Below are 72089 nucleotides of genomic sequence, written 5' to 3' on the forward strand. Positions count from 1 at the left end.
CAAAAGCTAAGGAAAAATAATTGTGAAGAAAGGTATTCTCTAAGGAAGTTTTCACTGCATCTCTTCTCTTATGAAAAAGTACAAAAAATTGGTCATCAAAATAGGTTACTCGCTAAGGATGTTTTCACATCTTCATTTATAAAAGAGTATAAAAGTTATCCTCTTTTTCGGCCATTTAAATAGGTTAGAAATACAAAAATTATTTTGTATTTACATTATTGTATGTTAGTAAACTCCACTTTTGCAGCTCTAGCTTTCTTATTATCTCTTTCTCAACTTCCCCTTTCACTTTTCTATGAACAGGTTATAAAAGCATTCATTTACTTGTATTTCTCCAACTCCTTCCAAAACTCTATTGAAGATGAAAGAAATGAGACGATGAAGAAGCGTGCTACTTATTTGCAATTGTCTCGAGCTATCACAACAAGTGCAGCCCAAGGCGTATTCCATGCATGTTTATTTGCTGTTGAGCTTCCCCTCTCCCTCTTGGTTGCCTCCCCTGCCCCACCTGCAAGAGTTGTGGCATTGAACACTTGCCCAGAAAACTATTCGCAGTTCATTGGCCTCGTGTTGGAAGCTGGTCGACCGCCTGTGGCTGCAACATATGAAATTACATGCGAAAGCCCAACTTGCAGCTTGCCCCCCTGCAGCAACAGTTGTGCGGGAAGAGGGGCGAAGCTTAGAGGGGGAGGGGGAGTGGGAGGAAAACCCATTACACGCAGTCGTGTAAACTAATTTAAAAGGCCGCTGCACCAAAAAAAAAAAGGCAGCCCACAAAATCACCACCAACAAAATAACAAAGGACATTGGATGGGGAGCAGGGTTGCCACCCTCACTTCACTAGTATGCTCTACTCTTCTGCGTCACAAGTCAGGGTTGACTTTGCTAATGAAGAAAAAGCAGCTGTCAGCTGTGCATTACAAGGCAGGCCAAAGAAATTGCAAAAACTACGAAATTCAATCACTCCCCCTTCACCCATCTCCATTGTAACCCTGCCCCCTCCCCCGCCTTAGGAACAACCCCACTGATAAGAACTGCCTAACTGACGGACTCTGTGAGTGAGTGACCCGCGCCCAATGCAGGTTAAAGGCGTTAATGCACATTTGTCGAACTCAGCTGGGAAAAGGGAGCGAAAAAGGATCTCAGCTTGGGGAACCGGAGGAAGAGGAGGGAGCGGAGGAAGAAGTTGTTGCTTGCATCCTGGCGAGGAATTGGTATCGCTCTGTAACAAGTGTCAGGCATTGGAAAAAAGTGTGAGAAAGACAATTTATGAAACAACTCGCTGTAGGGCAAACAACAACGGGCACAGGACCAAGGAACAACAACAAGAACAGCAAAAAGGGACTATGAAATCAATGAAGAAAAATGTTGCAAACTGGACAAAAAAATGAAGTTAACTGAAGTTAGGTTAAAGCTTAGACGAAGTGCAAATACGCTTCACTAGCTCAAAAGTCATATAACAAAAATTTATAAATCGGAATAATGAATCCCTTTATCCTATGAACTATTTGATATTCCTTTTTTTTTAATTTCCATTTAAGTAGAAATAGTTTATCTTCACAATACTATTATTTTGTAGTATAAATTAATTCTTAAAAATTATTCCATATTATGTCTAAGACTAACAATTTTGCTTCGGAAATCCTTACATCCCAAGTCAACAGCATTATATTCCTTTTATTTAATTTCCGTTTAAGTAGAAATAGTTTATCTTCTCTATACTATTGTTTTGTAATCTAAATGTGTGACAATTGTGACATCGTTAAAAATGATTTTACCCAAGCTAATAAAATAATTACTAATTGAAAGAAACAAACAATTTTGCTGCGGAAATCCTTATACCCCAAGTCATCAGCATTTTCCGCAGTACTCTTTGCCTTGTCAGGGTATAAGAAAAGAAGGCAGTGTGGGAGAGCAAAACAAGTCACAGTAAAATCAATTGAAAGCAAATTATAGTTGCTGCAGTTAGATAAGCAATGGATCTCTCCCCCTGTCCTTCTCCTTCTCCATCCTCGCCTTTTTCTCCCGCCCCCCAACAAACCCCTAACTGAGTTATGGGCCAAGTGTAAAATGAAACTTGTCCGTTTTTCTTCTATTTTTTTTGTGTTGTTGTTGTCGTTTTTGTTCCTTCGCAGATAAAGTGTTGGCCCGAGGCGGCAGGACAATTTAGCTGAGCGCAGGACAACAGCAACTTTTGGGGTCAATTTGCTGGTTGCAACGAGAAATCTCAGTGTGACCTCCTCATTGCCATGCCCCTAATCCCCAAGAAAAGCCGGAAAAACGAGCAAGAGAAGGAGGTGCAAAGAGAGAAGTCTAAGAAATTGAGCTGAAATCTGATGATGAGCTGCATTTGTAATTATGCCAGGCAATTAAACGATTAAGTCCAGCGTTAAACGGAACGAGAAACGAGTCCTGCCAAGCTATCGAACGGAAGTGGTGGCAAAGTGGAGAGTGTCAAGGATTTATCAGGTGGAAGAAGCGACTAATTGAACAGAGGAGTAGAACGGACTGTGAAAGAGTTGTCAGCAGAAGAAAAGAAAAGCTAAGAGAATGGGAAGTAGAATTTATGATAAGTCAAGTTTTTTTATGCTATATGTCTCGGACTTGAACTTTGTTGAATGACAGCAAAATTGGAAACTTCTGAAGAACTGATAAGAAAAATTATAACGAGTAAACGTAAAAAGATCCATTTTAAATGTTTTCCGTTAGCTGATTGTACGGAGTTTTCGATGTGGTTAACTTTGAGGCGCATTCCTTTGGCTAAAGTGCTGGATAATCCTTGAGCCTGATAGTTTGTTTCGCTTGAAGCACCGCCAGGCAGGACAACAGACAGAGGGCAACATTACAAGTCCTGCATGAAGCAAAAACTTTCATTTATGTGCAACGCACGGCCATAAAACTTTTTGGACCAGACCAAAAAAGTCTGCAAGTTTTGTCGGGGGAAAGTGCGAGTGTTTGTTAGCCATATGAGAGAGGTTAGTCTGATGATAGAGAGAGAGAGAGAGGGAGAGGGGGAAGAGTTGCAGCTGCAGCTGGCAAACATATTTGGCAAATGCGGAAACGGAAATATTCGCACCAAGTCGAGACAACAATAAGAACTTTCGGGCCATTTCAACGGCTGACAACCCTCCTTCTTTTCCTCCTCTCCCTTTTCTCTCTATGACTCCCCCTTCTCCCCACTTGCTCGCAAACACAATACTCAATGCTCGACCACTCACAGTTTGTCAGTACTTTTGCAGGTTTGTCAGTTGGCTATCTGTCTGTCTTTCAGTCTTTGACTCTGCCTCTGACTGTTTGCAACCCTCCTCTCCCAGCTTCCCCCGCCCTTTGCCTTTCAGCTCTTCTCATCTGCTATCATTTCTTCTCTTTTTATACACATTTCTAAATGCATTTTTGTTGTTCAATTTCAAACTGCTTCTGCAATTTTATTTGCAGTTTCCCTTTTGGCCCACCCAATGTCCGTTTTCCTCAGCTTTTTTTGTGTTCGGCTTTTCCTTGGTCTCGTTTTCTCCCTCTCTCTCTCTCTCCCTAGCATTGGAAATGCGATAAGCAAAAGTTTTCAGGCACGGCTTGCGGTTGGAATTGTTAGATATTTGAATCTAATTAGGATATAATGACAGTTTTTTTTCAACCATTCTTCCGACCACTGTGTGTGGTTTAACTTCCACAGCAAAAGAGAGACACAGACAGTTGAAGGTTTTCCTCTAGCAAATCTTTAAGTTTTCCGTTGTGAAACATATTTTCCTGGGGATAATTTTGAGTTTTCACGCTGTCAACAAAAACAAGTGAGAAAGTTAAGCACACTCGACTGTACGATATTCGCTACTCGTTTTCAATCAAGGCAAAAACTGAGGTTTTATTATTAAAATATACTAAATTAATATACCTAACATACTAGAATATACCTAAATGTATATTTGGTATATCAATATACTTTCGTACAAATATATTAAAGTAATATACAAAAAATACTAATTTATACCAAAATTTATATTTGGTATATTGATATATTATCCATAAAATATAGCTATATTTTATTAAGATATACTAAATGATATATACCTTAGCATACTAAAATATACTGAAATGTGAATTTGGTATGTCAATATATTTTCGCTTAAATATAATAAATTAATATACAAAAAATACTAATTTATACCGAAATTTATATTTGGTATATTGGTATATTATCGATAAAGTATAGCTATATATTATTAAAATATACTATATTAATATACCTAACATACTAGAATATACCGAAATATATTTTTGATATATCAATACATTTTCGTTCAAATATAATAAATTAATATACAAGAGTTACTATTTTTTACCAAAATTTATATTTGGTACATTGATATATTATCGCTAAAATATAGCTATGTCAAGAAATACTATAATATATCAGCTTTTATATTATATTTTAAAACTAACCAAATTAATATACCGAAACGTATATATTTTCGTTTAAATATACTGCTTAAGTAACATACAAAAAATGTTATACCCAAATTTATATTTGGTATATTCACATATTACCGATAACATATAGCTTTTACTATATCACGAAATACTAAATTATATCAACTTTTATATTTGGTATTTAAATATACTACTACATTCAGAATATACTATAGAGTATACCAGAATATACTAGATTGTCAACCAAGCAAAGCAAACCTTTCCCTTGCCAAATACAATTATTTCTTGGAAACTTTTTGATTTCTATCTGATTGCAGCAAAATTTTCAGTAATCATAAAGACTGTTGTTACTATGGTATATACCAAAATCAGGGTAGATGGTAGCGTGTATAAAAACTATGCAAATTCTTTTTGGGCACAAAAACTTTTCACTCAACAATTACATATTTTGGGCGATTTTTCCTTTTGTTTCCCAAGAAATCCGCCTGCCATCAATAAAATGCTAAAACTTGGCCAACAATATTTTTGGACCTCCTGCTGTGTGTTTCGCACGACAGGGTTGTCGCATTTCTCGCAGAAGCGGGTTGTGGCCGGGCGGGCAGGCAGGGAGGGAGGGAGGCACAAAAAATTGAATAATTTAATTAGAAATTGCCACTGCTGTCGCATTGGGCAACAAAAGGCGACCAAATTGGCTGCCAAGCGAAGTGACTCCAAGTTGAGTGTCGTCGGGGGGCGACACAGTGCCTACAAAAAGAGTTGTCCCCGTCTCTTTTTGTTGCTGCGACTGACGCATGCAAAATGTTCGCATCGCGAGAGGTGGAAAAAAGAATCGAAGAGAAAAAATGAATGTGAACGAGAATGAGAACGGGAAAAGAAAAGTGACAGCTGCTTTGATGGCCAGAGAAAGAGTCGAAAGAGAGAGTGAGAGAGGGGGAAGAGGGAGAAAGTTATAGACACTCTTTGGGTTTAATTAAATTTTGCAAACATTTTGTGCAAAAGCACTTTTACTCTGCACTGTAAATTATTCAATTGAGCAATTATCGCTGCAAAGAGAGAGTTCATGCTAAGTGCAAAATTGCAAAATGAATCACATTTTCGCAGCTTTTAAGCAATTTTCAATCGCCTTCTGCAATGCGTATGAATAATATATTCGCAAATTTGTGAGAATGAATTCAATAAAGTGCTAATTAGCTATGCTCTGCAATTTAATATCTAATATTAAGTAAGAGATTTCTGTTTGGACGAAAAGTTTAAATACATTCGATATTTGTCGATAATTGCACACTTTTAGCAGATGATGCAATTACTTGCAATGTGTAATATAATTTACAAAATTTTTCAATTTATTTTTAGCTCGATTATTCATATATTTGTTAATATCACAACTACAATAATAGCTCGTAGAGAGCGCCAATTTCCTGCTTAACAAAAATATTGAGCGATTGGTTTCTTTATTTACCAGAAAAGTTGCAGTTAAGTGCACAACAGTTGTGTTATTAATCCATTACAAATATATGAACAATCGAGGTAAAAATAAATTTAAAAATATTTTCAATAAAATTACATAACTGTTGAACTGAATGTTTAATATTCAAAATTAATCAACTATCAAAAATGCGAACTTGTATTTAATGAAATTAATGAAATTTTACAAAAATTGTATACAATTATTTTGAAAGTGCAATTAAGCATAGAAGAAATTTTTGACTTTTTCTGCATTTATTAAAATATTAGACATATGTATATTTATACAAGACTACAAAATACTAATGTAATTTCTGTCTGGCGTCAAAAAATATTTATATATATTTGTTTGCCACTAATAAAGTAGTAGTAATTAAGTAAGAAATACTGCTAGCTAAAGTGCTATGTAACCTTTACATTCTATATTTATTTTAGAGTTTTAACTAACTTTATAAATAAACAAATATATATTTACTTATTCTCTTACTTACTATTTTCAGCTGATGTATCCAATGAGCTTGACATCATCTTAAATATTTAAGACTTCATTTTAATTCAGAATAATTTATGTTGTACAAATTTTAAACTATAACTGATTTTAAGTTTCTTCAACTGAAATGTTTCTATCTTTTATTAGTTTTTACAGCTTTTGTTTATCCCATACTTATGTCAAATCCATTATGTTTGTAAAATGTTCAAAATAAAACAATCTGACTTTTTACAGTGTATTTCTCTGCGGATTTCCCGGCATTGTAATCGCAATTTAAAGGATTTAGTGGCATTCAATCAGCTCGCAAATGGAGCAGAGTAGTGAAAAGGGATTATCAACAGGAATTCAGTTGCTTCACACATCACTCTAGTGTGAACATAATTATTTTGGTGTGTGGGGATCAGAGACTGTGATTATCACCTTTCTGGCCGAATAATCAAGCCATTTTCGGCATTAGGCCAACAGTAACAAATGTGTCTCATTAGGAGAGCTGCCTTATCTACTCTACGGAGCAGAGGCGACGCACTTCTCCTTCTGTATCTTTGTCTCCTAATCCTTTTGGGAAGAACGAGGAGAATGGTGGAAAAGTAGCCCATTAAACGGCAGTTCATCGTCGTGTTTGTCATCGTCGCTTGTCGTCGTCGGTTGGGTTCAAAAAGGTCAATAAATAATCAACTTGCATTGATTTCGTTTTGGAAACAATTAAGCCAAACAATTCCGAGTTGGCCAAGAAGAAATGTTGATGTCACCGCAGCAAAGGTTGACACCCGACACAATTCAATTCAGTCCGATCTGGAGCTGCTTAGTTCGTTGACAAATGATGGAGAAAACTGCTGACTTGCCTTGTGTGTAAGTAATCCTTTAACCTGCCGCCAACCGATAGACGACAGTCGACTACAACTCAATTTTGAGGTCAAAGCGCGCCGCACATGAGTCGCCCTTTTTATTTTTTTTAATTTTTGTGAGGCACCCGATTGAGACATTGTCTCAAATTTTGGGTCCAACTTTATCGTAGGTGACAACAGGCAAGGTTGCTGACGAGTCAGAAAGTGTCACAGGTAGACGGAAGAGAGAGACACCGCAAAGGTAACCTCAAAGGACATTTTCACGTCTGAGCGCACAAAAGGAGCTCACAAAACTCATTGTGCAATTGGCACAATTAAACATTGCGGCGGCATCTATCTAACGTAGTATCTGAAACTTTGTCTCTCTATCTCGGTCTATGTGAAAAGGTCTCAATGATTTCGGGAGAAATCCGCAAGGAATCTGGACAAGTTTTCGGTGCGACTTCAAAGAGTGGAAATTGTTGCCAATTGTTTGATTGTTTGGCACAAATGTTTATGCTTGACTGCGAGACAAAAAACAAACACAAAACAGTTCAAGCGGCATTAGTTGAAACAACACACAAACCTAGACGGATGGGAGGGAAGTCCTGGGAAATTGAGGCAGCTCGACAATCTGGTCGGGTCAACCTGACCCGGCCAAAAGCCGCGGACCCAAGTCATGCGGTCTCGTGCGAAATGCAAAGCTCGTGTCAGAAAAATGCGCCAAGAAAATAATTAAAATTGATGTGCTGCGGCTCCCGAGAGACCCAGAGACTCAGAGGAAGGGGGAGAGATAGGAGGGATGGAAGGAGGAAAGTCCAAGGACTCGAGCGGTAGCCGGTGAATATTTTGACAGACATTTTCAAAACTAAAATGCCGCACGCCAAGCTCAGGCCACAAAACCGTGGCATGTGTAGTACGAACGAACAGCGCAGCTCACTTGTGCCATAATTTGATTAAAATTGCCACGGAAAGGCCGCCAACAACAATAAGAGCAACAACTATAGCAACAACAAGGACTACAACATATGACTGAGTGGAATATGTTATGGGTTCAGTTTGGGCTTCAGTTGAGCTGAATGCGTGGAGAGCTTCTCCCGAGGCAAGCGCGGCATATTCCTTGCCGCCTTTGAGAATGTTGCACGTTCTGATGAGGTTCCTGCATGATGAGCGCTTTGCTTTGTGCTTCTGCTTTCCCTATACACATAACATACTCTGGCACTCTTGCGATCTAACGGAACTCAAACTAACATCAGCGTTAGTATAATAAATAAAAAAAATATTCAAAAATGTTTAAGCGTAAAGATTAAATAGAAATATATAATAGATTCGTGGTAGAATAAAATTTATCATAGAAAAATTATACTTATAAAAAAAATAAAATGTGAAGAGATGTTGTGAAAAAAATAATTAAAACTCACATAACCAAAAAAAATTAATTATAAAAAATAGTCAAATAAAAAAAAAAGACAGATTGAAAAGCATAATAAGAAGTTAAAATTTAAAATAAATTGGGAAATAATTTGACGTTAATAAAACAGAACTTAATCTTTTTGAAATATATATATATATAATATGTAATTGGGAAATCGGTCAGAGCGGAAACACATAATAATTTATATTGTTCTCGATCAAAATGCAGTTCAGATGAAAGAGGAAAATTATAGAAATGAATAAACATTTAAAGACAAAACTTATTTTAAATAAAGATATACGCATATAGTATATTTAATTGACGTACAATATATTTTTAATTTAATAGGAGCTCATATGATAAGACATAATAAAATAATGTTGTGAAAAAAAGTATAAGAAAAGTATTGGAAGTGAGTTGAGATGTAGATAAGATTTCAAAAAATATGGATTATTACAATTATTTCATTAAGGCGAAAAATAAACTGAAGTTAAATAAATAATAAAATAACGAATGTGTTAAACGAAAGAGCTAAAAAGTACATTAAAGGAAAGATCGTACTAAAGAGAAGAAACGTAGAAAATAAAATAGCGATACAATAAAATAACGAAAGTGTTAAATAGAAGAGTTAAAAAAGTGCATTAAAAGGAAAAACATTAAAAAAGATAGTAAACTCCAATAAAAGCAAATATATTTAAGAAATTCATGGCACTTCTAGAGAAAAAAATAAATTTATTTCTTTAGCTGGCCACAGCTTCATAGAGAGAATATTCTACCAAAATATTCTATCCAGCAATCTTATCTATTTTTATTTTTAGCCAGATTTAATGCAATATAATCGAGGTCAACACTTGCACTTGGCAGTGCATAAGACAGTCGGTCTGTTGGTCTCTTCCTCTGCTGTTGCTGCTGCTGTTGTTCTGTGAGCCTGACGACTCAACTCGTATCTACGCGCTTTGTTTTTTATGAGGCATAATTATACCCTTCTGGCGGAGGCAGCGAACTCGGGCCGGCCATAAAGATAGCTCCCCCCGGGGTCGCTGCCAGCGAGCCATAAAGTTGCCATGGATTTAGTTTGATTTTAATATGTGTCGTGTTTAAATATATCTTTATGCCATCGTGTGATTGGGAGCAGTGCATCCAAGCAGCTGCTTGCCTTGCTTTGACTTGCTTTTCAATTGAAAGCAGACCAAACGCCCTTTTGGGTGCCACGCCTATTGCTAACCTTGTCACCTCAACCGGCACCGCAACGACACCGCAACAAATTAATGGCCAAAATCGAATTGGTTGCACTCCCGCGGACACTTTCCACTCGAATTAGACGCAAATGCAACGGATATTTGAGCAGCAGGACATTCGGTCAGGTTAGCCAAGGATATGCTAAACGTCCTTCGCTTACCTGTTAAAGGCAGCATTCGCACATCATTATCGCCGGTCGACCAATGCCATTAGCAGCACATTAGATGCGCTGCATCTCAACCAAATTCAAGGTCCGCCACAGGACCTTTGCACTCTGAATACCTAACCTCAAACTTGGGTGTTACCCAAAACTCGACTTGAGAGGCACCCAAGACAAATCTGTAAACACACTCGACTTAAGCCAGCATTACTCGCAAAATGCTAGCTAAATGAGTTGCATATTTACATATATTTGGAAAACGAGTATTGTTAAGCAAACATAACCTCAATTTAAGTGTAACATAACCTCAATTAAGGGATGCTATGCGAGAAATACGCTAGTAAAAAGAGCATACTATGATTTAGCGAATTGAAACTAATCTTTTACTTAACTATAATTGTAGCTAAATTTTTAATGTATTAAATAAATATATAATAATATTAGTTTTATAAAACTGTAATTGAAAAGTACTATTATTTATTTTAAGATTTGACATAAATCAATTTTACTAAATCACTGGTGTTGAAAACAGAGCTGACTGATTTTCTACTAAAATCAAATATAATTAATTTAACTAATAATTTTTGAAAGTGATTAATCTCAATAGAAATTCTTAGATATTATTTAATATTTTATAGAAATAATATTTTTTTTCAATAATAAATAAAATTCTAAAAATGCATTCGATTTTATAAAATTGTAGCTGAAAATAAAATATTCAACATTTGGTTGGTTTTATAAAACCACTAGACAATTTAAAAGTCCCATAATTTGTATTTAGAATTGCGTAGAAATTTAATTTAAATAAATACTACTTATTCTCTTATCTTAAAAACAGAATTTGAAGATTTCCTAATTAATTTAACTAAACATTATTTAATGTTTTATGCATTATGCATTCGCTTTCATAAAATGGTAGCTGAAAATATACATCTTTTGGAATATACAACATTTGGTTCGGATAGGGATCCTTAAAAAATCCCCGCAAACACTGACGGCGTAGCTAACGCTTCCCTCTCCATGGCAAGCCAACATTTGGCTAACCAGAGAATCATATGGACTTCTCCAGGCGAGACTTGACCTTGCAACCTTAGGGGTTCTCTCACAGAGCCATGTGATGTCTCACTCGGCGCAGACAAACCGTCGATAATTTGTTTATGCGCGGTAATCCAGCCAACTGGCAAGTTACAACTGCCAATTGGGCACAATATGAGGGCCAAGAACGCAGCATGCGATAGAGTCAAACTCAAGGCTGTCTTGGCCAAGGTCGGAAACGTGCAATAAATTGGCCAACAAACTGGCGAGAAGAGCAAACAGCAAACAGCAGTGAGGTTAGTAAGTCTTGTATTTTAGAGATTTACGATCTGCAGTTTGCATCGTCGGTTTACAACACACATTCTGTTGAGGCCGAAGAATGACAAAGACCATAAAAATCAATTACGACACGTCTGTCCCTCAACTTTGACACGGAGACCAAACCCAGCGCGATGCTCGATCGAAGGCTGACACTGACGATTTTATGACAACTCATCATAGCGTGACATGCAGCGATACACAGATCGAGAGTCGAGAGAGAGAGAAAGAGATGGACAGAGTTGTGGCAATATAACATTTCGTCTATAATTAGTCATTAAAGCGTAGCATTGTGATCGTCTCCGGGATCTGTTTGGGTTCATTGTAAAAAACACACAGACACACAGAATCGAATATCGAATTCTTAAGATCAGTTGTAGCAGAACTTTAAAGTCATTTTCCTGGAATCTCACTCGCAGTCTGACAATCAGCTCTCAATCTTTTTCAGTTGTCATATGCGGCAATGGGGGCTTATAATATTATTGAAGTTATGTTTATTCTAAAGAGAAATGCAGTTGCGTGTCTAGTTGGCTATGCTACCAACATAATAAATACACTTCTACAGCTCAATTTGCTGCTCTTACTTTCGATACACTTTTTTCTTTACATTGTAATTACCATTGAGAAGTAGGTTACGCTTAAATTGAGGTTAGACGCTGCTAAAGTAATTTGTATTTATCGAGCCTCTAAATTGAGGTTATGTTACGCTTAAATTGAGGTTATGTGCTCAACTGCATAAAGAAGCATTGTAATATCAATATTCTCTATTAAATCACTTCAACAGCAGAAGTCGAATTTATTTACAAACTTTTTTATTAGATATGTCTTCATTAATGTTGAATATAATACATTATTTCATTCACATCAATTAAATTTATGCAAATTATAGATTAAATTTACTTTTTTATTTATCTATAGGCATTATAGCGAATTTTAAGTTAAACTTATTAGTTATTATTCATGGCATATTATATTAAATGTTTATGAAATATATTTTAAATATCCGAAACATTACTAATTGTTAAAATTGTATTCAAAATTTATGAATACACCACTCCTAAGTCAAGAGCTTTAAATTATTTAAAAGAAATATTAAGAATTTTATTTAAAATTCAATTCTATAGACTTTCCACTAGTTTAATTTTGAATTTTAAGATAATGCTAGTTTATCGTCATGACTAAATTTAAATATTAATATATTATATCTATATTATATTTCAATATTTTATTATTATGTCTATATTTCATTTCTAATTTTAGCATAAATTAAGAATAAATGTGTTTTGTACGTAAAATAAGTTTCCATTTAGTTTTAAGTTCGAGTGTCTTCTTCATGTTGTTCCCGAGAGTTCCCCTTCTACCAAATTCAATCTACCCAAACCGCATTCACTTTTAATTTTGAGTTATTGCAATATGAAAACTTGGCATCAATATCAATTCTGTGCAGGGAACGCGCGCCATGGCAAAGCCACAGAAACTTTTGACCCAGACAACTATTAATTGATTCAATTGCAATACCAAACTCCCTCCTAACTAACAAGATAACAAACAATAGACAACAAGAGTGGGAGAGAGAGACAGAGGGAGAGAGAGAGTGAGATCAGTGGAACAGTGTGTCGAACAAATATTAAAAATTAACAACAAAAAATAATTTCCCATAAATTCTCGTTAACGAAAATCAGCCCTGTGCTTGCTTCTCTTTTTTTTTCTTGGTGGATGCAATTTTGTTGTTAGCGCTTCACACAGGCTAATTAAAAGGCAAACAGCGTGTCGTCCATAGACGAGGATGATCGTGGAGACACTTATTGATAAGATAAGCTACTACTCCCCTCTGTGTCTCCCTCTCCATCTCTCTTTCTCTCTCCCACTCGCTGATCATCTCGATGTGGACTTTGTCGGCGCATCACACAATTTGTCTCAAATACAAATATCATTTGTTAATGTCAGGCCTGCGGGCGGGAGGCCTCAGTCTCAGTCTTCCTGAGGGTGATATTCCACTCTCCCTCTCTCTTTCTCTCTCCACTGAGTATCTCTCTCTTGTTCTGGCTGTAACTTAATATGCATTTTAAATGCATGCGTAAACATTGATAGCATATTGATGACAATGGAAACGACGATGACGATGATGCGGATGCTGCGCCTATGACTCTTGATGATGATGATGATGATGCAACTGCCGCTGACCGCTGATAAGAGCTGCTGCCACAAGCAGCGATGATAAAAACAAATGAAACGCAACGCCCTTAATTAAATTTTCGCTTTTGCCCTCGTGCTTCTTTCTTTCGCCCTTTTCCTTTGGCCGTTTCCGTTTTGCGAATTCAAGTTTAGCAAACACGACGATCGACTGCAACAGCAGCATGCGTGCAACACGATGAGGGGCACAAGAGGCAAGAACAAGAAGAAGGCTCGCTGCAGTTTTTAATGTCTCAATTTTGGCTGCCTCGAAGTGGAGAAAATGTCTTCATAAAAAGCACGCTGCTCCACACACACAAAACGCGCGTTAAATGAGCGATCGTTAAAGGGAATTGTGAATCGCGCACACGGGTTGCACGGGTTGCATGCCCCACGCCGTCTTCCTTGCCACACCACAGCTCGGTTGCAGCTCCAGTTGAAGTCGAGGTTTTTGGGCTGGTTGTGTGTCTTGGCTCTGGCAGCTCATGCCTGGAAGCTGTTTATCTGCGTTGCTAGTTGCTGCACAGTGGGACAAAGTCGATTGCCATTTAACAACTTTTGAAGAATAAGAAATTGCATGTTAAATCAGGTATAGAAAATAAGTAGAGTTGTTAGTTGTACAATTTTAATTTAATTAAATTTAATGTTTTTTATTTTACCAATTTTAGTAATGCAACAAAAATTTTAATGCTACTTACATATGTGAGTACAACATTTTGAAATCGTTTTATTAAACATTTTATTATTTGAAATAGTTATTTCTATACCATTGTGAAAATATATTACTTAGTTAAATATTGCATATAAATTATATGTTATATATTTTCATCAATCCTTTACCTAAGCACTTTATTAAACTTTTATATATTTATATGCAAGAAATGTTATGTTATGTTTAGCTATTAGTTAAGCTATTAGTTGAATAAAATGTATTAAATTTTCTAAGTGTAAAATAAATATGTTTTAAAAAATCAAATTGACTCTTAACAAAATGTTTAATATTTATAAAATTTCTCTAAATTATTTCAAGGACTTAATTTAAATTTATTACTTTCAGGTTTAGAGAATGCTGAAAATGATGAAATATTAATTTAATATAAGAGCAGAAGCACTATGCCGACTTTCAACGTCGCTGTTGCAACAAGTGCTGCACGAAAACCACAAAAGACTCAAAAATAAAAAGAACGCGACGTTGACGTGGCAGCTGAAGCAGCAAAAAACGGAGCAAAGCCCCCACACAGCACACGACTTCAACGAAGACGTCACGACGCAACAACAGCCACAACAATAACAACAACAACAACAACAACCTCAACAACAACACAAAGTCTTCTCACATTGGCTTCGTCTGTTGTTGCCTGCTGCAAATGTGTTGGAAGTGTTGCTGCCCGCCTTCCCCTTGTGAATCCCTCGTCGTTGATCTTATCGGCAATTTGTCATGCAAATATTTTACTGCCGCTGCATCACGGCGGCCGCAACGTTGGCGTTGCTGCCACGGTTGCAGCTTAACAACACTGCTATTTTGGTGTTATTTTGGCCAACACTACAAAAAGATAATAAAAGAAACGTTGTTGGATTTGCGTTGGTTTTAGATGTATCTTTAAATTGTGAATAATAATGTTGGTGATTTGAGTCTTTTATTTATCTAAAATATGAAGATGCGTACGTTTCTAATACTACAATTTATTTAAAGTAAATCCTCGCTAATTAAAATCACTGTTTGAAAATTATGAAGAATTTTAAATTCGCGACTTTCGATTTATTTAAAACAGCAGAGTAAATAAAATTATTGTAGAGTAGTAGTAGAGATAAATAAAAATACAATCGTTTTATTACCATTACTCGATTTTATTTATAAGTTAATGGAACTTATTATCTTCTCCTTATTATCTTATTATTCCAACCATAAATGATGAAATAAAGAAATTTAGACTCCGCAACCACGAAAATAACTTAACCTTAAGTCTAGTAGACCACAATTTAACAGTAAAAATACTGAAAAGATACTCGATACCCCCGATAGATAAATGCAAGCAACTAAAAAGTTGCTCTATAATAGCAGGGCTCATTGGAAATCTGCTATTTCTGTTAATTTAATACTAACTATTCAATTTACTTATTGTTTAAACAGAGAGATTTTAAGTAAAAGAAGAAAGAAAAAAAAGAAACTAAAAAGAAAGTAGTATATGTACATGTTAGCTCACAATATTAAAATTGATAAACAGTATAAATAAACAGAAAAGATAAAATAATCTTTTGAAAAGTTAAATAATAAAAATTACTTTTTTAAAAAATAAAATAATGATATATATATATAATCTATAGATAGGATTAAAAATAAATAAGATTTTTTTTTTACCTTATTTTATTTATGAAGAAACTTTAAAAGTCTGTGTTATACTTTTCTAAATAAATAAACGATTTCTTACGAATTACTTGAGAAGCTTAAATTCTAATGTTTGTTAAATTTGAATTACACAGAATTCAAAACTAAAAGCTTACACTATTTATATTAACAAATATTTAAGTTGACTAAATAATAGTGTTATCAGCTTAGCTTAGCAGGATGTGGGTTGTTCTTCTAAAGGGCACAAAGAGCGATGTAGTCGAGGGGAGACAGCAGGTCTCTAGGGGAGCATGGAGCCAGAATGGAGCAAGGGGCGCCGCTTGATCAACTCAAAGCACAAACAACACACAACACAACACACAAGAGCACACACACAACAACAACAACAACAACAACAGCAAATGTGTCGATTAATGTGCTCCAGATGTTCCGGCAGCACTCGTCAGATGACGATGACGTTGACTGGAATGCGCCTTTGATTTGTAGCGTTTGTCGGGAGTCGAAGTCAGAGTCGGAGTCGCACTTGGAGTCGCAGAGAGAACTTCCACTTCTTTTTTTTCACTCCTTATAGGGGCATTTGGGGTGGGTGGAGAGGAGAAGGAGAAGGAGAAGAAGGGAGGGAAGTGCTACCATTCCCATTGGAAGCGGGCACACTGACACTGATGAATATCAGTCGTTTGTCAAAACTCAATGGAAAACTGTCTTGCCTCCATCCACCTCCTCCTCTCCCGCTTCGAAAAGAAACTGCGACTGTGTGTCAATGAATGACGCCAGCATCGATGTTGAGGCATCTTTGGGGCACCTTTGGGGGCTGTCAGTGCACGTAATTGTGCAACTGTCGAGGTGTTCTTGCCGTGTGTGGCATGTTGTCACTGCCAACAGATCGATTGAGAAGGAAATTCAATTTGAAAAGCACAAAAATACTCGGTAGAAAAACTTGGAAATTCCAGTTGGTCAAATAGATTAACGAGCTACGAGTGCAGGGAAAATTCTCATTACCTGACAGCTGTGTGGAAAACCACAAAATAAGCAACACATTTTGGGTATTCGAAAAAGAGTCAGTTCATAAGGCAAACATACTCCAGAGTTAACCATAGCGCACATCCTGATGAAAACACTTGAGTTTTCATCTCAAGAGCCTCAGCCAAGTGGAAAATAGGCTAAAGACGAAGCAAACAGACAACAGAAAGCAGACAACAGTTGTTGAAATGAAATTGAAAAATATATTTTAAATACAATAAAATATCTTTTGCCCCCGCTCTATGAAAAAGAAAATGAGAAAAAAGGTATAGAGTCATTAAGATAACAATCTGTTGCCGAAAACTGAAACTCGATGAAAACTGTAGCAGAAATTGTCATTAAAAATGTGCAGAGAAAACAAAACAAAAACTCAAATTAAATGGACAACATGTGTGCACGCAGGATAACACCAGAGAGTGAGAGAAAGGACGACAGCACAGGACAACAGTTGTGCTGATGTGTTTATGTTGTCTCCAACCAACGGAAAAAAATACTAGAAAAAGACCAAAAATGCTGACAATCTCTAATTGACAACGAGCGAGGGAAAAATAAAACAGAATGCAAAAAATAAATATTATTTTATTATTATAATTTTGATTATTTTTCATAGTTTCGCAAAAACGTAGACCACAACAAAAGCCATGACAAAACCGTAAATTTGCCGATTGAGTGGCAAGTGGCAGGTAGCAAGCATATCGGTGGCAGTTGCAATTGCAGTTGGCTGTGTGAACTGTGTGTTAGATGATTGAGTGGTTGTGTGTTTCGCCTGAAGCGAAGTTCGATTAGGTTACGGTTACTCTAACTGTTGCAGTTATTAGTTGCGCCTTGGGCAGGCAGCAGAAGATGGAACTAATGCAATTTTGCAACCGCATCAATTAATTTGCAACACTTAAGACCCTGACCGAACATAAGGTAAAGCTGGGAGGTCCCGCTGCTTCAAGATGCGTTGACAGTCGCCGTCTGTAACTCGAAGACACAGAGAACTGAAACGCTTGTCAACACACAACGGGGCAACAACAACTGTCAGATTGATGGCTGTCACACAAAAAATTGACATAACAAATGTCACTCGAGTCGAGAGCTCTGTTTCCTGTGGCGCAGTAAGAGTGACAAAAAATATCATTGGGCGAACGAAAGAGATAGTTGAACAATCAGCGAAAGAGACAGAGAGGAAACAAGTTGTTTGGTTTCCCCAGTAATAATAATAATGCAACTAATGTTTGTTTTCATAGATTTTTGTCAACTAAAAAAAAACGAAGGAAAACAAAAAAATACCCCAAAACGATATCTTGGGGTCGTTACAACATGTGTCACTCACCCAGCCAAGTTCTCCAGAAATTCCAGCGAAAGAATTCTAGTCGTTCACAACAAATTACACGAAATGTAACAGATTTTTAATGTAAATGTAATTGCATAATTGTATAATCTGTGCCACATGGGGAAACAGCATCCCAGCGAAAGGAAGTGCATTAAGAAATGCGTCGGATTTTAATCGGAAGGATGAAAATGTAAAATATTTAAGACAGCAGCTTATGTTGTGACAAGCAGAAGATAAATTTGATATTGCTACTCCACTCTGTAGGGGAATGAACAATAAAATTATTTAAAGAATAAGTTGAAGCAGTTGAGACAATTCTTGGATTTTTCTTGGATCTAATTATTATGCAACGTTAGTGAATCAGGGTTGCGTCTTTTTGTTAAATACTTCAAATGAATGAAGTAAAAAGTTTGGTTAAATTATAATTTTATGTAGGAACATTAAGTCAGAGTTAAAAGCGATAAAGAAATTTTTACAATAACAGTATTTTCAAATTAATCGTGCTGAAGAAAACATTTCCTTCGTTTTTCAATTTTATTTGTTTCAATTTTTTAAACCATTCTTCAGTTACTATATGTAGTAATATTACGATTTTGAATATTGTTTATAATTACAAACTTTATTATACCCGCTACCCATAGGGTAGAAGGGTATTATAACTTTGTGCCGGCAGGAAATGTATGTAACAGGTAGAAGGAGGCATCTCCGACCCTATAAAGTATATATATTCTTGATCAGCGTCAACAGCCGAGACGATATAACCATGCCCGTCTGTCCGTCTGTGTGTCTGTCCGTCTGTCCGTCTGTCCGTCCGTCCGTCCGTATGAAACACTGGATCTCAGAGACTATAAGGGATAGAGCTATAATTTCGACAGCATTTGTTATGCTTGCACGCAGATCAAGTTTGTTTCAAATTTTTGCCACGCCCACTTCCGCCCCGCAAATCAAATAACAAGCGTAATTTTAAAGCTAGAGTTACGGATTTTGGTATATACAATAATTACTGTAGTAGTTATGATTCCTGAAAATTTGGTTGCGATCAGATAAAAATTGTGGAAGTTATTAAAGAAATACTTTTGTATGGGCAAAAACGCCTACTTACTAGGGGTCTGAGTTGCTTCGGCCGACAATCTAGTACATTGTGCCGTCTATGGTATATTTTGAATGGTGTACTATATCGATATACCAAATATACCATTTGGTATATTTTTAGTATTTTTAGTATTTTCGGTATATTTTGAAAATGATATTTTGCCTTTATTAAAATGTATCTCACAGTCGACCACACTCGACTGTAACTTTCTTACTTGTTTTTATTTAAGTTATTTTGTATTTATTTAATTACTTTTTAATATGTTACATTCAAATTACTTCGATATTCAAAAATAAATTTTATAATTTAACTATAAATAAATTTAAGCTTAAATCTCAAAGCCTTAAAAAAGAATTTCCAATGCTTAGTTTTATTGTATTAGACAATTTATGAGCAATATTTGGTACATACAGTAACAAGAATAATATTCTGACTTCTAACCATGGTTGTGATCAAATAAAAATTGTATAAGTTAAATCAAAAATACTTTTGAATGGGAAAAACGCCAAGTTACCACGAGTCTTAGTAACTTTAACTGACAATCTGGTATATTTTGCACTCAACGGTATATTAAGATTGTATTAATATAGCTATATACCAAATATATCATTCGGTATATTTTAGTATTTTCAGTATATTGATTTGGTATATTTTAAATTTTAATATATTTTAAGAATAATCCCGAATTGTTTTTCCACTGCATCATTCTCACTTCTTATGTTGAGACATTCATATATCACATTTAATAAATATTTCCATATCATTAAATAATAGAGACAGTTCACATGGCTTTGCTCTTTCTTTTTGGCTTGTAGGTAGAAATAGTTACTGTTATGTCAAATCTATCATACTACAATCTATCAATGCACTTGTATTCAATCTATTTAATATTTGACTTTCTTTTAAAGTGAATTGAAAAGGCACAATGTTTACTATGGTTAGATGTTATCAGTTTGGACATGATACGATCGCTGGTCTGCAAGTCATGGCGTCATTTTCCACATGAGAGGAAACACACATATGGAGAATGTATAGTAATCGAGTGTGTATAACTTGCTGGCAGCTGCCAAGAAGCAAACAGAGTTGGCCACGCCCCTCTCCGACGCCCACAGCCAATATCTCATTCGTGTGCTAATCACGAGAAATTCAAACGAAAAAACCAGAGCTAAAAAAGTAAGACAAGTGCGGAAAAGAGAGAGAAAGGGAGAGAATCACGCGTCGTTGAGTAGCGCAACAAAGGATCAACTGGAAACAAAAAAAAAAAAAAATTGGGAGTTGTTTAGCTTGGCACCCCCGCGGGGTAAGTGGTAATCGGTAAGCGGCAAGCGGCAAGCAGCAGCGAATGGATCGTGTACGACTGACGATTGGAATTAATTTTGAAACACTTCAAAAGCAAAAGAACGCAGACAACGACGACGACGCCAGGGCCACACGTCTCTGTCTCACTCTGAGACACTGGGGATCACTGGAAATAAATTAATTAAATATGCCCAGAGAACAGAGAAACAGAGACTCAGACACAAACTCAGAATCAGAACCTGAACCAGGCTCGAAATCAGGCTTCCTGGAGGCAGCAAAACACGCAGGCAACTTCAGCATTGTTTACGTCAAATTTTCAAATTTAGTTGTTAAACCCGAAAAACGAGACAGAGCAACGAGGGCAACCAACACACACACAGTGTGTGAAAGACGAAACTGAAACCCAAACAAAAGGCGTCGGAGCACATCAGTCAGTCTTAGTCTCATCCTCAGACTCAGATTCAGTTCCTCTTTCACTCAGAGTCCATAATTATGGGTTATGCAATGCCAAAAATGGCAGCAAAACACAGGCAGGCAAAAAAAGGTTCATGCCTGGTTCATGCAACAAATTTAGACATTAGATGCCACAGCCACATTGCCACTTATTGGCAATTGAGCAAAGGCTTTAGCTCCAGCTTCAACTCCTTGCTCCTGTCTCAATGTTGCAAGTATTGTTTTGCCTGGCATGCTTGCTGTTAGCAGGTAGCCAGAGATCATGCACTGTTACCAGTTTTAGCATGTTGCGGATAACCTGTCATTAGCTCTCTGCCACAAGGAGACTGCAACAGCAACACCAACATCAACAGCAATAGCATCAACTGCAGTCTTCTTCCGAGTGCTGCTGCTGCAGGCATTGCTTGCCTCGAAATTGAGACATTTGCAACACACTCGCACTCTGCAACACACAGCTGAGCTCGCTGACTTTGCCGCAGTGTTTGCCACAATCCGGGTGAAATATATTTGAATTCTTTTGGCACATTAAAGGGTTCATAGCTTTATTTTATGTAGTACGAATAGTAAATCGGATACATACATTTAAGTTTCTTAATTTTCATTCATTAATTAAATAATGCAAAATATTTTATATCTTCTATGTGACTGCGGATTTGATAGTGTCATTATTTCTTTAACACGACTTGAATATACAAAGTATTCTGTACTAAAAATCGATTTTATTGTCTACGATTATATCTTGAAATTTAGGTTTCTTTTTTTTTTTTAAATTAATTAATTAATGGTATATATTTTCTATTTTTTATGTTAATTAATTTGACTAAAATACTATTTTCCTACAATACCTTTTTAATAGAAAGTAAGTATTCTGTATTTATAATCTATTGATTGTATTTGTCTTTATTTTAAATAGTTTAAAAATAAACAATAAAAATTTAATTTGACTATTTTCTGTGTTAGCACATTTTAATGTGTATAGTTAAAAATATATTTTATTATTATTATTTTATAAGTAAAATATATTTTAGAAAAATATATAAAGTATATTTTACTTATTATTGATTTAGAATTATAAAATTAAACTATAATTTCTATAAGAGTTTATACATTAGAATCAGCTTACAAAACTAATCAAAACTTATACTTACTCGTATTTAGAACTAAATTGTTTAATTTGTCTGTTCAATTGAATGTACCCAAAAATGGGACTTCTGATATAATTTATTTCCAAATTGGTATCTAGAAGTTTTATCATTAAATGTTTTTAAACTTATTTAATGAACAGACAATTTTTCACAATAAATTGAACAAATATTTAAATGCAGTCATTCAAATTGAATATCGAACTTTAATTATACTTACTATACAAACATGAATTTTGCAAATTTAAGTAAAAATATATGCAATACATATTTACTTTAAATAACAAGAAACCATATTAATAAATAAATAGTACGATTTAGGCTTAATGTACTCAATACGTTTTTTCATTTAAAACCCGTTATTGAATAGTTTAAAAAAAAAACACTAAAATGAGCGTCTGCAGTAATAACTTTGGCAAAATTGAATAGAAATAGCTTCTTGGTAAATAAAGTCACACTTAAATGATGCAAAGAACATCCATCAAATGTTGAATTTGGAGAATATATTCAAAATATATTCAAAGAACGAAAGGCGGGATGTTGATAGTAAAGTTGTTCGGCTAACAACTTGTTGGCAATTGAACCTGCAGCTGGGAAGGGAAAATTGTCAAAGCGCTTCAAAGTGAGGGAATATTCAAAGTGCTTGCAACTATTGTGCATGACAGCGGCATTCAAATTGAATGGTCCCCAAAGGGAGGAGAGTAGAGGAGGCAAATGGCAGAAGATGAGTAGAGACGGCTGCAACTGCTGCTGACTTTTTATGGTTGCGGCTAATAATGCAATTTGCTGTTGAATGCGACTCTGACTATGGCAGAGACTTCTGCTGCAGCTCCTTGAAGAAGTCGCATCATTTGACAAGACATTTATGCGGCACTTGTGGCGTTTGCCATTGCTAAATTAGGCGCAACTTGCAACTTGCAACTGCCTCAGTCTCATTCTCAGTCTCTCGCATATTTCTCAGCGCGTGTGCAATTATTCAGTTATGACAAACATTATGCGTAGCTCTGCTGCAATTGATGCTAATGTGATATATGCAGCACTTGCATTGACAAGTTGCTGCTGCCGCTGCTGTGCGGTATGTGGCATGGGGAATGCAGCATGTGGCAGCCATTTACCAAGCAATGCAATGTCTAATTGCATTTCACACAAATTTGGAATCATTTTCAAGTTTCAAGCAAGTTTAAGTACATAATCAAAGTTTAATTATTGCTCAAATAGCTAATAAGAAAATACATTAAATTTGTTAATGTGAAGAAATTACATTGCATTGTCAATAATTCCGCTAAAGCAATAATGTATGTATATTTGGATAACTAATACAATATTCTATCTATATATAACATTTTGCTGTTCTCTATCCGTTAGCTAGACTATTAATCTTTAAATGTATAGGTTATAATTTTAATATGAATGAATCTAAATGATAAATAATAAATATAGTTTCTTCCACTCAACTTGCATTTTTGTTGGATTCTTCCATCTTTTTAGATAGCTAATTTTTAATATTTCAAATTGAAATATTAATATGAGTTAACTTAAGCATAAATACTGTTTAATTCCTTTCTCGCAATTGTAAATTTGTTGCCTTCTTTCAGTTTGTCTTGATATTATATATATTGATTAATATTTTAAAGTAAACTTTAATTCCATCAATAAACTGTAGCTTCTGTTGTTGAAATTTAAAATAGTAATTAATTTGAATTTATTTGCTCCCATTTAATTTTCACTTGTTGGTCTCTTCCAACAGTTAAATTGCAACCCTAGAGATTAAAATATTAATATAAAATCTAATAAATTCAGTATCGGAAACACATTTATAAATAAATAAATATTATTTCTCCCTCTAAATTCACACTTTTTCCTTATTTTCAGATCAACATTAATTTAAATTTAAATAAAATCCAATTCGAATTTTTTTTCTCCCCCTCAATTTGCACTTTTGTTGCTCTCTTCTAATGGGTTAAAGAGCTAATCTTTGTATCGTATTGATCTACTACCAGCGATGGCAGGCATTACTTATATCCACACTCGAGTATCCAATTACCCCCCTGAGAAAGGTCTCTGGAATCCCCATCGACAGCAAAGACATCGCTCAAGCAGCGGGAATCAAACAAGACACACAGAGCAGAGAGAAAAGCAGACATGTCAACAAGTCTCTTGACTGCATTTGATGGTAATTGCCAGAAAGAAACAAGAGTTGAGACAAGACTTCACCTGACTACCATCTATAAATTATTGAAAGTGAGCTACGCTTCATGTGCTTGCCACTCGGTGGCAACACTCAACTCCGTTCCGTTCAGTTCAGTTCAGTTGAGCTGAGCTGAGCTCAGCGATCGCGTGTCTTGGCCACTTACCCACAGCTCAGTGAAGGCCTCTGACTTATCTCTGATCATATGGCGAGGGCTGAACTGCGTCTGCTCTTTCTGTCCGTCTTTCCGTCTGTCTGTCTGTCCTTCTTATGCAAGGCTTATCAGCGCACATCTGGGCATCAATAACGTCTTTATTCACCCAGAGAGAGAGAGATCGAAATGAGATTGAAGAATTCACTGTTGACACTCGCCATAAAAACAAAAACTTGGCTTGAACTGCGTGTTTTGACCTTACAACAACGTTTTCTGGGAAACCAAGTAGCTCCTTGACAGGTGCTCTCCTACTCTCTTTCTCCTACTCACATGCTAGAGGGTGGTCAACATGTCTTCGGCATTATTTATAGACTCCCTATGTTCTCCAATTGTTGACATGTTTGTTTACACGGGCTAATTTCGTGTTCCAATTATTACGGCGCCCCATACAGCAGATGCATCTCCAGTTACCCAATGATGACTGTCAGCTTTACTTCTCGTTACGTTTTATTTTATTTTTTTTTCGTTTATCCGTTTCCCAATCGCATGCTTGATGTCTTGTTGTACTCTGGTTTATTAATTCGGGGATTTGGGGAATTAGCTTGATAGCTTTGAGTGTCCCTCAGTTGCGTTGGCTGTTTGGTTTGTTATTTGTTTGCATTCGAAATGGACACGAAATGAATTCTGCTTATAAATATGCATAAATTTCGCTGTACATCTGAGAAAAATATGAGCATGTCATGTCCTGTTTATGACGCTGCCACCCCAGGGAGAAGCTTCACAGTTGTTGCGAAAAACAAGGAGGCCACAAAAAATTAATAGGTTGTGGGAGTTGGTTGGTCAAAAGCGCTGGCTAAATGACCCAGGCCAATAAATGAGAGCTGAACTCACGTCTGCTCCATAAGCCAAGTTGTCGTCTAATCAGGGAAAAATATCAATTTCATATCACGCACTTCCTGTTCCAATCGGCGCCAAATCATATTTCAAATAACGAAACCAAAATTAAATAAACAAAGGATGTGACCAACTGACAGCGCTACCGATCGAACGATCGATCGATCGAAAACGTAGCAAACACATAACGCTGATCGTTAAACATAGACGAAAAAAGAGAGATAAGATCCCGAAAACCGAAACTGAATTCAATTCCATTCAGGCTAAATTGTCAACGTGTGTTTTCTCCTTCTTGTTTTTCTTGAATTTTTTGTCGTCCCTTTAGGAGTCGGAGAACAAAAGGAATTTATGACTTGTGTCACTTTCAGCACCATCAACTCGTAACTCAGTCGCGCAGTTCAAGCTTGAATTCCACGTATGTGCGCTTCAAGAATTAAGATACAAACATGCTCAAGGAGCAGGAAGATCACATCGCAGCCATGGCTGATTGTGCCCAGGCAGGCAAACACAGACCTCAGACCTCAGACCTCAGGCTTCAGACCTCAGAGTTGAGACCAGGCAAGACGAAGGCGCAATCGCTCAAGCATTAAGAAGGCCTGACGCTGCCGCACTCCTCTGCTTCTGCTGCTGCTTCTTCTTGCATGCATTGCGTCGAGATAAGTGCGTGGCGATAAGCACGACAGACGACAAGCGACAAAGAGCAAACGACAAACGACAAGCGAGGAACGCTTCATTGGGGCTGCGCCTGCGTAAAAATACCTGAGCAAAGGAGCAAGCCAGAGGAGAGGTGAGCTGAGTTGAAGCAGCTTGAACAATTGCACACTTAAATTACTGCATGCAACGCACTTACACAACAGTTTGCTAAGCAATGCTAAAGGCGCCTACTGAAACCAAGAGGCGTCCTTCACAAAGGGGGGAAATAATGACTCAATCCTTACTTGAAGAGAAGCATTGATTGAATAACTTTCAGTTTTACTTCAAGCCAAAATACCCTTTTAGACTGTACCATATTCAATTTATGAAATGATGGATATATATTATGAATTAGTCTTGTGCAAGATTAATTATTTTAGTCGCTAATTACACATATTTATTTAATAATATTGCCATAAATATTGTATTGTTTCAATGAATACTTATAATTGTTTACTTTTTATTGCTTAGGCCGTAAATATATTCTCTTCCATAATTGGAAAGTGCCTTACAAAATCTTAATTATTTTTCTATATTTTCAAAATATAATTGTTTGCGAATTTATTCGTACGTGATATAAAGAAATTATGTTAGACTAAATACAAGTATTTGGAAAGCACGTAGAATTCCCTTAATATGCCAATTTTATAAACTTACCAGTTAAATATCATTTGTATTTCTATGGGGAAAAGAATAAGAGGAAAGTAATCGCTTTGAAAATTTTCATTTAAAGTAAATCTTTATTGAAATTTGGTCGCATTTTATAAGCGCTACAAAGCAAATATTTTAATTAAATTAATGATATATTGATGTAAACAGAGTACTGAAACTACTAAATACATATTTTAAAGTTGAATGGTTTGTTAAATAAAGTTTTAAAATGTACCTAGTTCAAGACTTAAAAATTGAATAAATTAAAACATTGTTAAAAAACATATACATTATTTTTCACATAATATTTTAGGTTTCTTTTTCTTAAGCTATATTAAGCTATTTCATATATTTTTATCCCAATTACAATATAATACTACGCATTACGTCAGTGGTTTTCTATCGCGATTGGAAAATATTTTAAATGATTTTCAATTGCTTTCAAGTGGTCGTTGAGATGCACTCTTGAAAATAGTTGCAGCATCTGCAAGGTTGTTGACAACAAGAAAAATCTAATGAAGTCGTAATTTTCTCAGATGCATAGACAAATCTGTGACTTTGAGTCTTGCAAGTACAAATGATTGTTATCTGTTTTTTTTAACTCATAATCAGCAACTAATTGCCGCGATTATGCAACAGTTGAGTTGCGTTTGGTTTGGTTTTTTATCTCAAGTGCTCACTAATGAATATACAAGAACATGTGAATATCATTCATATTGATGGTAATCAATTAATGTCGCAAGGCACCCGCATGACATTCTCTTCCCTTCCCTCCTCCCTTTACAGATACTCGAACTAACAATTTGCTGAGCTCATTTAAGTCAACTTATGCCAACCAGAATACTGGTAATGTGCATTCAATTTGAAATGTTCATTCATTTATTCAATATTCGTTGCACATTTGCGCATATTATTTGCATAAGCTCGAAATCCAATTGATAAATATTCAATTAGCTGACTCGAAACTATTTAAATAATATTTCTAGCGTAGATAATTATGTAAAATCAGAGAATCTCGTAGTGAGGTTAGCTGCTATATCTTTACATTGTATATTTATTGTATTATTACATGAATGAAGTATTTGACCTGCGTATAAAAATGCAACTCATTATATTGCAAAATTACATATTAATCGAATGCCATTTGCAATGCAAAGTGGAATGCAAATGATGCCCATAATACTCGTAATCACAAGAGTTCAGTTCATTCTCTGTATTCTACAAGAATGTATATAAGTATATAGTGATGAACACAAACAGGTCTGTATACATGTGGCGCCCTCTGGCGGCGGAATCAAAAGGAATCGAAGACGCTAATTACATTATGTTAGCGTGCTGCATTTTGTTCGCACTTCCTGCCGTTAATGCCGCATTGAGCATTTTTATTGGCCATCGAAGTGCAATTAAAGATCGTAAATAATGTGAATAGAAAATCAAATATGTTAAACTGGGGAAATGAAGCGAACAAAGCGACGGCGCTTAGGGTTTCTCTCTTGATTTTTCACACCTCTAACGAGTTGAAACCCTTTCGCTGAAGTATTTGAAACATTTGGTGTGAACTTGTTAAACATTTGTCTCGCTTTCGAAGGACAATAAATGCTGAGTTGGTTTTGTAAATGTATTTATTTTTGTTGTTCCCAAAGCAAAGACTTTAAGACTAACAACAAAAATTTGCCATTCCTCAATCTTTTTAAAAATATAACAAATTTTCACTCTTTAAAAAATTAAAAAAGTATCTCAACTGTTGACCCCGACGTGATTTGAACACGCAACCTTCTGATCTGGAGTCAGACGCGCTACCGTTGCGCCACGGAGTCAGTTGAAACAAGGCAGCGATAATTGTCAATTTGAAGTGAAGTCTATTGTTGAATGAAGTAAATATTTATTTACGGCATAATTTAAAATCATTGTCAAAGCATTCAAACCCAAAGATAAGTGAGAATATTTATAATTAAAGATTATGCACACATCTGATAAGAAATATATATTATTTGCTTTTATGTATCTCTGGTAGTTCTATTAATAGCGTTGCTATCCGGGAATGCATTAGAAATTTTAATGTGCGCAAAAAATATACATATAAATAAATTTGTATACTAAATAAATAATAGCTAGTGTTTCTCTATTTTGAAATGTGTCAAGTTTGTGTAATTTCTTTATATTTTATGATGCCCAATATTTATAGAATAATGAATAATCTTATCTTATCTCTTAATAAGTTTCTCAATGACAGAAACAACTTTACTTTTTATCGTCACGAATCTGGCGAATTCTAATTAAAAAGTCTATAGTTTAAATACAAATTTTATTCAAAACTTAAATATAGTTTAGTTTATTTACAATTTTTGTTTTGTTGTATGCAACAAAGTTTCAATACTTAAATTAACAAATAATATTTCAATACTTAAATAAACAAATATTATTTTGACATTTTTTACTTTCATTATATTTTATTAAAAATAAATATTCCCCAAGCATAAGATGTCATTTGGAAATAGTATTATAGTAAAAACGAATAATATTATTTAAATTCTTTAAACACAATATTTCAAGCACAACGTTTTACATATTAAACTAAAGTGATATTTGAGTGTTTTAAGTTTTTGTTTTATATCCCCTTTAAATATGATAAATGCCTCAAGTGTGTGGTAAAGTTTGAATGAAATTGCTGCACATCTCAAATATCTTTAGGATTCCCGTGACGCTTCAAGTTCATGAGCGATTTAATGATCTTTCGTGAAGACTGTGCTATCGAAACGATCTTTGGAGGCACTTTTGGATTTGTATCCAAAAGGGAATGGAATCAATTGCAGAGAAAAATTCCCCTATGCATGTAAGTACTTCTAACGATTACACATTTTATGTGCACTTTTCAATCTTTACGATGGTGCTCAGAGGCACTTCTTTGCATACCAATGTGGAATATGCTCAAAGTCCAATCAAACGACAGCCCCCTATATGTTTTAACGACACTTGCCACAAACATCTGATAGAGAGAGAGAGAAAGAAAGAGAGCGGGAACTAAAACATAAATTGTGCATTTTTGTTAAATGATTTCTTGGTCATATCTAAATCTAATAAGTGAACCTCTATACGATATGGATATATATATTTTTAATTTCTTTTCCGAGGAAAAGTGCTCATAAAAGTAAAGGAGCGGTCATAAAGCAGGCCAATCCCTCGAATCCCCCCAGACACAGTGCCTCTTGTATTGTTGTGGCCAAAAGGTGTGAATTTCTCGAGTCGCGAGCATTCCCTGATTAATATGACTCAGGGGCAGCAGCAGCAACAGCAAACACAGACGGCAGAGCAATGAAAATGAAAATGAAAATGAAAATGAGCAGCTAAAGAAATGGATAATAAAATTATAAAATGGAATGTTTTGTTCCATCTTTATGATACAGAGTAAATAATTCTGTTTTAGGCTCTTTTCGTTTTTTATGACAATTTTGAAGTTGCTTTCTCGAAAGTTTTATGCGCGTGTCCTTTTCAAATGCGACGGCAATGGAAGTGGAAAATGCCAAAAGTTTTTTTTACGATCCAGACAGCTGACGTACAGTTGACGCAACAAATGAATCGTCATCGACAGTTATCGATAACATCATCATCGGCTGCACTTCAAAGGCACAAAATGCCACTTGAGATTGCATCGGAGTCCGACTTGCTCTCGGCATGTGGCACACATGTGATTGAGCTCCTAATGAAGCCATTAGCAGCGCCTTATCTGCAAGGATACACACAGAAAGGCAGCCCCGAGAAAAGGTCTTTTGTTTGCCACAGTTTTTTTTTTTGTTTCATCGGGCAACTAATACGCCCAAATTAGATCAAGATCAGGTCGCTGCCCGAGGCCAATAATAGTAGAGCGCATATTGGCAGCTGTTCTTCCGCCGAACTGAGCTCAAGCGGATTTTGGTAAACCGAACTGAGCACCCTCAATCCTCTGCTCTGACTCTGACTCTTGTGGGCAGGCAGACAGGCATTAACTTCACTCTAGACATCTTTGTTCGTCCTCTCTCGATATCATCATCAAGCATTTTTCTTTCTGCCATATCATGATAGCACCTGATGCTGACCCAAACTGGTCATTAGGCAATTACCAAACTGGCATTTAAAGTTGCTTGAATAAGGTGTTTCTCAAAGGATCGCAGTACGCAAGTCCTGGCCATAAATTTTGCAAAAAGTCTGGCGCATCCTGGCGCTTTACAAATATTGCAGCACTTGAGCACAAATGCTGCATCTAATGTGCTGCAACTGCAGCTGCACTCCTGCTGCTTCACTTTCTACTTTTCACTTTGGCAAAGAGTTGCAAGAGTCCTTCTCTGCATCTGCCTCCCCCTTCCCCCCTTGGCAGTTAGCTGCTCCCGTCTGCTGGCTCATCTATGTTTTATTGCTTCCGCGCACTTTCGCTTGCCGCAGTCACAACAGCAGCCACGCCTTCAACGACAAAGGAGCGACTTAGACCAGAAGCTCGCACACTCGTATTGCATATGTGAGAAAGTTCTCATGTGCATGGGGAAAGGGAAAGGGGATCAAAACGAAGAGGGGGGCGGTTGAGCATCCGCTTAAGCGGAAGCTGGCAGCCTTGTTGCCGTTGTCTCTGCGTTGTTGCCACATTTTGGCGGTTGCTGCGAATGGTTTCCTGTCACATGCGTTGGCGTAAAGCATGACACAGATGTCTCTCCACCACAGCACTCTCTTGCCCCCTTCCCCTTCTCTTTCTACCCCCTTCAGCAGTTCTTTGGAAAAAAGCAACAGGAGCAGCATCCTGCAGGATACACGCCTGGCAACTGTTCACTTTCGCTGCCACTTTTTGCCAGTCTATTCCTTTGCTGCTGCTGTTGCTGCTGCTGCTTCTGTTGCATTGTCATTAAACTTTAACCGCGGCATCTGTCACTGCGTAGTCCTGCCACAAGGACAAACAGACAGCAGACGGCAGACGGCAGAGAGGACACAGCAAGCACAGTGCTTTAAAGCCTGCTAAATTTTAATTGCCCACATGAATTTACAGCGCCAGCGCTAAGAATCAGTCCGAAAAAAAGAGTGAACAACAAAAAAATGGAGCAGAGTTGCAAGCGTTGCTACCGTTTTTATTGCTGCCACTGAATGCTGAATGCCACGTTTTTATGGGGCGCCAGTTTCCATATATCAAGAATTAATTAGCGTAATGCAGCCAGAGCGAGATGGCAATAGCAAAGGGTTTTTTTTTTGTGAGTGTTGCATGCCACAACAGTGCAGTGGCAAGGACTGTGCCAAGTGATCGTGAAAAGTATTTTACTCGCTTTACATTTTTTTACTACAGCTTCCTCTTTTTGTTTTGCGCTTCTCTTTTTTATGACAGCCTGGGGGCTACGACGAAGAGGGGTGGTGAGGGGAAGAGGAGTTGCAGCATTAAATATGCGTGGACACCATTTACATGATGATGTGGTTGTGGTTGTGGCTCCATTCTGTGGCAGCTGGACAAATGCGCCACTTGCACAACAGTTTTGCCTTCTAAGTTTGATCGAATTACCAGAGTCCCATGAAATAGCGGGTAATATGAAGATGCTGTGAATAATTTGAGAAGATAAAATATTTATTATCACATTACAATTACTTTAACGACTAATTTTTCTTTGTCATCAATCAGAATAATTTATGGAACTTTAATTTAAAGTTGACAAATTTCGAACTTAATGCAGACAATTTACAGATGTGAGACTCGACCTCCAAGTTGTTCTGGGAAATAATAAAAACAAGAAAGCTACAGTTGAGTAGGCTCGACTGTGAGATACCCGCTAAAAATTTTTAATATATACAAAGCAGTGCGGTATTATTCTTATACCTATGTAAAATGTACTGCAAAAATACTAAAATATGCCAATATATATTATATCGTACAAAATATACCAGATTGTTAGCAAAAGCAACAAAGTCCTGCTAAGCAGATGTTTTTCCTCATACAAAAGTATTTCTTAAATAATTTCTAAAATTTTTATCTGATCGCAGTCCAATCAGGAACCATAAAGACTATAGTTATTATTGTATTCACCAACAACCCGACTATAGCTTGAAAATTACGCTTGTTATTTTCAATCGATTTGTGGAGGCTAAAGTGGGCGTGGTAAAAATTTGAAACAAACTTGATCTGCCTGCAAAAATAACAAATGCTGTTGAAAAAGAATTATATTTCTATCCCTTATAGTCTCTGAGATCTTGGTGTTCATACGGACGGACAGACAGACAGACGGATATGGCTATATCGTATCGGCTGTTTATGCTGATTAAAAAAATATATATTTTTTTGTGTTGAAGATGGCATTTCAAAGTTAATTCTTGGGAGTAAATAAATTATTCTTCTTATTTATTAGTTTTCACAAAGAAATTACTCTAAAGCAGAATGTGCAATTAAGTTTTGTATGTGGTATTTTATTAACGTCTCATTGTTTTTTTAATTATTAATAACAAAATTTTATTCAGCTTCAATTTGAATTTGAAAATACTAACACAGACAATTTCAATTTTAATAGTATTATAGCTTCATTTCTTTCGACGAAATTGAATAATTCATATTTATTCATAATTATTCCACTTAATAAATATTTACATATTATTTGTTCCATAGCATGGTTTTGTTATTGCAGTCAACTAAATGTATCTTTTTTGAAGTGTGCTTAGTTACTTTTAAAATTTGACAAACATAATGATTTAAAGAATTAAAGGAACAATTGTCGCTAATAAGTAATCATAAATTTTTAAAAAAATTATTGATGTTCCATAATGGTATTGAAATGCCCTTACATAACAACAGATTTAAGAGAAAACCTCATTATAAAAAACTTTTCATGCTTGTGCTATTACTCTTTTAATTTACAATATATTGGTATTTAGTAACACTTAGTAGGTTTATATATGTATTATAAAAACAAATAAGTACATTATTTCGTTCACTCTATAAAATTTTAGTAAATATGCTACACCTAATATCATAGCTATAAAATAATGATAGAGCCATTTTCTCTCCTTTTCTTTAAAGTAAAATCACCGAGTTTTGAGGGAATTGTTGGGGAATGTATATCAGAATAGTACTGATTCAACATTATTGAAAATTAGTAGATAAAACACAAACAAAACTAGATTAGACCACTTGAGCAGTAGACTAATCTTTTCAGCAGAACCTCTTATTATCGTTCAAATAACATTTAGTCGCTTTAGGCAGCGAAATTTGAGCTCACTTGAAGGCAATTTGAACTAAAAATTGTTCACTTTACAGACACTAATAAATTTAAAGTGTTGAAGTTGAGGATCCGCTGTCTTCGAATAGAACTCTCAAAGTCAGCTGCGTGTTTAAAAGGCAGCAGTTAGTTATTGGTTGAGCAGAATCTTCCCCGTTAAAGCAACTTTGCGCTGTAATTCGAATACATCAGCACTCACTTTTCCACTTTTGGACATTCGCGTAGTGGCAGTGCATTAATTAAATTTTCGCCAAATTAAAAGCAACTTTTCTGGAACGAGAGAGATAGCGGCTACCTGTGAACGCCCCTTGCTCTGCGACTTGGCAAAAAAAGTTGCCACGCCAGACACAGAGGATGGGGCAAGAAGTAGTGCCTGAGGGCACATGTCAGGGGCCGGGCAGAGCGCCATTTTGTAGCCAGCTGCATGTGGCAGGCGACAATGGCAACAACAGCAGCAACAACAATAATAGCCAAGGTGAACCGCACAAGCGCAACAGCAACAACAAATTAAGCTACACTGGAAATTGCAACCCGAAAAGCCAAAAGCGTTCAACCAACAACGCACTGTGTGAAATTTTAATGCGCAAATTGCAGTGTGTGTATTAGTGTATGTTTATGTGTGTGTGTGTGTGTGTGTGTGTGTGTTGCCCAACAATCAACCAAGCAGCCAACCAACAAGCATCAACAGCAACAGAGACAGCAACAAAAAACAACAACAACAACAACAACTGCAATACGTAACGTCAAAAGCAAAAACTTTTGTTGTCTGTCTGTGGCAACAACAACCACATTGACAGCAACAACAACACAACCAGGGGCAACAACAAGATGGCAAACGGACAACCGCATTCATTGGCGGCACAAAGTTTTGCACCTGTCGTCGAGCGAAACACGTTGATTGCACCCGCCGCTCATTCAAGTCGTCATCGTCGTCATCGTCGTCGTCAACGACTTCCACTGATTGTTGCCATTTGTGTTGACGATCCTCGCGAATCGCTTGCGCCATGTTGCAAGTTCGCAAAGGGTCGGGGCAACCAGTCAGCGCTCGACTTCGAACTGAAAAGGAAAAAGGGAGTTCATAAAACTATTCATTTAAACAGTTTTGAGCAGCCACAGAGTACTCATTTTTATTCGCATTAAATGCTTTTATTTAACCACTGTTATAGCTGTTATTACAGTAATTCAGTAGCCTGAGTAGTTGTTACAATATTTCAACACTTTTTGATTGATTTTGAATATGGGTAAGAGCAATAATAAAACAAAAACAAAATGGAGAAAATAAACAAGAGTAGACAAACTTTTGTTTATAAAATAATGCATATTACATCTACAACAAATAAACAAATTTATAAGTTGGTAGAATTAGCAGAATTAAAAGAAGCTGTTAAGAAAATGGTTTAAACATCAAATGAAAATTTGACTATGAAAATTGTGTAGAGTTTAAAATAGCTCCAGAGATACACATTCAAATATTTAGAAGATTTCAAGTTATTCAAAATTTTCACGCGAACATTCAGATTATTACTAAATTTAACACTTGTTCAAGACTAATTCGACATTAATATAAAAACACTTTTTGCTGTTTAAACTATCAGATAACTTTAACAAAAACAATATATACAGATATATAGTTACTTTTAAGCTAGAAAATATATAGAATAATATAAGTAAAAATATTAAATATTCTTTTTTGGGAAGCCAAATTCATAAATATAAAATGTGTTCATAAGCCAGTTAATAAATATTTCACATTAGTGGAGGAATAAATAAGTTGTAATGAAAAGCAGACAAATTTTGACAAATTAATATTTTCTAATATTTAAAATGAAATAGAACATAAAAATAATAAAAGTGCTTCTCCAAAAAAATACATTTGTTTTAATCTTGGCAATGCAGCCTACCCAAATTATAATACAGTAAATTTGTTGCATGTTAAAAATTGCAAAAAAATTGTTTGGATTAAAATGTATCTGAATCACAGAATAAATTATATAATATTATGCTAACTTGAATTTTTAATTAAATAATAAATAATCTACATTGTATGTAAATCTCATTCTATTTGCCTTTTTCTTCATTTTGTGTCTTTCTTTTGGGAAATAAAGTTCATCTAAGTTTATCTGTAACTAACATGATCTGTCACCTTTCTTCTCCCTCTGGCGTTGCAAATTTCTAGCAAAGCTTTTGTTGTTCCGCCTTCCGTTCTTCAACATTCAGTTCCCATCTGTTTCTCGTGTTCAGCCATTGTTCACATGTCTCACCCTTTCGGTATCTCACTCTATCTCACTCGCACACTCACATTGTGTTGTTCTCTCAACATTTTTTGCAGTTTGCCATGTTGTTGTTAATTGTTTTGTTTTTGTGCTGTGAGTGCAATTGTTGGAACTTGTTTGGACAACGCCCACTTCCTGTTTATGTTAATTTCTGGCAACGGTCTGGCAACGCTTTTTATCAGCAACGAGCGCATTCGCTGAATAGACAATTCATAACATAAATCTCGCAGCCCAGTGTTGGTAAATGGCAAAAGGGTGGCATGGCGTGGAGTGAGGTGGAAAATGCTTGGAATTCCAGACAAAATGATTGGCATGAAAGTGCTCCTAAAAGGTGTTCGTCCCATTACGTGCAGCTCGATGCATTTTAATGATCTGCCAGGCCGCAATATAATTTCAATTTTGCATCTTTCAGCTGAAAACTGAAACTGGAAATTGATTGCAGCAGCAGCAACAGCGGCAGCAGCAACGTGGCAAGCAACTATAGCTGCGGCAACACGCAATGCTGTGCAGTGCAACAATTGCAATTGTTGGTTTAATGAGCTCAAAAATGCGCAGAACAATGAAGCCTCTGAACGTGAACGGACAAGAGATGCAATTGCAATTTAAACCCCCCTTTTCACCTTCTCCACCTCTCGGAGAGACTGACTACAGACAACAACCAATCCCGGTCTGAGAGCCAAGTTGCCATTTGCCTAGCACTTTGGCAGGCCATCGGCAAACTGAAGTTGGGACTTTGCTGCACTCGTAATTAAATGCAATTTTATTGCCACGATCAAAAGCAAAAGGGCAGCGGCGATGGCAAATGGCAAATGGCAAGATAGGTGGGCCACCGGATAGAGGAAGCAAGTGTTGAAATGCGGCGATGCGCTGCTAACTTGATTTATGCAACAAACAAGTGCCGCCCCCTGGCGTCCAGCGCCTCAACTTCCGCCTAGGCCTCGGCAAGAAAACAATGACTGCGTAATTAATTTCAAAGTAAACAATTTATCAAGTGCTTGGCGGCTTTGCCCAACCAAGCAGCCAACCAGCGATGAGCCGAGATCCGACCGACAACCGACAACCAACAACTGACAAGCGGAAAGCGCTTTCAAGTGGGCAGGGCTCACTTGCAGTGTTGCCAAACGCCGCAAAGTGCGCCCAAGGGAGCCAAAGTTCGCTTCGAGTGCAGGCTTCACAAAATGAACTGCAAGCACCGCGAACATGATTCATTTCGACATTGAAGTGCAGTTTGCAGCTAAAATACAAATAATGCTGACCAAGATTTGACAACTAGCCCTTGACAAGGATTTTCTGCAGAGCAGTGTTAAACAATGGAATGCATAATCCCTAATCCTTTGGCTCCACAGTTTGCAAAATTATTAAGGAGCACCTCTTAAGGATACCCGAAAATTGTTAATGAATGTTAAATTCTCATATTTCTCAATTGGACCCTTGGGCTGAGAAGATTATCGTGTTCATCATTATTATTATGGTAAGTACTGTAGTATCATAATCATCATCATCATCGTCGTCGAGGAACACATAATTAAAAGTACCAGAATTGTAATCCCTGGATTGCAGTTTGCCAAGCACTTTGCCAAAAATGCATTTAGCATTTGAACAAGAAATTTGATTAAGAAAGCGCTGCTTGACTAGGAGATACTCTATCACAAAAAGAATGAATATAGTGAATGAATATTCACCTTATAGAGTTGTCTATCAAACCCTTTATATCATCAAGTACAGCGCATAATCAGCAACGTGCTCTGCAACTTGTTAAAAAGGGGCAAAAGTGCAATTTGAATGAGATTACAATTATTTGATTGCTGGAGAGGCAAAAGTTTTAGCGAGTTCTTGCAGTCATAAATTTATCGAGATAATTCCGTTAAAAGTAATATCAAGATTGTACGCACCTTTAGCCATGAATCATTTGCGAGTCGCAGTGAGTGAGTGAATCATTAGCAATAAGAGCATGAATGGCCAAATGAATGAATTGCTTTCGCTTGTCTCGTGTCTCTCTTGTGATGCAAACTAAGGAAAAACTCAAACGCACCGCTTGGACTCGACTGCAGGTTTTCCCCCCTTCCTTTTGACAGTTTCATAAATTAAGACATTCAACAATAAACAAATAAACAACACACATGTTTGTGGTTTTGGCAGACACAGAGACACAGAGAAAAAAGAAAAGCGAACGAGTTGATGAGCGAGATGGAGACTGAGGACAGAGAACAGAGGGAGAGAAACAGGCAGCTTCAAAGAGTTTGTCAGGCGGCAAAGTCTGTCGCTAATTATGCGAGAGTTGCCCCCCTCCCCATTGCCACTCCCCCTTACCTTTTGCTCTCTTCCCGCATGCTGCCTGTCTACAGCAATTGCGTTACACAAAAGGCGAAAAGCGAACGCCAAAAAGCCGAAAGTCAAAAGCGACGGGCCGAATGACATGTGAAAATATGCAAAATGCAAATGAATATCAAAAGTGAATGAATTGAGTCTGGTCTACGGGTCTCTCTCCCTCTCCCTCCCCCGACCCCCTCCCTTTGTGTAGATGGAGGCGGAGGTGGAGGGTAAGGGTTACTCCACTGCACTTTTCACTCATTATATTTAATGGCCAGACGCAAGACGAGTTGTCAACCAGGCTCTGCTTTAATTATGTTGTCGAAATTCGCATTAATTGCCAGTGAAAACGCGAGTACTGCACCCAACAAAACAACAAACTTGCTATTTTAATGTACTTTCGGTATACCCAGTAAAAGTTATCAAGAGATTATATAACTTGTAAGTGAGTTTATTAAAAATATTGAAATTGAAATATTTTGGTGTACTTAATATGCACTACTTTCTTATGTTCAACTTTTGTTAGTTTCGAAAGTAAATAAGTTGAATTTGAATTAAATTCTTAAGATAATTATTAAATAACATAATTTATTGTAATTCATAAACTATGGTTTACTTTCGTTCATTTTATTTATAAGACATTTTGTTTAAATAATTTTAATTAGTGTATGTAAGTTTTTAAATTAATTCTTGACACAAGCATAAAATAATAATATTATATATATTGAAGTCCATAAACTATTAATTACGTTCGCTCATTTGAGTTATAAAGTATTTTTCTTTAAAAGCTTACTTTCGTTGATTTTAAATTAAATTCTTAAGATGGTATTTTATTTGAAATGAATGATATAATTTATGGGTTTTTGTTTGTAAATACGTTTTCCTCTAAAAATATAATTTATTATTTCCTTTACACTAGTTATATAGTTAGTTATAGTTATAGTTCTATTATTATTGTGCCTAAGTAGAAAAGGTTCGATTGAGCATTACTTAATTATAAAGAAACAGCCCCTTAAAATATACAAATAATTGTCAAATACATTGTTCTATAAATATAACATAATAAACTAAAAATAGACAATTAATCCATTTTTAATATGCTAATAAATTGCAATGCAAATTTCTGATACAGTTTTACCACATATTCTATGCTAAGCCCATCATTAAAGGGTGGGTGTATATAGGGTATCTGCCAGTCGTTCAGTTGCTCACTCACCCGCACTTGCCTACTCAAAAGACAACTGACAGCAGTTTATGCAATTTTGACAAGCGTTTTAAATGTGCGTCCAACCGTCGACAGTTGTCAACTGTTATTGCTGGGTTGCCGTCTTGATTTCAGATCTGGATTGTGACTCCGATAATCGCCAGTTGTGGCGGATGTGCAACGCTTTAAGGAGAAGGAGGAGGAGAGGAAAGATGTCAAGCAGCGTGCATCTTAATGGATTTGGACGTCAGAGCACTTAATTACTTGCAAATGTGAGAAGGAAGGTCACAACTTAAAAGCGGGCCAATTGTTCGAGGGGAAAAGTTCAAAGGAAACTTCTGTCATATGGATTAAGCGACAAAAAAAAGACACGCAAAAGCGTATGCAATTAATTAGCTTTAGTTAATTGTAAATTGAATAACATGCAAAGAGTTTTAAAAGCAAGTTCAAATTCTATTTTCAATGTACTGCTCGCTTTATCCTTCTATGCTGGTTACAAGTCAAGGACAGCTGGCGGTCAGTAAACAGATTTGATTTATGTTAGCGCTTTTATTAAAATATCTCCCAACGACTGATTAACAACAAAGCAATGTTGGAGACGGAGATTGAAGGATTGGGGAAATTGAGGCGCTTCTTTAATTAAAATAGACAAATGGCGCACGATTGAGCACCAGACACCCCAACTCTAATCCCATCTCCATTTCTATCTCCATCTATATCGTATCTCTCCCATCTTTACCTAGTCGGTCACAGCTGTGCGCCTAATTTATGAAAAATTCACAAAACGAACTTATCAATCATAAGGCTAGCTCCCCTTTGGTCTCCCCTTGAGTCTGCTTTTGTCGCGAATTGTTGCTACATTGTTGAACGCTGTCAGCATTTTGGCAGTCGAGGCACGTGCCTCACTGCTGGCCAAGCTCTTTGGCTGCTCAAAGCAGAAATTCAATAGAAAAATTGCAGAGACATTGAAGACTCGCAGCATTTGCCACAGTTGCAGTTGCAGCTACAGTTGCACTTGCCAAACATTTTGCTGCTCGCTGTTCGCTGCTCGTTTATTGTAATTGTGGGCCAGCCAGACCTGAAGTGCATACTTCCAGACCGGCAGCGTCCCATCGCATCGCATTGAGTCCCTGATGAAGTTGTTGATAATGCGGCGGATGCTTTACTTTAGCCAATTTGGCTGGCAGCCGCTCAGCAGTGACACGATGTACGTGACCTGTTGGCTAAATGCCCACTGAGAGCCAAGAAAGGGACAGAAAGAAGGAGAATTAGAGAGAGAAATAGAGAAAGAGAGAGATAGAGAAAGAGAAGTTTGTGGATCAGCTTTAAGCTGCAGCTTGCACATCATTTATCAGTCTAGTGAGCTTGTCAGTTGCTCTAAAACCAGAAATGATTAATGAATTGCCAATTTTCGAAAAATACTTTTCATTTGTGCATATGATAATACAAATGTTTGTCTGAATTGTATATACAAACTGCCATCATAAAGTTAGTTCATATTACCTTAATTAATATTATTTCATTTCAATCAATAACTTTACTTTTTAATGTCATAATATCTTCAATAGAAAACAGTATTTAACGATTATTTATTTATTTTTATTTATATTATAATATTCATACGTTATTGTTGTTTTTATATTTTTCAATTATTTTCGGTACCATAGTTTTGCTTTCTATATAATTTAGCTTCCAAAAATTGACTATAATATAATCCAGTAATATTTACATTAATGATTGATGGATTGAGGTATAAAACCCAATTAATTAAACAACAATTATAATTAAATTACAAGACTTTTGACTCCTGATATTGGGTTGCTAAATTTTGTGATAATTTTACACTTTAAATTGGAAAACACATGTCTAATATCTTACTTTAATTCATTCTTTCTAGTCATTTGTCTTGTCTATAATATAGACCATATTCAAACACAAACCGAAACTTGTTTATTCAATAAATTCGTCTATAAATCCACTAAGTCAAACAATAATGTAAATAATAAAAACAAATAATGCCAATATTTTTAGTTTTTTTTATTGCAATACTATTTCAAAACTTAAAATATTGTTTACAATGCGCATTTCAAATGCCGCGTCGCAATGCTCAAAAATTAGTCACAATTACTACATTTTACACAAGAACATTAAAACAAAATTGAGTTTCCTATGAAGAGAATTCAAACAACGAAAAAGTTCTAAAAATAATAAAAAGATGCTGAACGTTGAAAAATGGAAATGGAAATGAAAATGAAAAATCAAAGACACGACAGACACGCGACCACAACAATTTACTGCTGTTGTGTAAAAGGAAAGTAAAAGGCAAAAAAGCAGAAGCAAAAGCAAAGCGACGACAAAGCAGCCAATAAAATTTCCAAGAAATTTTAATTATTCAACATTTTTAACGCCATGCAAAATGGGTGCAGAAAACCAGAAAAACCAACCAAAGAAACCAAACTGACGGCAAACTAATTAAAGACGCGTCCACCTACAAAACAGAGGCATTCAGATACTTACTCTCAACTCCCGATTCACGATTCCCGAATCCCCAACTGACGACCGTCGACTGTCGACTGTCGAGTCTCAAGATGCCGAACTTGCTGAGACAATTCGTGAAATCATACAAAGTTATATAGTCATCAAGTGCACATCAATCATAGGCCGCAAGAAGTTGCAGTTGAAGTTGAAGTTGGAGTTGAGGTTGAGGTTGGGGGCATTGTGGCTGATGATGATGCTTTGCCTGGGGAGCACACAACCGCAAGAAGAAAAGCGTGAAAAATTGTCGGCCATGACGCATCCCAGCAACAACTAAACCAACAACAACAGCAACTGCATTTTCACATTGCTAAATTTGGCCCAGAAAACCACGAAGAACATAGAGAACTCGTATCGCTGCCATGTGTAGGCATTTTGCTGATAATTAGCGACCGCGTAGAGTGAGGATTTTGCGCCCTAATTGATAAACGTGCCAGCAGCAAAGTTCCAACTCCTCTTCCCCCTCTGTCCCTTTGCCCCTTCTCAGTCGCAGTCGCAGTCGCAGTCACACAGTTGTGCCAAGAGTCTGTGCCGCCGTCTGGTCTTGTCTAGAGGGCCGAGAGTTGCCCTGTTGCCTGTTTCTCCTCGGCTTCTTCGGCCTGTTGCCACTTCCCTTGTTCTTCACCTCTCCTCTCCTCTCTACTCCCCTCCACTACTCTCTGCTCTGCTTTGCTGTGGCTGCGCCCCCTATGCGCTCTGGCGTAAAAATTATCTTAATGGACAATTTAAGAATCACTCATTGTGAATTATGCGGCGCATTTAGTTGCTGAGAGTAGTCCAACTTCTGGGATCTGGCAAATGCCTCTAAAGTATGTCTACAGTTTCAAAAACTTTCGCCTCCATCTCCCAATAACAACTTTAAATGTATCTGTGAAATGTATAGTATCTGCCTCAAATACAGTTTGTTTGCCTTAATTGCAATTAAAGGAATGCCAAGCTTGTCATGAATTATGCTTATTTTATTTTTAAACAACTTTATTTTAATATATCAATTTATAATTCATTAATACTTTACTTTACTTTACCCGTGAAAGAGTTGTATTTCATTTCATACGTTCTTTCTTACCTTTTTTAAGTGGAAAAGGTTAAATTCCCTGTACTTTTATTTTATAATATTAATTGGCTTTCATTTGTCAAGTATTCATATTAAAAAAAGCAATCGAATAACAATTTCATTTGATTTTTATTTGCACTTATTTGCGTTGACCATTTTGCAAACTACTCAATATCGAAGACCTCTCAAATTACATTTTATTATATTTTAATATGCTTAAAAATAAATGCATAAGAATCTATATGAAATTTGTAATTGATTTAGACTACAAGTGTTTTACGAAATATTTTATTTTATGAAAACAATATTAAGAAGTAGCATATGTAAATTTATTACTCAGTAACTATCAAAGTTTTAATTTTAAATGATTATGCTTTTTGTTTTTGAATCGGTCACTAAAAGTAATAGGCACAATATTAATTAAGTATATGTTTAAGAATATGCCCATATTAAACATATATTTGATTTCGATATTAAAAATAACAAAATTTGCAAAACATTTTATATTAAGTTTGTAATGTTTGGATAATATTTCATTTCCTTTTCTGATTTAGATTGCCAATATTTTGATGAATTTTCGAACTATTAAAACAAAGCGAAGTAAAATATTATTTTAAAATATTATTCAGTTATTTTTTTTAAAGTTAGTTGTAACATTTTGTTGCTATAGCTTTAGGAATACAAAAGAAATTCGCAAGACATCTATATAAATCTTCTAGCGTTTGGCTAATGTTTTGTTTTCCTGATTTCGATTGTAAATGTTTTGGAAAATTTCTTAATGCTTTCTTATCTTCTCCGCATTCTCAATTCTGGGCCATGTGTGGCACGAGGAATTCTCGATCTCATCACTCCATTCAACGGCCGCTGATGTTCGTGTAACGTCTTCAAAAGACTATGCGAAATGCTGCCAAGGGAATGTGGCTTGATCTACGCCTCTCTCTTTCTCTCCCTTTCTTTTGCTGTCTCTGTCTGTCGCATTGTCTGGAAGTCTGCGGTGTCTGCTGTCTGTTCGAGACGGGCAACCGCTTCATTCTAATGACTTTAATGAAATTTTTAATTCCCAGCAAATGTGAATTTATTGTTTTTTGGGCTGCCACTGTACGACTCCTTCCCCCCTCTGTCTGCCCCCTCGCTCTGTTGCTGTCGCTGTGGCAAGTTGCATGTTGTGTGGCCACTCAAAAATAAACAACAGGCGAGGCCAGAGCCAAGTGAAGTGCTGCACATTGAAGTGAAGTGTAGTGAAGTGGGTTGGGCAGCCCGTTGAACTGGTAGCAGCTCCAATCTTTTGGGGCCAGCAACAGAGACAAGCTGCTTATATAAGGCAGGTAGAGATGCAGAAACTGTGCAGAGTGGGAGGGGTGTAAGGGAGGGAGACGGGAACAGACCAAATGCAGATTAATCAAGCGCTCAACTTGCTGCTCACTGACTTTAGCTAGTCTCTGTTTATGATTTTCGTCTCAGTCTTCCTCTCACTCCCTCTCTCGCTTGCTCTCTCTCTCTCTCTCTTTCTCACTCTGTTGCTGTCTGTGGCAGCTTCTGTCTGCTGCCACTTTGCCAGCTGATTAATGTCTTACATGCGACGTTTTAATACCAATTTTTTATGCATATCCCAAAACGAATAAAACGGCGAGTAAAGTGAAAAAGTTGTAGTCACCACATCCGTGACATTTCCTGTGCCTCTGCGTGCGGCAGCCACAGTGAGCACTCACTAAATGAAACACAAGTAAGAAAGCTACTGTCGAGTGTACTCGATTGTATATATCAAAATAATACTTAAATATACCGAGGGCTATATTTGGTTCTGCATTCAAAATATACCATAGAGTATGGAATATACCATATTGTCAGACAAAGAAACTAAGACCCGATTGTAGTAGAAACAAACTTAATCTGCATGCAAACATAACAAATGCTGTCCTGCAGACACAAAGTATTAATACCCTTATTCTTCCCTATGGGTAGCGGGTATAATAAGCAGAGTTTTTCCAATATGAAGATATCTTACTGGGAGTTCACTGTGCTCGCTCTGTGGGGGGATTGAAAGGTGTTAATGCCAAAAACTTGCACAAGATTTGTACACAACTAATTTCAGTGTTCGCTCATAAAGACAAAGTCGACAACAGACTGACAATCCCAACAGAGTTTACTCCCCAGGACCATATCGAAATTGCCCGATGAGCAATTGCAGATAAGTTTTTCGGATAGAGAAGTTGTAATTAAAATGAAATTTGTTGTCTCAGGTGTGATGGCCAAATACTCACATCCTGTTCTCATTAGAGCGGCGCCCTCTTTTTGTGAGATGACTTAATAACCAGTCCAGTTTGTTGTTTCCAGTTCACTCAATTTTATTGGATAAGCGCATTAAGTGCTGCCCTCAGACGCAGACTGCAGCAATTTTTTATATCATTCGGTTAAATTAACCAATTTTCAGTTTCATTTCTATGTTCATTTTGTTCTTTCGTTCGTTTTAGTTTCCCATTTCGTTGCCAATTAGCGGCAACACTTTGTGACCCCCAAAAATAAAAATGATGGTCAAGGTGTCATTTGAGGCACCTTTTCTGATGATTGCTCATGATTGAAGACAGCAGTTGAACATCACAATAACGAGTTATATCACTTCCGATTCAACTAATTGAGGATTGAGGCGGTTGTTTGATTTGTAAAGAGAGTGAGCTATAAAAATGATATGTGAGATATAACAAGAGCTATTGTAAAGCAGACTAATTCTGATGTTAGAAAAGATCTGTTTGGAAATTCAAATAACACAATTTAAATAACAATTCACCTAATAAATGATTTCAAGAGGCTTAAAGCAAGTCCTTCTGTATTCACATACTCTTTATGTTAGGCAAACTCAATTAAAATCTAATTAAATTCTACCGGCATTTTATTCAATTTTTTTTGTCGCCAGCAGACACACACTCCACATACACTCTCTCGCACACACACATACATTAATGTTAAGCATCATGTAAACAGACACTCATAATGCTGCTGTTCACAACAACAACAACAACAGGAACAGCAACTCAGCCTCCATATCATTGACGAGCACTCAATGTCAGCTGCAAAACAAGCAATGACAACAGGGCGCATGGCCACGCCCCCAAACGAACACCCACACGCCCAGACACACTCGAGCAAAGAACAACAACACCAAGAACAACAACAACGATAGGCAAATCAAAAAACGCCCTCAACGCAAAATACAAAAAAAAGATAAAAAATAGCAGAGAAAACTGAAGAAAAAAACTTTACAAACTCAATTTTCATTTCTGACAAGTCCAAGGAAGGGAAAGGGAAAGTGGAAGGGGATGGGGAGGTGAAAACACCGCCCACATTTCCAGCTGCAGCATTCACAATTTTCTCATATTTAAGAAAAATATTTGTTTATATACACAGTATTGTATGCAGATAAATTTACGACTAGAGCCAAAGCTTCAGTCAACATTTTTTGGGGGGTGTTTCCATTATTATCTCTAAGGAGGTGTCAGCCACAGACGCAGAAATCTCCTCCCCTCCCCACCCTTGTTAGCCTCCTCAGGAGCAGCAGAAGTTGTAACCAGGGCGAGAACTGTCAACACCGAGGACACACACGCACACACTCACACACACATACACACACATGATATATTTATAAGTTGTTGAATTTTCATTTTCATTTCAATTTTCATTTCAATTTTACGAAAATTTCATTGTCTGAAGACAGGCGAATTGTCAATTGCCAGGTGAGATTAGCATATCACGCGCCCAGGGAGCAGCTGCCAGAGTCATTTCTCTGTGATGAGAGAGCGGCAACGAGCGGGGAGCCAAGATGTTGGAACTTAAGTGTGTTACAAGGGTGTTCGCAAAATCGAAATCGCTTTAATTTCGCCATCTACGGAACTTCTACTTTACATTGCAAAGTTAGTTCAGAAAACATAGTTTTTTAGTATGCTACATATGTATGTACAGAACTATATACCCTACAGTTTTTGACAATAATTTTCATCAGCACTAGTGACATTCAAAAATTCTTCAATGAATTTCAATATTTGTATGACATTCATAATATATATTTGTATATGTTAATATTCTTTTACAACAAATTTCATTATTAAAAGATAACATGCTCTTAAACATTTTATGTCTTACATTCCTTAACTTAATTTTTGAACTACAAACATTTAAATTTTATTATTGTATATAAATAAAATATATATATATATATAAATCTTTCAACTTTCTCTAAAAATGTGACGTTTTTGTTTTTGGGAACCGCTCTGCATGGCAGTTGAAATCCAATTATTTCATAATAAAATCAAATGATTGTATACTAAATCAATGCTGTCATTTATTGTATTTGATTTCTTAATGATATTTTCACAGCGCCAACGAAGATGAAGACGAGGAAGACTGTCAACAGCTTTGGGTTATTTATGTAGCACGAACACGCCCCCTTGGCACTATGAATTTATGAATATGCCTGTGAATATGCTTGTGAATACGCCTGTGAATACGAATGGTATTCGGTGTGCGAAGCGACAACACGAACACGAACTTAAGTACATATGGCAACAGTGTCGATCAGTGGGAAAATGTGGGCGTGTCACGCGGAAGAGTTGAAACATGGCGACGCGATGGTTGAGCGACTTTTTGGCCAATGCATTGGCTGCAACACAGTTGGGGCGTGGCAATTGGGGCAGGCAAAACAGCAGCGACAATCTCGTTGACATAGTCAAGTGTCTGTCAGATGCGGTGAAGCAGAGATCCCCACGACGAAAAAAGTTGCCACTGTTTCTCAAAAGTATTTCGATCTTCGATTCACGTCAACTTCAATTTCGATTTCGATTCGGTTGCATTGCGTTTGAAGTGGACCGCATTGAGGCAAGCAAAACTTTTGCGTCGTCTTATTGAAGTTCAGCCTATTAATAGGCGCATCATTTTGATGAATTGATGGCTCCCCAGTGGACGAGGCAAGGCAAGACGGCATCATCGATGAGTTCGTCGTCTGGGGCCTCGTTGTGCTCGTTTTAGTTTTGATAGTTTTTGAAAATGTTTCGCATTGATTTTCATTCAAGTTTGCTTTTACATTTCTTTTCGTTCGTTTTGTTATTTTCAGAGATTTTCGAAATATTTTCAAGGATGCATTGCATGTGCCCCAACGTCGCTGTGGCATGCCTCATGCCTCATGCCTGTGGTTGTGCGGCTCTCGCTGTGGCTGTCGTCGTCTGGGCGAAATGTCGTCAAGTTAATTAAGTGATTTATGCGCCTTGAGGTCGCGCGTCTACTTAATTATCAAATAGTGTGGCATTTGGGGAATGTTTTGGGAATTATTTCGCTGTCGAGATTCTCTCTCAGCTTCTCTCAGTCTCGTTTCACTTTTCCACTACTTCTTTCGTTTTATTTGATTTTTTTTTCGCGTTCTGGGGGCAGCTATAAAATTGGTTTATAGCTCACGCTTGAAATATTTCCAGTGGCTTATGGTAAAAGTGGCTGTCAAATAGAAAGAAGCCAAACATATGCGACCGAACTGCAGCAAAGGGATTGCAGCGACTATCTTATATAGTCTGAACTGTCGCTGTGATTGCAACTGCTAATCCCAAATTTTAATACAATTAATTTCGGGTAGCAAGGGTAGGATGAGGGGAATCAGACAATAAGTTTTATATTGGGAAGTTTCCTTCTTATTAAGTTAATATATTTCGACGATTTTATTGGGTAACCTTAAATATAGCAGAGCATACAACTATTTTATTCATTTAATGAGATGTTAGTCAATCTACAATTTGTTTATTATAATTGTGTTTTATTAAATTCAATTCTTAAATTCTTCTAATACAATTTGAATATAAATATAATTTTTAGTGCTGTTCTTCATGATTTCAATTAAAGATAATCTTGCTTTATTAAAGAGTATTTTGAAGAGAATATTTGTATTTATTTATTTATATGCAATACAAACTACTAACAAGTTCATTAAGTTTTATATTAGATCATATGTGGTAATATTGACTATATGGATATCTAATAAGTAAATATATTCAAATGAATTTCATTTCTTAAATCATCGCAGATATCGACACCAAATTTAGTTATAATCAAAATATATGGGTAACTCACTGGTAAATGTCGCGTGAACATCTTTAGTTAAAAAAACATAAACTAAAAGCATTTAAAAATAAGTGGATTAGCACTATTTTTAGAGCTAAGATTGATTTTAGAAACTTGTTCTTTCGTTTTTCCTTTTCTTATTTTTAACATTGTTTCAAAGTATGTTTTTTGTTCACTGAAAAGATGGTCACATCCGTTAGAGAATTATACTTATATAGTATTGTAAATAAAAACATATATTAATAAAATGCAAATCATTTCTTATTAACAGTTAGTTTTAGACTTATAAAGGTAAAACCTTTATACTCTCTACACCAATTAATATATTAAATTGCTCACTTCTATAAATAAACTCTTCTTTACTACTAGTTCTTAAAATAAAGAAATGTGCTCTCGAAATAATTTTAATTGTAAAAAAATATTCAGTGCAGCTTTTTGCTATGTGAAAGGCGAAAGCAAACTCGTATACAGTTTTTGCATTTCGCATATCCTTTGTGAAAAGTGTCAGATTGCGTGGTTTCGTTTGCCCATACGCTCAAAGGATCTGCACACAATATGGCATATCTTGACGGCCCGCGTGTGTGTGTGTGTGTATGTGTGCATATACTGTTGTCTGGCACGGTTAACAGCATGCAGCTATACAGCTGATTATGCGGCATGAAAAATGGCCAAAAAGAAGCCAAATCGAGCCGCAGCGAGAGGCGTTATGCGGGGCAAGGATATTTGCATGCATTTATCGATATGCTCATTTCGATGGTTTTTAATAAATTTGGGATTTATGCAGAGTGCGGACTCGAAGCAGGCTCTGACCTGACCCTCAGTGTCCTTATGTCGTGGCCCGAAGCGCATTCAATTAACAGCGCACATAAATTTACTTTTGGCCGTAATAATGCAGCTGAGTCCGCTCCAAGGATATGGTCGAGGCGTGTTTATTTAAAGCAGCGCATTTATGCATATGGAACATATATTGGAAGCGAGGCGTTGCGATGCGATGCGATACGATGTGAGAGGTGGCGAGGTGGACATTTCATTTCATAAGGAAGCAGACGGCTTAAGTTGCGGCTCATAATTTATTGGCCGCACTCTCGGGAGGGAGCACAGCATCAAGTTTGGTTGTCTCGCTTTTTTGTGTGTGCCCCAAAAGAGAGAGAGAGCGGACCTTGCTCACATTTGAAAATGGCGCTCTAATTACTTTAAGCTGCCAGACGCTTGACCAGATGCGAACAGAGATGTGGCCAGACACACACAAACACACACACAGAACAAGGACTTATCCCTCATGCCATGTTGGGGCGGCAGCCAGTTGCCCCATGGCGATTATTGATGTTTGGAGAGTCGAGTATAACTAGGAAGGTGAAGGGATAGGGGTAGGGGTCAGAGTAGGGGGAGTGGCATTGCCTGTTTGGCAATGATCCTTTGTAGTGGAGAGCCCAAATGCGTCTATTAGCTGGCCGCACATGCCGCAAGTCTTAGCCTGGCTCTCAACTAATTGCAATATGACATTGCATCCTGTTGCTTGTCGCTGCAGTTGCTGTTGTTGTTGCTGTTGTTGTTGTTGGGGGGCGGTGCTTATCCTTGTGGTCATCAACATCCTGCCAGCGCTGTCATGTCGAGCTCAGTATCCTCTCTCTGCCCCTCTCTCAGTTGAGCAGCGTTTGACAAGCTGACAACGTGCAAGGACGCCTGCTGCAAGCTTCATGCTGCATGCCGCATGCCGCATGGGCTGATGCCTCCTTCCGTGGGCTGCATTCCTCGACCACATCCTGTGCATGTTTGTGCATGCCTCGCTGGCAAGGACATGCTAAATTAAAATGCAATAAAAGCGTTAATGAATTTGTGCAGTTTAGGCAGCAGACAGACGATAGACGAGTTGAGTCGAGAACCTAGCCAAGTTAATGAAGTGCTCAGTGTTGGCCAAGAAACAAGCCATGTTATTGTGTAGGGGTTAAAGGGCTTCAAATGGGGTTAAAACCGTTGTTGTCGCCTGCTTGCTGTTAACATGGCCTAAAAGTGCCGTTGATATTTCAATGTGTCGTCATTTCTGACATCGCTGACTAATTCCCTCCCGCTCTGCATCGTTTAAAAACACACACAAAACAGCCCAATCAACCAAAAAAAAAAAAAAAGAGGAGAAGCAGCTGTCAACATTGTCCTTCACTTCCTGCTGCCAACTCCCGTGACACTCGTGATGGCAACCCTTTTCAGCGGTTCCACTTGATACCCAAAAGGTCAACGAGACTGGGCACGCGGGGTCAACGCATCGGAGAGGGACTTCTGCCTAATTTAGTGGCGCACAATGTCGAGGATATTTAAAGCAAATGAGCGCACATTAATAACGACAACGAGGACAACAAGGATCACTGTCTCGCACTCCTTAATTTCGTTTTTGTTTTCTTTTTTTTTTTGGCATTTTTATAACTCCTCTTTCTCTGCTTATAACAATTTATATGACAGTGTCATTAGTTCCGTTTATGCGGCAGCTGACAGGCCACGCGATGCAGCGATAACAACGAGCTTCGAATACCCTTTCATTGCTCCACGATTGATTTATGTTGGTCTAGATGGTCAACTGTCAAAGATCTGTCCGTTCAATAGAAATACAAATACTTCTAGGGAATCAGATAAGTTTCACACTGACAAAGTAATAGAATTCATTAAGTCAATCTTAGCAATCCTTTAAAAAACATATAAGTTGTGAATAATCTTAAATATTCAAAGTGGACAACAAATGTATTCATTTCTTAAGATATGATAAGATTTGTATAAATAAAATATTTATCATTTTAAAAAGAGTTATTATTGTTAACGTATGGTGAACTTGACTTATTTTTTTTTTGTATTATTAACTTAAAATATATAATATGCTTAACACTAATATTTACAGTTGTATTTTTAAGTGCTTTTGACTTTAAAAGATTTTATATTAAGATTCTTTTATATTTTTCTTTCAACTAATACGTATAACAAAAAAACAAAATCAATTTTAATGTGACTTGTATTAAGTAGAGCTCTCTTCTTATTATTACCACTAACATTTACTATTATTATTTACTTCATAGAATTTATAAGTTCATTATTAAACATTTTAAAATTAATGTATTTTGCGTGTAGAATAAGTTTTGTCATTTTTTCAATATTAAAATATATAAAATAAACCTATTACTAATACGCCTTTTTATCCAGAAACTTCACATGTAGTGAAAGAAATAGTTCCACTTACTTACATAATGGAAGCTCCAATAAGAAATATCAGCTAATATATAATTTGTATTTCTAGTTTTGTTGCATTTGTTGGTTAATGTTCAATTCGAATACAGTTATAAAGAAGTGTAGCATTTCCAGATCTAATATACGATCACTTCGCCTGCCGTTTACCTTGCAGCTAATCTATTCGGTTGAACTGGCTAAAAGCTTTTGTCTCAGCCTTATTTCATTATAATGCCTCGACAATTATTTACATTACCCGCTCGGGTTTCAAATATGTTTCATCAGGGAAATATGCATATATTAATTATGGCGGCACAAAAAGCCCATTCCACAGCCAACACAACAGCATTAACAACAAAAACAATAGCGAAAGCAAAACGCGCACAGTTGAATGAGTTTTTCTCTCTCTCTCTTCTCTGTTTTATATACTTTACATATATTTCGTTCGTTTTACAAATTGAAAAAGGGACAACAAAGTGTCATAAAAGCGAGTGAGGCGACAGCCGGAGGATACTTTTATTTTTTTGTTTGGCGTTGCCGTAATGCATAATCAGGTTTAAACAAAAAATGACAACGGCGACAATAATAACGGTCGCAGAATGCCAAAGGACAAAGGCAATCAGACAGGCAAAAACTCAAAAAAAAAAATACAAAAAACACATAAAAAATTAACGCTTGCAATGCGGCTGTAATCAAATTTAAGCGAGCCGCATTCTCCGTTCTCCATTCTCCGTTGTCCTTTATCCAGTTCGCTTATCCTACGGCAATAAGCGGGCTGATAACAAGCTGGATTCTCAATTGAATCTTCGCCTTCTAACAAACTGCAAAACATTAAAAGATTCCTGATTTCAACCCTGCGAGATGCAGGTAAGAAGGAACGTAACGACGACAACCTGCAATTTGTCATGGACCAGGCTCATTTCATAAAATCCAACAATTACACACCTCGCACGCCCCAATCGTGACTGTTTGGGGGGGTTCATGTGTTCATCCCCCGGCAAAAGCATTGTCAATTATTAAACTTTGCATTACAAATGAAAACATATGTTGAACAAGCGAGCGAGTGAAACTCTCTCACACATATGGAAGCCATCATATCCGATTCCGGCCACCCCAAACTCCCCCCCCCCGATTCGATCCCCATCCCCACCCAGCTAAGGGTTGGTGTCAGTTTAGCATTGCACGTTGAAAATTAAATGTTTCAAAATGAAATTCCTCAATTGCAGTGGGCAACAACCTTACTCCAGACTCCGTTCCCCAAGCAGCTTGCAATAGACCTGAAAGCAATAAATCCTGTCTAGCCGTAGCAACCCTTGCGCAGTCCCCATTGCACCCCTTCTCTTTTTCCGATGTCAGTTGCTTTTCAAATTGCAATTAAACGTTTTACAAAACCGCGCTGACCGGTCGTCGTCGCCTGAGAACCCAAAGTCATGGTGCTTGTGTGTCTGGTCTTCACAGACCAATGTTAGCAAAACAAAACACAGCCTCCCCGCCCCCAACTATAACCCTGGGCTAACCCCCAACTTAAAATCGAAAACTTCTGGATCAGCCCTAAACTCCAAATGCATTCACACGGCCTTCGGTTTGACCAACGTCGTCGTCGTCGTCGTCGTTGGTTGTTGCGTTATTTCCGCTTCCGTTGTTGCAGCGTTGCCACGCTTTAAGAGTTGCTTGACGTGCCCCTTGCCACACTCCACTCCCCACTCCCCCCTCTCTTTAGCACTCTTGTTGCCCTGGCAAGTCTCATTGACGCCGTGCTTAATTGCGTTTGTGTTTGCGTCCGCACATTGAACGCATTTTTGCACGTGCTGCCTTCTTTGGTAGCTCTCTCTCCTTCTCCCCCTTCATCAGCACCCCTAAAAAGCCACGCAACCTTCACTAAACGTGCTTCCTTGCTACATATTCAATTTACAATTTCACAATTTTTCATTGCCACATTTTAGACTCCTGAGCTCGTGTTGGCCATTTTACCATTTTGCCAGCGCAATTGGCAATTCGCTGCGGTTTCAGCGTGTGCTGCAACCCTGCCCAACTACCCCACACTCCCCCTCTAAACTACCCTCTCATTGGGTTAGAGCATTTCTAGCGCAAATAATTAAAAACTTTGCCAACTTTGTGGCTGCGTCGACTCTTTTCATAAATTATTAATAACCGAGCACTCAAAATGCAATTAAATCTTGGTCAACTTGTGGATCGAGTGGGTCACATTGCGTTGCAATGCGATGTTGCAACAGCTGTGAGTCGCGAAATGCAGCAAATTAAAATTCCAATGCACACATCCACACACTCCATCCTGTGTGTGTGGTCTAACCGCAAGGACGCGCATTAGGTAAGAACTGTGAACAGTGAATTTGGATGCAATAGCTGGCTAAGTGGCTAAAAGGGGAGAAGGCAGCACAGCTGACGCCCTGATGACAAAAGTGTGACCCAACAGGACATTTGTTGCACCGTGAGAAGAGGGAAAATCTCAACCGAAAGGCACTCATTATAATGCTTATAAAGCAAACACCTTCGTATTCAAAGTGTTAAGGAAAACCCCAATGAAAGTATGACGAAAATGATAACAGGAAGAACCATTTATTAATTTATTTATTTATAGCTTGATCAGTTATCGTACACTAAAGAATAAGACGAATGCATTGTAGTTGAATACGTTATAATTATCTGATTAAAATTTAATAACTGAGATGATTAATCTTTTTAAACACCGAAGAAATTCCCAAATGAGAAAAAACAGTGTGTCCGAACTTTATTAAACTTCTTCACACATATGCATATGAATTGTGATATTCATAAAATTCATAATTTATTTAAAATGCAACTGGTTTCTTACCTCGGCCGATTACTTTGGCAAAGGGTAGGGTATAACCCTTTAAAAGGATTCCCCTCACATTAAAGAACCCATTTCAGTTAAATTTATTGACAGCAATGGCTAAGCATTATTCATAATTGAATGCCTGGAGTTTTTCGCTCGGTGCATCACTAATTTAGCATGTAAGCTGTGTGCCGTGTCGCTAATAAAATTAAAAAACCATTTTAGAGTCACAACAAACTAAGGGACATCCCCACATGGATGCAGGATACAAGTTTTTCCACTCGCATGTAGCTGTTGTCTGTTGTATGTGGGGAGAAAAAGAAAAAGCACAACAAAATCGTGTGACAGCTGGCAGCAGACACAGCACCTAAGGAAGGAGCTGGAGAAGGAGAAGGAGGAGATGGAATGAGGGTCATAAAAATTTCATTGGCCATTTTAGTTTGAGCTGAGGTAACAGTTGGTTAATGACAGTTAAAAGCCATTTGGCTAAAAGTTTTTTGCATATTAAAAACATATTTCGAGCGAACAGCGCAAGCCAAATTAGTTCTGGCCAGCTCGTGACTGAGCCAAAATCAATCATCCAATTAGGCTAAGGCGATTTTTATGGCCATGCTGCCAAACGACGAGCTTTGATAGTTTTGAGTCCTGCTGACATCCTGCAGAAGACCAAAAATCCAGCAGCCGTCGAGTCTGGCCATTAAATCTAATCGCATTAAATGAGCAGGCTGTCAGAGACCCCGTCGGACCTTTCGAACTCCCGAATACCGACTACTGACTACCGACTCCCGACTGCGGACTCTGAAAAAAGAGGCGAAATAAGCGACGACAACAATCCGCTGACAGTTAACGCAAATTTATCGATTGACGATTAAAAACGGGCACAACAAGGGACGCGTCGCTAGGCGACATTCCATTCCATTCCTAGGGTGGTTCTGGATCCAGCTCTAACAACTCTCCCTCTACCTCTCTCTATCGCTCAGCTGGACTAAAAACGAAAATCACAGGAAATTAATTACAATTACGCTGCACGATAAACGCTTTTCATTCTCTGTTCCAACTGCAATTGCGAGCACATCCCTGGGCCATGTTAATGGCTCAACAAAGGAGCAGGACTCGACTGCGGTTGCTGCTGGTTTACTGTCCTCGCGACTTATCGACACATCGTCAACATTTTTAGCATTTCAAATGTCCGAATCAATTGTGCTTCTGCTTATCTCCCTCGCTTCTCTCTTCCACTCTCCCTCACTATCACAATGATATTGTGGGTTACACCACGATAATCGAGCTATAGCTTAAATTGTGCTTATGATCAGAGTAAATTGTTTGGAAAATGCCTATAAAATGATAACACTTTGCCGTCCACAAAAGCAGCTTATGAACAATATTATTTATTAGCTAGTTTAGTTTTTCAACAAAACAAAACCTATTGAAGTGGAAATATGAATATGCATTTTATATTATCTGACTTTTAAATGTAAATGACAAATTGCGAATGTTAGAATATTTCGTTTTTTATATATTTGATACTTATAGAAAAAAAGTTCAATATGTATTGATGTGGAAATATGAAAACATATTTTAATAGATTAAATTATTAGAGGAAAACATAATGATAGAAATCATAATTTAAAATGACAAAATTCCGTACATCTAATGCAATATTAAATTAGGAATGACGAACGTAATTTTTTAATGTACTTGTATAATATTATTTTTATGACCTTTTTTATTATATAGAAAAATAAATTATTATTTGTCAGTGACATGTGTGTTGTGATTTTTTAAAAAATTGAAAGTTAAGGGCTTTTTTCAGCTTAATAGCCAAAAACAAATATATTCAATATAATATTCAATTAGGTATTTTAAAAGTGCCTCAGAAAGGACACACTTGATTAACCATCTCGTAAGTGGAAATGACAAAGTTTAATAGAAATTTAGGAATGTTTAATTTTTGGACATTATTATTATTTAGAAAAATAAATTTAGTTTTTAAGTTTTTATCACCACCATATATATTTCAATGAATATTATATTTATACTTATTAGACAGAATACTAAATTAAAAGTAAAGGACTTTCTTAGAGAACTCATTAGCTAAAAGCTAAAAAATCAATAAGACTAATGCCATATTCAATTAGTTGTGAAGTATTTCCCACATGACGAAAAGTTGCTCATAAGTGACTCACAAAGGACGCATTTGATTCACAATCTCAGATAGTAGACATGTCTAACTAGTTTTCCTAGACAGTATTGCGTGTTTCACGAAGGTTTTTTAATATGCAAATCCTATTGAAAATGCAAGTACCAAGCTCAGTGCGTGACTCAGTCAAATTGCTTAAAGCCACAGCAAAATGAATCCTATGGTAACCCTGCCACAACTTGCAGACAGATCAAAAAGTTAAGGTCTAGTGTGAAGCTTCGAGCAATGTCTAATGTTTCCGGGTACATCAAAGTGCATAGCCCGAAATGGAATCGCAGCTAAAGCCAATTTAAATATCCCACATATGAAGAGAAGGTCTCTGTTTACTCGAATTCTTGTTAATGCCGTCAGTTTTTTAATGTATTTAATATTTGCTTAATCCTCTTCAAATTATGCACACTTTCTGGCCTTTATGCACAATAAACCAGATCAGACAGTCGACTGAAGGTGAATTCCACTAAAATGCCCTAAAGCATGTGAGTTTTGTGCGCCTTTGAAGCGCTCATTCGAATACAAACCGGTAAAGTGAATGAGTGTACTCAGTGTATACATACATATGAGACGATTACTCGCCCCGAGAATGCCGAGAGCTGGGCGAGCGGTAAGCATATCCTTAAACATCCTCAAACATGCTTTTAATTTTGCACATTAAACGTAGTTAATCCTTGAACGCCCTCTTTTTTCGTTTCGTTTCGTTTCGTTTCAGTTTATGTAAATAGGCAGACCACGTTAAGGGATCAGAGTTTGGGTTATGGATGTGTGGAAGTTGTGGAAGGAAGGGTGAGCAAGGTGACGTGTTCAAGGGTTGTCATTATCAGAGTTCGTCGCGCAAAAACCTCACTTAATGTCGCGTTGCATTAAATAATTGTTTCTGGGCTTTAGTTAAAATACATTCACTCTATGACCATTTAGTAGCCACCCCCCAAAACAATCCCCTTCAAAAACAGAAATCAGCCAAATGCGACGTGACATGAAAATTGCATTTGGATATCTGTCTGTGTTTTATTTCTCTCTCTCTCTCTTTCTATCTCGCTCATGCTTGCAACTTTTTGTGCTGTCTGTGCATTTTTAGGGTGACCATGCCATATGGTTTGGCATCTTATTCGGCATTTTGCACCCCGCCCGCTGCGCCTTTTGTCTATTTATGCATTTCACCGCGAAATAGGATTAAACGCTTATGTAAAGGACCCAATCAAAGTTGCCCAGCGCACACCTTGTGACGTCTATATCGCATCGAGCACATATGCCCCGGTTCCCTCGCCATATTCGCTCCCAGTCAGTTGCTGCCCGCAAATCCGCTTTTCAAATCCTATCAACGGAATTCTTTTTCCTCCTCTCTCTCTCTCGAAAAAACTTTTGTCGCTATACAAAAAATTCCATTTTCAATTTGGCAATTTCTTTGCCAAGTAGTTTTTGTGTTTTTTTTCTTACGTTGTTTTTCGAAAACCGTTGCATACTTTACTCCACAGCAACTTGACCATTCTTACGCCTTATAATTTTTGATGTCTTTAATTTGTCTTGCCCCCAACGGCATTCGAGGCAATCGTCTGCCTAAGCCGCAGCAATTTTTATTATGACAGCCACAATAAAAACAAAAAAATAAACACGAAAAAAAATTAAGTGAGTGTTTGTAAACTCGATGGAGTTCGACTATAAAATAACCTAGCTAAAGATTAAGAAAGAGAACTACAAATTTAAGAAATATATTTGATTACAATAAGTTTAAGAAAGATTAAACAACTCTAACTATTTTTAATTTCACATTTTTTGCAGTTTTATTTATGCTAAAAATACTCGGTTTTGCTTAAAAGTAATCTAGCAACAAATAACCCTCGATTCTCTATGTACAGGGTATGCAAAAAAATGAAGCACCGCCAACAAGTTGTAATACAAATTTTGTGGTCCATTTTACAAAATGAAAGTTAAAAGAGAGTGAGAGACACGTTCTCCGAATGAAAGAGAGGGCGAGAGCGAGAGAAAAGCAACAGCAACAAGCATGAAAATTTATGTAACGTAAAAAATTTTTGATGATGTCCTTAAATCAAAATTTAAATAAATTTTCTAAAATAAAGCAGCGGGCGATAAGTGGGCGGTTGACTTGAGTTCAGTTCGAGTTTTTATTTCCCCATCTCCAAATGGCTGCGCTTTCTCGTTATATTACTTTTGTGCCTTTGCCTACCACACACATACACACACATACGTATCTCGTATTTATTTTACTTTTCGCTTCTTTTTTATTTGCACGCCGAGAATTTATTTGTGGCCTCCGTTTATTTGGCATTTTGCATTTGAATTTGGCCCCTCGCACTCATAAGACTCGTAAAACTTGGACCTGAACTTGGACTTGGACCTGGATCTAGACTTGGACCGGGACAGGAAAATAGAAGTGGAAATGGGAGTGGAACTGGCCAAGGAGCATTGTAAAATCCGTTGTCTCAGCCGCTTTCGACTGTTGTAAAAAAGAATAAAACAGCAGCAAAAGCAGCTGCATAAAAATACATGAACTCATACATTGTGTATATCATAATATATCACGGCAGATTGCTTTGGCTTTGGATTTAACTTTGGCTTTGGCCCTTGCATGTATTTATGATTTCCCTTTATATTCGGCAATAATTTTCATCTAATGCCAGATATAATTGCATTATAAAAAAGCTTTCCTTTTCTGTTTATGCGCGTTTTGTGGTCGCACGTGGCAATAGATTCAACTTATGGGTGACACCTTATTATTGTTTTAATTGCAAAACAAGTTCAAATTTGTTGCCAACTTTGTAATTCACTTTTGAAAATAAAATCATTTAAATTATATATGATATATCTGCATTAAAGAGTAAATTCGGATCTTCAATTGTAGAACTTATGTTTAAATGCCTTTTTGAACAATACGAAATTACAACATTCGTCCTCTCAAGATTTATAATTGGTATTTCAACTCATTTACTTTGATATCATAACACAAATTCATAACTACAATACTTACAAAACTTGCAATCAAATAAAAATTTTTGAAGTCATTTAAGAAACACTATCATATAGCAAAAACGGGCTGCTGATATTGGATCTTAGTTGCTTTGGTTGACACTTTGGTAACATATGAATTGTACTCCATGGTATATTTTGAATGCATATCGATATAGCAATTTTAGCCTTTAGTATATTTTATAATATTTTGGTATACTCATTTGGTATATTTTTATAATAATACTGAACTGTTTAACTTTTACACACTTGTCTGTCGCTTTCCTACTTGATGAAACCAAAACTATTAGTTATAACATTTGTCACAACTTTTTAGAAAACATATTCATTCCTGTATTGTTTGCATTGTCTACTTTATGCTGAATTTTACTGAATATATTTTCTGCATAAAGCTTTAAATACAGTAATTTGTCTTATTTACTCTAGCATATGTAATTGCATTCATGAAAATCACGTATTTTAAAATAAGTGTGTTCAATAAATAAAACTTTAGTTTTGATAAAGAAACATTCATTACCTTAAAAAAGTCTACGAAAAGCAATAATAAATCAGAAAAATAAGTGAGCTTGAGTTAATTTTCCAGCCCGATAACAAACTGTTGATCCCACGCAAGTAAAACAGACAAAAAAGGGCCAAGAATCTCAAACTATTTGGATACACAAATAGCCAGTTATTCAAATGTTGCAAGTTCACAACCAGACACACACACTTGAAGAGTGTTCGATATACGGTTCATTTGCGTAAGGGAATCTCATAGAGTCCACTAAATTCGTAGTCGTAAATATAACCCAGCGAGCTCTTCAGAAATCGAGTCAATGACTCATAAAAATGCCAAAAATATGCGCCCAACTGGGGGGTAAGTAGTTGCTAGATGGTTGGGGGAGTGGAAGAAGCATAGCTGAAGGTCCTGCGTATTCTTTGGAGCAAAGTGGGTTCGCTTGTTTATATTTTGGCAGTTTTCAAAGCGCCGAAATATTGTGGTTTATCATATAAAAATAATAAAATTTGCATAATATCATTTTGAAATGTGCCTTGCGCCACTTGCGGACGTCCAGCTGAGGTCCTTTTGGCCGGCGGCGAGTGCTCGCATATTCGCATATCCTTTTATGCGATGATGAAGCGAAAGTGTTGTGAATTATGGGCATTAGTTGCGAATGGACATGAAATTGGCTTCGAAGCTGCCACAAAAGAGTTAAGAGCAGGGAGAAGACTTGTGAGTATTGTCAGCTGGGTGTTGAGGGAGGGAAGGGGAGAACGGCAGCTGTTGATCAAGTGCCTGGATAACGCGGCGTATCCTTGACGTCGTTGTTGTTGTTGTTATTTTGCTTTGTTCTGATTTGGGCGGGAGAAGGATTAACTTGCAAACAGCTGCGGTGGCAACTCGCCTGAGGAATGAGCACTGAGACCTGAGACCTGAGACCTTACGACTGTCGCCTGTCGCCCGACACGCGACTCACGGCATGCACGTCCTGCTTGGGTAAATACACAAGACAAACACACACACACACACTCGCACTGGGACTGAAGTAAAAGGATTGCCGCGCCCTGTGTCAATAAAAGGCAAGCAGCCACGCATTATCCTTGCAGGTCTCCTTTTTGTGCGATTCCGCTCGTGCGCATAAAATCATTCGATGCGTCGTCAATCAAAGCGAAAAGCACTTTTAACTCATCTCATCTCAACTCCTCAACTCCGTCTGACGTCTGGCCGTCTTCCTGCCACTTGAACTTATATCCCTATTGACAAACACTCAACGCGAGTCAACTTAACGCATCTTAACTCATCAGACATGCAGCAGGATTCTTAATGCGCTGTCCCCCATCTCTTGTCTCCTCACTCAAATGCACATTTTGTTTATTTTAATTAGTGCAAAAGCAATAAAAAACAGCAAAAGGCATTATGTGGATGCTTTTTTATTTCACTCGCAAGTTCTTCTTATCAGTCTTTTAAGTCTGGGCCACCAAATTGAATTGGCCTCTGCAACTAAGGGTAACTCAAGGAAGACAATCGACAGCCAAATTAGCCAGCAGGCGAGGTAAGAGATTGCCTTGGAGCTTATTAAAGATGCAAATGAGAAAAGTCGTATGCCAATTGAAAGAAAAGCTCGTAAAATATTCAAGTCGATGGTCGAGAGAGTAAAAAGTCAAACTGAAAAAAAAGAGCTGAATAAATGTAAATGCAATAATCAAAAGTTGAAGGATTAAGAACTTCTGATTGCATTGATATCTGCAACAATGCTTACTGCTGATGGCAGTATCGATGAGAATTAAAACCAATAAATCATTTAAATTCGAGCAGGGTTAATTAATCTCTGAAATTGTGATAATTGTCTATAAAAAGCAAATATTTTAATGGAACAAGCATGCGATATACGCGTTGCACATTAAATTTTAAAGTATTATATGTTATCAAAATAAAAAGTATTTTAGGATTATTTAGTATTATAATATTATATATAAGTTTAATTTGTATATTTGTATAACTTAATAGGGTGTAAAGTGTTTTTTTCTGTTAAATTATTTTTCTAAGGGAAACATTTTTAAAGGATATGCTATTGTTAAATTCTTTGCTGTATATTCACTATACAAAAATTCGAAATTAATATAGAAGAAATTGAAAAGAGGATAATATAGTTTTCTTTTCATTTTTGCTAAAATGGTGGCCGATAATGATTTTACCCGTTGATATTAAGGTAACCCCAACAATCCTTGATAAGGCTAAACTCATCTTTGGCAAGTTTCTACAAATTATTTACAAACAGATAGAGTATAATTCAATGTTTATAATAATAATATTTCAAATATTTCAATATTAAAATTTAGTTCTAAATGTGAATTTGCTTTTTAATTATTTTGCAGAATATAGAAAAACATATTTGCGACGAATAAAAAATATATGCTTGGTGGAACTTCTTATAATAATCCTTGTCAATATGACTTTTGTAGTATATTTTTAATTTTTATTTCATATATAAATATTTAAAGAAATCATTAATTTCATTATTTTCAGAATTAGAATATTGAGTTTATAAAGATGAAAATAATTTGCTAACATCTAGAAAAACAATTAAAAAAAAATTTTCATTGAAATTTTCCAGATATTTTATTTCATAGTGCTATGAGAAAAATTTGCGCTGACTGCAACATAGGATATAGAATAATATTGTAAATAATTACAATTTGTGCTTTATACATTAAATATTATTTTACTGGCATCTATAGCAACTATTTGCAATAAGTATGATCAAAAGCATTATTCGCTAGTAATAAAATGTAAATTGCATCTTTGAAAGAGCATAAACAAAGTAGTGAGAACATTTATGTAAGAACCAAGACCCTGCTGACTTTTCTTAAAGATTATGGCCATGGCCAAATCGAAACAAAAACCGCGAAAAGCGAAACCAGAAACAGAGGCAGAAGCAGAGCTCATACATTTAAACATAAGATTGTGAGGCCAGAACGAAGCCATACAGATGTAAATGTTTATGTTTCCTGTGTTGCTTGCTGGTTGCAAGTGGGGCAGAGTTGCACGGAGAGGGGCGGAGAGTTAAGTAAACTGGGGAATATCTTGGCAAATGGTTGGCACAGTTTTTGTTATTATCATTTAATATTTTTGTTTGGCGATTTTATTTTGCCATTGTTGGTGGTTTTGGTGGCTAAATTATTATTTTACGTTTGGCAGTGTTGCCACACTTTTTAAAAATTTATAAAACGCGATTTTTACGTTATTATTTCAAGCGGGCGTTGGGAAGTGGGTGCGAGGAGCGAGGAGGAGCAATGAAAGGAAAGACACACAACACATGGACACTTGGGAATGGAGAATTTGTGCAATATTTTTAATATTTATATGGCAACCACACAAGCACACAAATCATCAGCAGGCGACGGCAACCCAAGGAAAGAACCATGCGAAAAAATTCCTGTAAATAATAAATTTCTGTGCGCTGCACCACCAACAACAACAACAAGAATGGAGCAAGCAAGAAAGAGAGAGGGAGATATCAGCAGGGAGTGGGAGCAAGAGGAGCAGGAACAGTAACAGCAACAGTGAAAAGCGCGGAATTATAAACCGTGGAAAACTATTACCCCAAGGATGCTCAAATCCAAATACACACACACACACTCGCACACACGACCACACAAAAGAACACACAAGCAGATACACACAGATACAAATACAAATACAAATACAAATACGGTTACGTGCTTGGCGGAATATTGCAAAAATATTGCAACAAAAAACAACAACAAAAAATGCAAACAGAAACAAATGAGAAACCTCCTCAAATATTTAAGAATTTTAAATACCCTTTAGTAAGTTATATTTTGGTATTACCAATTGATGGTTTTGGATTGCTGAAATGGAAGTTGAAAATAGATTCGAGGGTTTTTATTAAGTGTTAGCAAAAGTCAAGATAAAAAATGCATTGTGTTGTTAAACATATTATCAGAAAATAATGAATGCCATTTAGAATAAAATAGCACTAAGAAATAAACACATAAGTTAATGAGAAAATGAGATGATCCTTACTTCGGTTTTCTATTTTTCTAATCTCAAAATCCAGTTCATTGCTTAATTAAAAATTAGTCATTAAATTAGTAATGAAAAAAAATGGTAAATAATTCTCACAACTAAGAAAAGACATGTTTCTCACTCTGTTGCTTATGCTGTATATACAAAACTTTTTCATGTAATTATTTTACTTGCAACCAATAATGAAGCTAATTGCCGATCGAAATGCTCAGCTTGTGCAAGTTAGTTATGATTGGCTAACAAGCTTGATAAGTTATTTGGTATGCCCTTCAATGAAATTGCAATAAGCATCGGTACATTGGGGGACTTTCAGTTTTTCTCGCCAATATTCCTGCTGATGAAGTTTTATGATGGTAGCGCAACAAAAACAAAACAAACAAAAAACAGACCAAAAATGAAGTGGAAAAAAATGCGAATGTTCGAATATTCATTCATATGCAGACAACAGCAGCGGCTCCCTCGAGCGATTCCCGACCCGCAGCACCCTCTAGCACCCAACACTCTCTCTCTCTCTCTCCGTCTCTCTCTCTTCTTCACCCCTCTCTGCTCCCTAGCTACTAGTTAACCTGCGGGGCCTGCAGCAGTTGACTTATGTGTATTTGTGTTTTGAGTGAGCATGTGTGTGTGTTGGTGTGTGTGTGTGTGTTGATGTGTGTGTCGTATGCAAGCACTGTGCATATTTTTTAATTGAGTGCGCGGGGAATTGATTGTCAAGGACGTGAACGTGGTCCTGACTCGCGAGCTGAGTGGGCAAATGTATACACATATACATACATATATGTATGTCTAAGTGTGTGTGCGCCACATGTGTTGGGTTTGTTAACTTGTTTGGCCACGGTTACTGTAACCGTTACTATTACCTTTAAGCCATTTTTTATACCTTGCCGGAGTGTGTGCACTATGAATAACAACACTTGGATTGTTTTCCTCTCTTTGTTTTCCTCTTCTTGATCAACTCCTTTGGTTATTCACTGCACATAGTGCAAGTATTTATACAGAACTTTGCCAATAATTAGAGCAAGTGCATTTTTGAAAATATTTCAGTATTATAGAATGTTTTTAAACATTTCTTTATCCCATTTGAACTTCTCTTCGCTCACGATTTCTGCATTTCCGCTGCATGTTTCTATATCCGGCAGCATAACAACAGAGCAGAAAAATATATTTGTAGCAAAAAATAATAATAATAGAAATAGTTAGTAACTCTAAACCGCGAGGGAGATGCTGGCTTCAATGAAAGGGGGAGCAGGGAGGTCAAACTGTTCACTAATGTATCATATAACAGTCCATCTAAAATCCCATTCACTTAGCAATTTGTAACAAACGGCGAAACAAACTGCGAATGAACTCAACCATTTGCATCGCTAGGTGAATTCTTTTTTTTTTGTCTTTTTCTACCCCGTTTTGATGAATGCACCGTTGTGGCCGCCATTTTGTAGTCGCAGCACTAACAGTTATAGTCGCAGTCACTGCAATGGCAACTTGCAACTCGCAACTCGCATTGCAATTTCCGTTTGCCGCGCCATATAAATAAACATTTATTTTGTGTACTATTTCCCACACATGTCAACTACCGCAAAAATATAGTACTACAACCACTCTCCCCCTCTTCTTTCTCTCTCGCTCTCTCTCTTTACCCCCTCTTTTATTTTTTCGCTGTTTCTATGTTATTTAGTTTTCAGTTACAGTTACAGTTACCGTTAGTTTAATTAATCTTAATTCACGACTACAACAGACGCCGCTCTCAACTTCACATGCAAGATTTTATTTATAGCCCCAAAAAGGGAAACTAAAGGAAATGCAGTATAAACAGCGACATGACATGCAGCACTTAAAATACCCTATAAAAACATACATGGCGGAGATATAGATATAGATATAGATATAGATATAGATATAGATATAGATATAGATATAGATATAGATATAGATATAGATATAGATATAGATATAGATATAGATATAGATATAGATATAGATATAGATATAGATATAGATATAGATATAGATATAGATATAGATATAGATATAGATATAGATATAGATATAGATATAGATATAGATATAGATATAGATATAGATATAGATATAGATATAGATATAGATATAGATATAGATATAGATATAGATATAGATATAGATATAGATATAGATATAGATATAGATATAGATATAGATATAGATATAGATATAGATATAGATATAGATATAGATATAGATATAGATATAGATATAGATATAGATATAGATATAGATATAGATATAGATATAGATATAGATATAGATATAGATATAGATATAGATATAGATATAGATATAGATATAGATATAGATAGATATAGATATAGATATAGATATAGATAGATAGATATAGATATAGATATAGATATAGATATAGATATAGATATAGATATAGATATAGATATAGATATAGATATAGATATAGATATAGATATAGATATATATAGATATAGATATAGATATAGATATAGATATAGATATAGATATAGATATAGATATAGATATAGATATAGATATAGATATAGATATAGATATAGATATAGATATAGATATAGATATAGATATAGATATAGATATAGATATAGATATAGATATAGATATAGATATAGATATAGATATAGATATAGATATAGATATAGATATAGATATAGATATAGATATAGATATAGATATAGATATAGATATAGATATAGATATAGATATAGATATAGATATAAATATAGATATAGATATAGATATATTTATAAATATAGATATTATAGGGTATATGAATAGGAACAAAGGGAAATTAATTCCATAGACATATGCGGATGCACTTTTGGACTAGGTTTGCTTTTTACTTTCGGTTGGTTGTTGTTTATTATGTTGGCGTGCACTTGAAAAGTACCGTTATGTTGCATAAAAGCTACGCGGAAGTGGAAACTGCATTAAAGCGAGGCGAATATATAAATCGAGGGTGGCAACTGGGAAAATTCTAATAAATTCAAAAATAAAATTTTGTTTGCACCATAAACAAAGACATCAAACAATATTTGAAAAGCGAGTCGCTGTTGCTGCGCTGTTTATTTGGCAATGTTGAGCATGAATCTGTTATACTAGTGACTAATATTCGAGTATATACATATGTATATATGTTTAGAGACATATGTATGTGAAGGTAAATATATCAGAGAGTCCACAATGGAGGGGGCGTGCCAGCTGCCGCCCATAATAATTGAATAATTGAATTTATGCGATACTCTGTCCGGATTTGCATTTTGAACGCAGAACGTTGAACGTGGAAAAAAGGTTTTTTTTGCCTGTGATTTTTGAATAGAGTTTCTATTTATTTTTTACGCTTCGAATGGCAATAGAATTGAACCGTATTCAATGGCATTGAATGCCAAACATGCGATGATACCAAAAAGTTAATAAAATATTTTCGCTCACTCTGAAATCGAAACAAATTCAGTTTAGTTGTACTTTTCATCGGGGATTACATGAGTGAACATTCGTAGCTTAAGAGCTATTGAAGGGGATGGATATCATAAGCTGATATCATCATCTTGAGGCTGCGCACGCATCACTTAATATAATTTGGCAAATTAATATGTCCGGACTCGATTTGTTGGCCATCAATGCAATTGGTTTCCTTTCGTGCCTGCCAATAACTAAGTAAAGTAAAGTTTGTTGCTCATCTGGCAGGACTGATGATTAGTTGTGCAGCTCCCGCTCGTCAACCTTTGCGTGAGCTGTCAAAGTGACAACTGAATTGCAGCAGGAACTCAACGTTAACCAATGTTGACTCCCCCTTGGCAACCATTTCTCCGACTCCGACTCCGACTCCTCCTTTCCACCTCCCCACTCTTTGTGGTGTCGTTTAGACGTGTGCCCACTCGGAACAACGTGCACACATTTCTCTGTGTCTTTATCTTCAGTTCTTTAGACAGACAATTGTTTCCCATAATGCTTACTCCCATATACATACATATATATATATTTCTTGTGCCGTATGAATTTTCATGCATTTTGAGGCCACATCCCGGGAGTATTTTGGCATCTCTTGTTTTTATTTCACTTGAGCTGTCAGTCAAGAGTTGCCAGTTTTCGACTTCCCTTCCCTTTTGGGTGGTTGTGTTACGTGGTGGATTGTGGTGCTTTCTTGTCTTGTCTTATATGTGTGTTTGTGTGTGGGTGCACTGCGAACAAAGTATATGCGTGGTTTTTTAGTTGTTTTGCCTTTGCTTTTGACAGCTAAATGCAGCAGCACAACTCTGCAAGACAACTCTGTCTCTCTCCCCACAACTCAGTTGTCAAATGCTCCTCTGTCTCCCGTGTCTGTTGAGACTGCTTTTAAAAAATGTTTCTTAGCAAATTGTTTGCCAAAATGCTGCACAGACATCGAGCAGGCAAAGTAGAAGTGGAAGCCCAACACCGGCAGCCGAATGACGCTAATGGAAGCCACTGTCATTGGTGAGAGTGGAAAACGGAGCAAAGATTGGGTATTCTACACTTCCACTTCCCTCTGGCACTTGTGTCATATGTGTAGCACACCTTAATTGAAGGCGCCTCCTGGCAATTATTTTATACTCTTTTGACAGCTGACAGTGCTCTGAAGGAGCACACAGAGAAAAAATGGCGTTAAAAAACTAATTTTTGAATAGGAGAACATTGAAATCTTTATGAAAATTCTATTACAATCTTCAATCATCGATATTCTTGTGTCTTGGTAGTGCAAAGAAAAGCTTTGTAAATTCCCTTTTCTAAAATTATAATGTTGTCGCTGAAAGTTCAGTAAGTAGAAATGACGCAAATCATATATGATTATAATTATTATAATTATAATATAATGTGGTCCGTAGATCCCAGGTTCAAACGCTAGTGGGTTCAGATATTTCGAAAATTTGGAACATTTTAACTAATTTAAGAAAATTTTTGTCAAAATGTCAAATAAATACAAAACAAAAAATAAAAACTATTATTGTTTTTGCTTTACTTGAATTGAGTTTTTTTTTCTGGCATTTTGCATTTTAAAAAAGGAATATATACTTAAATTTCAAAAATGATTAAGCAAAAGTTATCATAGAATTTCATCTTAGTTTAAAAGTTTATACTTGATTTCATTAAAGTTAAGTTTTTTTAAGTTAAGCACATTTTTGTTTAGTGAACTTTATTCAGTACTTAACTACTTCAAGAATTGGTTTTAGCTTTGCTCTATAAAATGACCTTTAACACCTGTAAATATTGTACGGAGTATGTTGATAAAGCATACACATTTACAATCTGATTAATATCCACTGGTTTTTCCATTTGCTTTCCTTATCCAAAACCCATTTCACATACTCAGCATCCTTCTTCTCGGCCTTATGCAATGCAAGTCAACTGCTTTGCATATGCCTTTGAATTATCCTTGAAGTTGAATTGAGTTTGGGGGGGTGGCAGATTGAGTAGTAGACGTGATCGGATTAACTATTTTATTGGAAGCTCTAAAACATATTTTTCATTTCGCTTCCAACAAACGACGCGTATTCCTATGAAAATTGAAATACGTTTTTATAATATTCAATAAAGCAGCCTGAGCACATCATGTACAGTATATAGTTTAGGTTTTTCTTTTCCGATTTTGCCTCTTCTATTGCGCAAAATGATAAAAAGTTATGGGGCACACGTGTGGGGCACAAGCAGGACACCTTTTTTGGCATTGGCTTTGGCTTTTGCTTTTGCCTTTGACTTTGATGCCGCAAGCAAAGACGGCAGCTGGGGAGCTGTGTGAGTGTGCGATGAATACATAGAAATGAATAAGTGAATCACTGGAAAACTGAATGACAGATTGACTGACTTAATGACTGACTGACTGAACGACTAAGTGACTGAGTGAATGCATTGCGGGTCTTTGTCGATTCAATCACTTGAATAATGCCAGCCACAAATTCAACTAACTGCAAATGTTCAATACAATTTGATTATGATGGCAAAAGAGGTGCTGACTGTGAGCGTATGAGTGTGTGAGTGTGTGAGTGAGTGTGAGAGTGTGTGAGTATAGTGGGTGTACTCTGTGCACTTGATTGAGTGCCTTGCCATGGCATTTGAGTGGCTTTGAGTGCCAAGTAGCGTCAACCAACAACTCTGAATGCGAAAATTGCATAAATGCATGGCACTTTTCTGCGATTGCAATTTCCATTCCCCTCCATCCCCCGCACCACGCCCCCTTTTTCCCCTTGACACCATGTGTGGCCCGTTGTTATTGCTGCTGCTGCTGTCGGTTTTCAATATTCAAAACAGTTTGCCATATGCAAACGCTTGGCTCACAGCCCTCAGGGGCCACAGTCAGAGTCAGAGTCAGAGCCAGAGTTGAAGCCAGTGAAATTCCAGGGGCCCAAAACAAATGCACACAAATGACCCACGCGATTGGACAGAGTTTTGTGGCCTTTGGGGCCAGTGGAGGCAATGGGCGAATGCCAGATGGGAAGGACTGCTGTGAATATGTCTGTGCGAAGAGCCCTTGCAATCAGACAACAATTGTTAATAATAAATGCATAATTTGCAATTGGATTTTGAATGTTTTCACAAGCAGCCCGAAGGGAACGGGTTGATTAACGAGTCCGCACAGGAGATGGCAAATCGATGTAATTGATGTGGCAACAGCAGTTGAAAGTATGTAAGGAATAAGCAACTGATTAATGAGTTGAATAATCCAACCAAAAAAGGGTCAACGAAGGAATTGACAGTTGAAGTTATTTAATAAAATTCAAGGATCAGGCAGGTGTGTTCCAAAAGCCACAATTATGTTGCAGCTAAAACTAATTGGGTTAACCGAAGCGTTAACTAATTATGTGGCATATGAATTCAATAAGTTTTGAGGCATTTCTTTTTTTTTATTGTTTTCG

At 36.6% G+C, this 72089-nt stretch overlaps 1 long non-coding RNA gene and 1 other non-coding gene across 2 annotated transcripts; one reads left to right on the forward strand and one right to left on the reverse strand.

Moving 5' to 3' along the window:
• Positions 1-28535: 28535 nt before the first annotated feature.
• On the reverse strand, positions 28536-28607 carry Trnaw-cca (transfer RNA tryptophan (anticodon CCA)). The gene has a single exon. It is a non-coding gene; the product is annotated as a tRNA-Trp (tRNA).
• A 683-nt stretch (positions 28608-29290) lies between these two features.
• Positions 29291-59763, forward strand: LOC133838658 (uncharacterized). The gene is made up of 2 exons (XR_009893966.1): positions 29291-29627; positions 59543-59763. It is a non-coding gene; the product is annotated as an uncharacterized LOC133838658 (long non-coding RNA).
• The last annotated feature ends 12326 nt before the right edge of the window (positions 59764-72089 follow it).

The sequence above is a fragment of the Drosophila sulfurigaster genome, chromosome 2R, assembly GCF_023558435.1.
Source record: "Drosophila sulfurigaster albostrigata strain 15112-1811.04 chromosome 2R, ASM2355843v2, whole genome shotgun sequence".
In the NCBI taxonomy this organism is placed as follows: Eukaryota; Metazoa; Arthropoda; class Insecta; order Diptera; family Drosophilidae; genus Drosophila; species Drosophila sulfurigaster.